General features: G+C 32.4%; 3 protein-coding genes across 4 annotated transcripts; 1 reads left to right on the plus strand and 2 right to left on the minus strand.

Moving 5' to 3' along the window:
• Window positions 1-21,168: 21,168 nt before the first annotated feature.
• LOC133039139 (uncharacterized) lies at window positions 21,169-24,797 on the minus strand. The gene is made up of 6 exons (XM_061117968.1): window positions 24,383-24,797; window positions 22,843-23,706; window positions 22,569-22,745; window positions 22,214-22,459; window positions 21,483-21,674; window positions 21,169-21,261 (listed from the first exon to the last, which is right to left on the minus strand). Exons 2-6 carry the CDS (start codon window positions 23,704-23,706, stop codon window positions 21,169-21,171), a joined length of 1,572 nt encoding a protein of 523 aa, XP_060973951.1. The 5' UTR covers window positions 24,383-24,797.
• A 2,327-nt stretch (window positions 24,798-27,124) lies between these two features.
• Window positions 27,125-28,932, plus strand: LOC115695684 (uncharacterized). Of its 2 annotated transcripts, XM_030622748.2 has the most exons (4): window positions 27,125-27,284; window positions 27,374-27,511; window positions 27,608-27,683; window positions 28,563-28,932. In XM_030622748.2, the coding sequence occupies exons 1-4, from the start codon at window positions 27,201-27,203 to the stop codon at window positions 28,568-28,570; spliced, it is 306 nt and encodes a 101-aa protein (XP_030478608.1). In that variant the 5' UTR covers window positions 27,125-27,200; the 3' UTR covers window positions 28,571-28,932. The 2 variants fall into 2 exon arrangements, with proteins under 2 accessions (XP_030478608.1, XP_030478606.1); XM_030622746.1 differs by lacking the exon at window positions 28,563-28,932 and having other exon boundaries at window positions 27,608-27,938.
• Window positions 28,933-51,798: 22,866 nt separating this feature from the next.
• LOC115725359 (bHLH transcription factor RHL1) lies at window positions 51,799-55,424 on the minus strand. The gene is made up of 7 exons (XM_030654846.2): window positions 54,460-55,424; window positions 54,295-54,387; window positions 54,072-54,215; window positions 53,801-53,866; window positions 53,264-53,329; window positions 53,064-53,132; window positions 51,799-52,718 (listed from the first exon to the last, which is right to left on the minus strand). Exons 1-7 carry the CDS (start codon window positions 55,072-55,074, stop codon window positions 52,332-52,334), a joined length of 1,440 nt encoding a protein of 479 aa, XP_030510706.1. The 5' UTR covers window positions 55,075-55,424; the 3' UTR covers window positions 51,799-52,331.
• Between the last annotated feature and the right edge of the window lie 16,665 nt (window positions 55,425-72,089).

Genomic DNA, 72,089 nt, shown 5'->3' on the forward strand with positions numbered 1-72,089 from the left:
GGAAGAAGTTTTTCCCGACACTGGAAAACCATCGACAATACTAAACGTATTGCGGCTAAACACATACTTATCCCGCTAATCCGAAATTTACTAGAGCCAAGAGCAAAAATTAAACTTTAAAAATACAGACTAAAAATAATAACTTGTAATTATTAAACTTTACAATACATCTAAAAGAACACATTTTATTTTGGGATCCCATAAATTTTTTTCAAAATATTACAACTCATTAGTACACGTCGACCTAAGCAGCAAAAGTGGAGATTACAACATTTCCCCCTGGTAGACCCAACGCTCGTGGTCTAGCTTAGCCTGAACATGTACAATGCACCGTAAAAGCCCTCAACCTCATGGCTGATCAACAACTGACTTACCCTTTCCTGCACAATAGAGCATCTGTGAGCCAAGGCCTAGCAAGACAACATAAATGATAATATGAATATCAATTAAAATCACTTAAGTATTGATGTTACTCCGTCTATTGTCTATTTGACATAGACCTACGTGTTACGCTCACACGTCTATTTACAATAACGCCTTAGAATTGTTTATCTCAATTTTAAATCCGAGTCTAACCTAGTTATGCCTTAATCGCATAACTTTTTTTATCAACATATAAAATATATTATTGCATTCATATTCACTTAAATTCTAGAGTAATAACCCTAGATCACATAACCGCTAAATTTAGGGTAATAACACTAATTTTGGTTTCCCACATAGCATATACATAATAACATACATGAGCTCCACTGTGCTAATCTCTATGTGCTAGTTTACTATTTTACCTAGTAATCCAAGTATGTGGAGATTCTAAATCCCAGGGTGTTCCTGAGCAAGCGCTGGTAATCTTAGTTACACATTATTGGGATTTCACATATAGAGTTAATCCCTAACTCATTTTCATACATATCAATAATCAGAACTCCAATTAAAGATTAACACATAGAGCTCAAAAGGAGCTTTCCAACGATACTAAGAATGTCCAAAATGGAGTTCAAAATCAAAAGCTATGGCAAAACGAGAAAACATAAAAATTGGAAAAACGGGGCCCTCGTGGCAGCGGCCACAACCTGGTGGAGCTCGCTGCAGTGAGCCATGTCGTGGCCGCGGTGCGGCGACAGCCCCAGAACCCATAAAAATCACAAATCTTCATGTCTTCGAAAATAAGCCAAACTCATACCAAATTTCATCAGATTAGCATACATAGCTCAAAATTTACTCTACACATATCCATTCCATAGTTGTCCTTAAAATGAGCTTAACAAATAGCTCAAAGACCAACCCCACAAAACACCATTAATCATACAATCAAGGAATCCAAATAGCATATAATCACCAAGCCTCACAAACCTAAGAATTCAAACACAAAACCTAAAAATTCAAGTGTTTTCTCAAAATTCAAACATCATAATCTCAATCCAAAGGTTTTCAAAACTACAAGGATGAATAATCTAGCATTAACCTAATAGCACAATCAAATCAAAATCACCACTATCTACTTCATTTCTACCAACATGCACATACCAACTTAAGAACACCCATAAAACTTCATTGACAAGCTTAAAAAAATCAGAAGTTACAACAAATGAAATGGATTAAAGAAAGTTATCTTATGATCTTCAAGCTTTAAGCAAGACAATACACAAAGTTCACACAAAAATTCAAGCTTTTTCTCTCAAGAATCGTGTTTGAAAATAGAAAATAAAGAGAGAGTGAGAAGAGAGGCAGTTTAGGGGTTTCAAACCCAGAAAAAATGAATTTCATTTTGGCTAAAATTTTATTTTGTTGGAAAAATAAAAATTTAGGCCAAAAGAGCATTTTGCCCCCAAGGCACACATATAAAAGGGAAATTTTGTCATTTCCACTAACACACATATATCACATAATTCATATTTTCTCATTTAACACATGTAAGCCATAACAAAATCCCAAAAATATATTTTAGGCCCCGAACCCAGTTCGGCCCAAAAAATCCAGTTGTGAGTAAACTGTGCTGACTTGTCGAAAATCACATGCAGAAAGATAGAATAATCATACTATATAATAATATAGTTCATAAACACAATATACCATAATTTTTACCATTCTCGGGTCAAAATTATAAAAATTCCCCTGACACACCAACGGGGTCTTAAATGCTACAAATCACTATAATTCCACATATTAAATCATATAATAATATAATTTCTCGTTAACACTTAATTAACTTAGTTAGGGTTGCTAATCCAGCTATTAAACTTTAGGGTATCACAAGGCATGTCGATGAAGGCTTTATCATTCTTTCTATCCCAACCCTAAGATCTAGTTCATCCTCATACTCCTCCCAAACAGCTTTAGCTTCCACTTGAACATCTATTTCGGGAGCAAAAATTGTTTCTTCCTGAACCATGAACACGAAGCGTACATAAACATTATAGCAACTTCTTGTAATTTTTTGGTCACCCTTGATCACTCTAATGCTTCTGTTATCACAAGGAAACTTCATTCACAAATTTCTGATGGAAGTTACGGCCCCAAAATCAACCAAGACTTGACATCCTAGTATAACGTTGTATATTGTAAAGCAATGTACAACCATGAAGGTATAGTGCTTAAAGGAGCATATGTTGTTCTCCCCTTTCAATGTGACCGGGAGCTGGATTTTTCCCATCGACATGAGTGTGTCTCCATTGAATCCTTAGAGTTAAATGGGGGAGGGTGACAAATCAGCCTTTGTTAGCCTAATTACCTTAAATGAAACTTAAATAGTATGTTTATTGAGCTTCCATTTTCCATCGAAACTCGAGAAACCCTCTTGTTGGCATTTTAGGCTTCTATGACCAAAGGGTCATTGTGGGGTAAATGGACTTGCCTAAGATTGTCCTTTATGAATGTAATAGGCATGTTCATTGTTCGTGGACGTTACGCTGGTGACTACACTAAGGTGCACATTTCCTTCTCATGGTCTAATGCCTTTAAATGCCTCTTTTGGGAATTCCTTGTGCTTCCTGCAATATGGGGGCCTCCTAAAATTATGGTTGCATGTTCATCAATGGGTGGTGGAGCCATACCTGGATGATACAGATTACAGCCTGAGTCGATGGAGCAATTAGGGCTGGAAGTTGTGTTCCAGGAGCTTGAGGGTGGCTTACTCCCTGCTATCTTGGAACGAGCAACTATCTATGAACAACCCCTATCTGAGGTAGATAATTAGTATCTAGATCCACTAACCCAAGGGTCCGGCTCTGACCAGAGTCTCAATTTCATCTTTTAAGTAGTCACACTGATTGGTGGTGTGTCTTACATCCCCATGATATCCACACCTCTAATTTTGATATCTCTTATGCTTTCTCCCTAAAGGCATCCTTGGGGGCTTTCGATAGTGGACCATATTGCATGTCACTTTGTACACATTTTCTCGAGTATCTACTAAGCTAATGTACTCAGTGACATTTGGTTTAAACTCTTTCTTGGTTTCTTTGAAGCTTCACGTCAACCTTAGTTTGTTCAGCCTCTCTTGCTCCAAAAATGGCTCACAATTCTAGAGCTTCTGCTTGTTGCTTAGTCTTTTTGGGAGCGATAATACATCCAATTTGTGCCACTCCATATCCAGAAAAATGGGTTTGGGTAGGTACCCGCCCAGATGTAGAAGTTCCATAGACAACCAGAGTGTACGAAGTACCAAGGACTGGGACTTGCAGGACAAAACTCAGTGAGGATGCAAAAGGATCTGAAGCTAGAGGGACTTTGAAGGCTTGCTGATAAGCATCTTCTAAGTTGATGATACCTTGTGCTCTAAACATAAACTCAGACAAGGTCTCATCCCACTTTCTCTGCATCTCGCCCCATAACAGAGAGCCAACTGTAAGTCCTGATTGTAAGGCTACGAGTTTCATGTCTTTGCTCACCTTTTTCTTTGTTGATGCCTCCATCATTCGCTGAATGAAGTTCTTCAGGATTTTTCCAGCTTGTCGTTTGACATTGGTGATCGACCCAACTTCCATGTCATAGTCCCGGCGGCTATAAACTACTTCGAAAAAGTAGATTGTAAATCTTTTCAGCTATGAATAGATTTGGGAGCGAGCCTTTTCCCCTAATCTTTTGCAGACTTGGTAAGTGTTAGTGAGAAGCATAAACACTTAGCTTCATCACTCACTCTTGCCACCTACATCATTTTATTATACTTTGATAGGTGAGTTCTTGGATTTGTGCGACCATCTTACAACTCGATCTAGGGCATCTTAAAGTTCTCCAAGAGTGAGGCTTCTGCAATCTGCCTGACGCACGACTTTAGATCTTCATCTTCTGAATCAGATCGGACCCTCTTTTTTTAAAACAAGTTTGGTTAAGGCAACAATCTGCTCATCCAACCTCTTTGTGTCACTATCTAGAAGGTCGCACCTGTGAGCCTTATCGTTTAAATAGTTCCTGAGGTCATTTCTATGTGGCCTCACCTTTTCTCCTTTAGCTTTTCATACTTCGCATCAAGACGCTTTTGGAAGTCCATAGTGGACCAACTGTCATGAGAGTACCGTCCCAAGATCCCACCATCCTAGTTAACGAAATCAATAGGGTAGTTTTTCCTTCCCCTAGACTTAGGTACTTTCGCACTAATCCCATTTTGTGCAACAAGACCTTTCAGAGCAGAAGGGCATCCAAGCCCAGAGGCATCGGTGGCCTTCTTCATTTGCAAATGTATATTGGTTGGATTCACATTTTTTTTAGAATGTACAGGAGCTATTGGGTTTTGAGGGTCACCCACCTTCCCCTCCCCCTTGTCCTTTGTAGGAGCTGAGATTTCAGCATTAGTAGGGTTTCCCCTATTGTTTCCATTGACGAGTTCCACAGAGGCATCTTCTTCAGAGTACTCTTCTAGATCTCTAAACTTTTCTTGGAGGCAGGCCATCATCCTCTCCATCTTTTGAGAAAATCTCTCTTGACGGGCTTGTTGGAATTATTTTACCAGGATCTTAGATCTACTCACAAGTATATTTATTAACACCCTAAATATGAACTTTCTAAAACGATGAAATAAACACATATAAAGTTTAAGAAACCTTACATTGGGTGCAGCGGAATTAAATGACTCCTTCCGTTCAGATCTCTAACCCTTGTATCCTTTCTGTAGCAGAGTATTATCAAGATCTGAACCTGGATCTCTTTCTCTGAATCTTTGATGCTGAAACTCCTTTGCTGATGATCTTTCTTCACGATCTTCCTCACTATGATTGAGGTAGATTGCTTGCTGTGTGTGGGCACTACTCTAATCACTAAGGTGTTTCGAAATTATCAAGGAAGAAGAGAGAGAGAGGGTGGCGGCCAAGGTAGAGAGAGAAAGGCTCAGGTTTTTCAGATTCAGAAGTGTAATTTTCCTGAAGCCTTCACTACCTATTTATAGCATTCCACTAGGGTTAGGTTTGAATTATTTGGCATTAAAATAATGAAAATATCAGTTTAAAATGCCTACAAAAGTGGCCGTCCATGGCTTATTGGGTTTGGGCCTTGCTTTTTGTAATTTTGTAATTTTAACACTTTTGTATCTGATTTTCTCAAAAACGTCAATTTTCTAATTCAACCATTTAAATGCCAATTCTAACTATTTAATAACTATAAATAATTATTAAATAATATTGTCATTTATCATATTTATTAATTGAACCATACAAAGTATCATAATTAATAAATATGCCCCTAACAACTCTTTCTTTACAATTTCGCCCTTACTTAGTGAAAATTTCACAAATAGACATAGTCTAATTTGAGAATTATAATTGATTAATCAAAACCAATTACATGAGTCTTACAAACAATATTATCTCAACTAGTGCGGGGACCATGGGTCTATATAACCGAGCTTCCAATAAGTAGATCAAGAATTTAGCACTAAAATTCACTAACTTATTAATTCTTTGTTGAATCCACGCATAGAACTTAGAATTGCACTATCAGTATATAGAATGCTCTATATGTTCCACCATATAGACGCATCATTAGTTATCCATTGTTATAATCCTAATTTGATCAATGATCCTCTATATGAATGATCTACACTGTAAAGGGATTAGATTACCGTAACACCCTACTATGTATTTTATCCTTAAAACACTTGACCCCGTATAAATGATATTTCAACTTATGTGAAATGAGTACTCCACCATTTATGTTGGTTTGGTCAAGCTCGAAGGAGATCATCCTTTGCTTACTATTCGCTAGATAGAAGCTATAGATTCCATGTTTATGCTAGCGCTCCCACTCAATTGCACTACCGTGTTCCCAAAATGTACGTATCACCCTGACCTAAAAGTAGGCTTAACTAACAAATCAAAGAACACGAATAGCCTTTCAAGATTGAGCCTAATCATAACAGGATTAAGAACATTTGATCTAGGATCAACTTGGCGATATTGACTTGAATAGATTTTACGGTAAGTTTAATTAAATCTAAGTCAAAGTTCAATATCGGTCCCTTCCGATGCATACTCCATGCATCCAACCTGAGCTTTACTTAAACCAATGTTCTAGAAAGAACATAGCATTTCTCCAAATGCAAGTAAACTCTTGTTGTAGATTATCATATCAGTAAAACCCTGTGTCTGATAAATCTAGGAAACTTTATTCACATAGTCATGTTTACTTTCCAAAGTGATGACAACACAATAAACAGGATCAAGTATGTGAAAAGGGTTTAAGATGAATTTATAAATCAAATAGACAAGCAATTGATAAAGTGAGCCAAAACATACACAAATGAATGAAAAATACTTCTGTTTCTTTATTGATGTTGAATAAAATAGATTACATTGAAATGGAGTTTTATTTAGGGCATAAAACCCAACAGGGCTAACTTTTCCTGTGTCTCATGCAACTCTTAGGACACTCGAACTAATTCTGGGTCTTGTTTATAATAATACCCATCTTTATAGTACCCATCCTTGACATATCCGCCATCCTCCTCCTTTTCGTCTTTGACATCACAATCTTCTTCACCTTATTTATGATGCTTGTCTAAGTTTCTCTCTTGGTTGTCAGCTTTTGATGCATCCCCTTCTCTCGCATTACTCGACTGGGTGCGCTTTGGAGAGAGAGGGTTTACATTTTTCATGATGATGTCGAGGCCGCCTTGAGGAGCCTTCTTTGTGATTTTTTTTCATGTAGCCACTATGGTTTCAACAACATTGTGGCTTAGATCTTTCCTCAGCTCTCAATGAAAGTACAAAAATATTTACCGAGATTTTAAAAACTAATTAATAAAGAGCATAAGAAACAATAATTTCAGTAAGCAAAATAGACAAAGAGGTTTGCGTGGTTTAGGCATAAATAAGCCCTAGTCCACGAGTAAGTATATTGGCCTTAAATGGCTCGTATAATATTTCAAAGTGGTGTTTACAAGAAAATTCTAAGTCTACTCTCTTTGTTTCTCTTGAAGAAGAAGAAAGCTTAGAGAGATTTCAATAGAGCTTTGCTATCTTTTTTCTGATCCCCCCTTTGTCTAAGAATAAAGAGGTATTTATAGACTAAAATACGAGTATGGATGTACCCTTGACCTATTTAGGGTTTTTACAAAAAAACCTACTATTGGGGTAAAATACATATAAAATATTGACTATTGGACCCCCAAGAAAGGTCTTTCTCGTGCGATGAGGCAGTTGTACAATGGGGACCATTGTTGGTACAAGACACGTTTCGCTTAAAGGTTGCACCTTGAACATAAGACGCCTAGACAAGTCGTCAGAAAAAAGGGTGTATTTAGAGGCGAGGGTGCCACTACCATGGTCTAATGCAGGGGATAAGATCTTATCCTGTGTCAGAAAAAGTATAACCGTCACTTGGGCTATCCGACTTTCGCTTCATCATGGGTAAGTTACTCTTCTTCGCATCTCAAACTAGCAGTAAGGCTTTCGAGTCCTAAATGAAGGCTTGTTTGGGAGCAATCCTTGAAAACTTCTTCAGGATTAGACCTTTCCCGGACAAGTATATTTCCCTTCTATCCTTTCGGGATTAAAGAGATTTAATCTGTGCTAATTCAGGAGGTTGTTATCTAATTTTTGCCACATGTCTTTCATACGAAAACACGGATAACAACTGCAATTATAGATCTTGAATTAACCTAATTTTCTGTTGAGGGTATACCGACTAGACATGTTTCACCCATCAATTTGTATCAGGTAGATCTAACTATGCACCCCATGTTGTATTCTATATTCAAGTCGAGCAGACGTCTGAGTAAAATTTTGCTCCACTACCGCTCAAACCTATGAATTTCGTATACCAAGCAGGCATCTCTATACTTGTGCTTAGGTGTAGCAACACGTAATTTAAGTCACTAGTACGTCATCTGATCAAAATTTAAGACAATATTTAGTTTATCTCTTTAGATGAATCATATGGTGATATGTGTCCGTTTCAAAAGTACAGACAACAATAATAATGTAATAAGTATTATTTCAATAGAAATAAAAGTAAATATAACTAGAATATAAATATATAGTGTGAAAATTATATAATTTCAATTTAATATAAAAATAGGAGACAATGTTACATTGAAAAATATATTTCTAAGTGCATCCTAATAATATTATTAGATGCTTTATAATAGCTAAAAGGGTAAAAAAAAAATTATAGCTAGAAGCTTGATTTTCTTATCCAAGCTAAACTCAATTCTATTTTAGCTATTTGCTTTACTACTATTCATTCCTTTATATCTTTTGTTTTTGTCTTGTCTATAAAGAATCAATTTTTTATTTATTATATTATTTTTCTAATATTTAGTTAATAAAAAGGTTTAAAGATATTAATATTTAAATAATATAGAAAAAAAAAGAGAGAAATTGATGTAGAGAGTAATATAAATATGTGAGATAAATAAAAAAAATGTAATTGAGTGAGATATTTTAAAAAAGTAAAAAAAAAAAAAGTAGCTAATGTGAGTACTACACATATTCTTTCTTTTTTTTTTTTTTTTTTAAGGCTAATTAGGAATTTTTTCCCCCAAACTTTGACATGTACTAAATTATGCCCCCTGAACTTTTAAGGTCGTTAAAAATTCTCCCTGAACTATTGAGATTGTTAGATTTAAGAAATTTTGTCTAATTTTAGTAAAAAAATTCTAACATGATGAAAGTTAAGGAACATGATTTAGTACATATCAAAGTTTAAGGAGTATGATTTGGTAGATATTAAAGTTTGGGGAGTATGGTTTAGTACATAAACAATCACTGAAACAGTAAAATTAAATAAAATTAGACAAAAGTTCTTAAATCTAACAATCTCAATAGTTCAGGGAGAATTTTTAACGACCTTTAAAGTTCAGGGGGCATAATTTAGTACATGTCAAAGTTTGGGGGAAAAAATTCCTAATTAGTTTTTTTTTTACGAAACACATTCAAGCTGTACCTATGTCACATTTAATAATTTTATTTTTGATAAATAAATGTGAATCACACACTTCATATAAAACTTTAAATACATTTATTGTTGTCCACTAATAATACTTTCTTGAAGTAGTGATACTGTTTTGTAAGGTCTAGGTAGACTGTAGAATAGGTAGTTGACCCAAAAATGGAATATGCATTTTCTTTTGTTATTATTACAACTTCTCATTTTCTTCCCCATTGTGTGAAATTTACTTGTCTTCATCCTCCTCTCATCATATTTCGACAGCTACCATTTTGAGATCTACGGCTTGATACATTCATATTAACTATATAACAAAATGGTTATACTTTTATCATATTTGAGTTCATAAAAATCTTAACCCTAATCTAATATTGTTTGTATTCTTGTGTAGACTATCGTGTTCGAGTATGTCCACAAACTTATCATACATCATATGTTGATCGACATGATAATATCACCCAAATGACTTTTTTCTTTTTCTTTTTATTTTCTAATATTTTTGTACGTATCAATTGTTTATTGAACCATTTGAATTATACATTAAATAATAAAAAAAATATTCTATATATTGTTTTTCTAAATTTACGGTTTAAAATTCTAAAGTGATTGCAGTACTAGTTACAATAAGAATTTCTATACGATTTTTTGTTGCAAGTTGCAGCGCTAGCAGGGCCGGCCCTGAAACAAAGTGGGCCATAAGAAAAAGAAAATTTTTGAGCCCTTATGTTATAAAAATTATGGTATTTTTCAAAATAGGTAAAAAAAAATGTATAATTTTAAAAGAGAAAAAAAAATTTTGGGCCCCTGGGCTGGGTGGGCCCTAAGCACAGGCCTAGCCCGCCTATGCTCAGGACCGGGCCTGAGCGCTAGTTGCAATAGTAGTTTTTATGTAGAATTTTATAAAAATACAAAAAAAATAATAATAATAACTATTTTAAAGTGTAAAAATAAAAAAGACCGTAAAAAATATATAAAAATTAAAATAAATAAAATTAATGAATTAAATTATTTATCATAAAATATTAATTCGATAAACAAAATTCTTAAAATCATGTAATTATCAAATTTTAAGTTATGTTATAATCTTGTAAATAATTTTTTTTTATTTAAATTTTTTTATGAGAAGTAAGTAATAAATTAACTAATTTAATAATTACATGAATATAAAGAAGACAAATTATGTTTGACATAGCTAGTTAACCTTTAACTTTACTAAAAAAATGTATATTGTGTTTGATTCAATGGCGATGTACCATTATTACCAACCTATAATAATTTGTATTGAGTTCGTTGAGTTGTGACATGAATTCTTGAAATGTGTCACTTCTATTTTGAATTGTCCTTCAATGTTAATGTGATTTTCTTTAAACAACATTATAGCTACATAATTGAACATTTGTACTAATTAGCCTCCTTCTTAAAGAAAAGTAAATTTGTCTCTATAATTGCATAAACATAAATAAAAGGAACAAATATAATACCCAACATTATTATGTACTATTTTTTTTTAAAGAAAAGTCACTTTACTTTTCATATATGTCCAGATCATAGTAATTTTAGTAATACAAAATATACTATAAATACAAAGTAGTACAATATACTAATTGGATTAAGATAAATTATGACGTTGGAGTCAGAAATAAGGCAATGTGTGGCCTAGCATTAGTTAGAGATCACTTGGAAATAATTTTTTGGATTGCTAGCGATAGACTCAACTTTTTTGGTCCCTTTATTGTCGAAGTTGCGGCTTGTCTTCTAGCCCTTAATATGATAGTTTCTTTGAAACTCTATTTTATGATAATTGAGAGCAATTCTAAGACAGTTATCAAAGATTTGAAGGGGACTTATTGTATTTGAAGTATTAGTAACTATAGTCTATATGCATCAATGCAATAAACTCTCTAATTTATTTTTAGGTAATTTTTCTTTTATCTTTTTGTAATTTTGCAGCACATAGTATGTTTAATTGGGCTTTTGCTCATAACATAATTAGTATGGTTGAGTTATTATCTATTTCAGCGAACATTATCTATAATGATCATGTGTGTAATTATATATTTTATATAAAAACGCTGATTTTTTTTACATACTTATTTATTTTAGGAATTTTTACACCACATACTGAAATTTCTAATTTTTTTACTATTTTATTATGGGGTAGAATTTTTTTAAAAAAATACTGTGGTTTTTTTTTTTCAAAATATTGTGTACGTTGTTAAGTTTTCACGGTTGTTCTACGGTTGTTTTTTAGTTGTTCCACTGTTATTTTAATTGTTCTGTATTATTGTTTTACAGTTATTTTATAAAAATACAGTTAGGGGTGTTCATTGGATCACATCTAATGTTTTTAGGCCTATCCAGATCCGATCCAATCATAATTTGGATGTTAGATTTTACCATCCGATCTGATCCAATTAATTTCATCATCCAATCGATCCAACATCCATTGGATGTTGGATTGGATCGGTTCTATCCATTGGATGTATTTCATATATATTTATTTATTTAATTTGGGTTTACCCAATATTTTAAACCTAGTATTTTTTGGATCGGATTGGATCCATCCAATATTTTAGATCCAGTATGTATTGGATCAGACTGGATCCATCCAATCCAAGAAAAAAAGAGTAAAACTTTAATGTTAATTTTCATATATACATATAAATTTGACGTATAACAATATAAAATCTAATTACTCATCCAAACTAAATGAAAATACTAATTAGTTCGATTGGATGTTAGATGTATTGGATTTTTAGACACCCCATCCACCATCCGATCCGATCCAATTGGATATTTAAAAATAACATCCAATCCGATCCGATCACAATTGGATATCCAATGTTTGGCGGTCGGTTGTAATTGGATCGGTCGGTTCTCATTGGATTGGATCAATTTATGCACACCCCTAAATATAGTATTTTTGTAAAAAAATTTGTGTGACAGTAAAATTGTAACTTTTACCTAATTTTTAGTATTTTTGTAAAAATCCCTTTATTTTATTGTAGTACAATTTCAATATATTTCATTTGAGTTGTGTTTTTTGTCAAAAATTATTTTAATGAGATAACTATGCCATTTTTTAAGAATCATACCGTACATTTATTTACATTGAAATGGATTATACATGTTTTAGCATGTTATAATGATGACAAAAAATATCAATGTGGAAAGATTTTTTTTTTTAGAAATAATAATATCTATTTAAAAGATTTATTGAAACTTTTCTTATTTCTTTTTCAAAGTGTTAACCATCTTAAGTCTTGGGGTAAAAAACATAATTCTCTCTTTAAGACTAGAATTTCTCAACTTAACTTAGAAATTGATCAACTTCAAAATAAGATGGCTCTTAATTCTGAGGAGTCCCGTAGGCTTAGTTATTTGAAGTCTGCTCTAGACTCTCTGCTGTATAAAGAAGAGATCTATTGGAGACAACGGGCTAGGGTTAAATGGTTGAATGCTGGGGACAGAAACACAAAATTTTTTCATAAACATGCCTCTTTTAGGAAGAAAATGAATACAATCAAGTTTCTTAAAACTGAGGATGGCTCTGTTGTGAATACTCAAGAGGGGATTGTAAATCTTATCACTGACTACTTTCAAAACCTTTTCTCTACCCAAGGCAGTGATGTGCATGCTGCTTCTGCTATATTTTCCTATCTTCATTCTGGGTTAGAGGAATCTGATGTCAGTTTCCTTGATCAAGATTTTACCCCGGAAGAGGTTAGGAGAGCTGTTTTTCAAATCTCTGGTGATAAAGCTGTAGGTCTTGACGGCTTCGATGCCCATTTTTACCAGAAAAATTGGTCAGTCTTGGGGTCTGATTTTACTAAGGCTATCTTGGATTGTCTTAATCATGGTGCGGATTTTTCCTCAATCAATTCTTCTCTCATTGTCCTTATTCCTAAAAAGCAACGTGCTCATTCTCTTAAGGACTTCAGACCTATTAGTCTTTGTACCACCTTCTATAAAGTTATCTCGAAAATCCTTGCCAATCGACTGAAGGTTGTTTTGGACAAAATCATTTCCCCAAACCAAAGCGCTTTTATCTCAGGGCGTATCATCTTTGATAACATACTCCTTACGAATGAGGTAGTTCATGCCATTAACAATAGGAAGAATGGGAAAGTAGGTTGGGCAGCCCTTAAGCTTGATATGTCAAAAGCTTTGGATAGGGTTGAATGGGACTTTCTTCAAAGTCTGATGTATCACTTTAACTTTCCTGTTAAGTTTGTTTCTAATATCATGAAATGCCTATCCACTGCTACCATTTCTTTCTCTGTTAATGGGGCGGTTTGTGGTAAAGTCTTTCCTACCAGAGGTTTAAGGCAAGGAGATCCTCTTTCTCCTTACCTTTTTATCCTCTGTTCTGAAGGACTCTCTGCACTCCTTCATCATTCTCAGTGTCAAGGGGTTCTTAAGGGTGTTGCTATCTCTCGCACTGCCCCTTCTCTCACTCATCTGTTGTTTGCGGATGATAGTCTTCTTTTTTGTATGGCTACACCGTCGTCTTGTGAAGCTTTGAACTCAGCACTCCATACTTATTCTCAGGCTTCGGGCCAATTAATTAATTTTGATAAATCATCCATTTTGTTTTCCCCCAACACTCAAGCTAATGTTCGAGATATGTTTATGCATACTCTTCAAATGGTGGATAAGCCTTTTATCTCTAAATATCTCGGACTCCCTCAATGTTTTTCGCGTGCTAAATATCAATCTTTTGCTTTTCTTAAGGATAAGGTTTTGTCTGTTATTCAATCCTGGAATCATAAATGGTTTTCTAAGGCTGGAAAGGAAATTTTGGTCAAGGCTGTCCTTCAAGCCATTCCTTCTTATGCTATGGCTTGTTTTCGTATTCCTACCAAAATCTGCAAAGAACTTGAATCAATGGTGTCTAAGTTTTGGTGGGGCTCTTCCCTTAATCGCCCTTCAATTCACTAGAAAAAGTGGTCTATGATCTGCCAATCCAAATTTGTGGGAAGTATGGGTTTTAGGTCCCTGGTTCATTTTAATCAGGCCATGTTAGCAAAGCAGGCTTGGAGACTTTTCCACAATCCTAATTCTTTACTTAGTCTTACTCTTAAAGCCAGGTATTTCCCACACACTTCTTTTCTTGATGCTGTTCTAGGTCATAGCCCTTCTTTCTCTTGGAGAAGTATCATATGGGGTAGAGATCTTCTTAAGAGAGGCCTTCTTTGGAAGGTAGGTAATGGGCAAACTATTAACACAATTAATGATCGCTGGTTGCCTAATTTTGCTCTTAAGGATTCTGATTTGATAGCCGCTCTTCCTTCTCCTTCTTTGTCATATTTTATTTCTCCTTCAGGTGCTTGGGACTTGAATAAACTGAGATGTCATTTTCCTGCTTTCATCATTGATCATATTTTGTATATACCTATAGCGGGTCATATGTGTTCTGATGTTTTAATCTGGGGGAAGGATAATTCTGGGATTTTTAATGTTAAATCTGCATATCATCTTGCTATTAGTCCTCGAGATATCCCCTCTTCTTCATCTCCTTTGGGAAATAAATGTTTTTGGTCTAAACTCTGGTTCTCTCCTATTCTTGCAAAGGTAAAGCATTGTGTTTGGCGTATTCTTCTGAATTCTATTCCTGTTGCTTCCAATCTTTATCATAGGCACATCATCCCTGCACCCTTGTGCCCCCTCTGTCATGTAGTACCAGAAACAGTAACACATGCTTTCCTTGAATGTTCTAGAGTTAAAAATGCCTAGAAAAATTCCTCTTTTTCTACTTTTTATGCTGAACACAAATCTTTGAACACCTATGCCTATATTTCGAAGGCAGTTGAGACTTTTGATAAACAAATGCTATGTATTTTCTTTTGTTTTCTCTGGATGGTGTGGTCACAACGGAACAATTATTTGCACCATCATAGATGCTTGTCTCCAATGTTCATATTTGATCATGCAGTTGCTTATTTGCAGGATTTTGAGTCTGCCAATCTTAAAGCTGAAGGTATATGTAATGTGCAGCGGTCTTCTATCAGTCCTCCTTCCTTAGTAGCTCCATCTAGATACAAGATCAATACTGATGCTGCAATTGATATTAATCTGAAGAAACATAGTCTTGGTGTGGTGGTCCGAGATGCTCAAGATCAGGTGATTGCTGGCATTATTGCTCCAGCGATTGGGAATGTGTCACCTGAAATTGCAGAAGCTAAGGCTCTTCTTCTAGCTTTAGAATGGGCTCAAAGTGTTAACCTTCCTGTTGATGTTGTGGAGTCAGATTGTAAGAGTTTAGTGGATAAAGTTAATGGGTCTTTTAGTAATTATTCTGTTATGAGTGATTTTGTAGTTCGTATTAGACACTTGCTATCGTTTAATCCTACCTGTATACTTTCTTATGTACCTCGTGAGTTAAATAAATTGGCTCACAATTGTGCTAGGGCAGGTTTAGGATTAGATGGTGAGTACAGTTGGAATGGTTGTTTGCCTTCCTGGCTTTCCTGAGGACTCTTGTTGTGTTGTTTTTCTCTTCTCAGGTTATAAAGCATCCTTTTTCAAAAAAAAAAAAAAAAAAAATATCAAACTGGTATTTAGAAAAAAATGTGGTATTTTCAGTTTGCTTTCAAAAAAAAGTGGTATTTAGAAAAAATGAAAAAAAAAATGAAATTGTAATATAAAATCATATTTTTAAGAATACTCTTTTGCATTTTTGTAAGAAGAAGACTTTTTCCGTATCTTTGAGAAAAATATAAAGAGAACTATAATGCTTGACACCTTATTATATTAGGGAAATTTCAATTTTTGACCCTAATAATACAAGCCATATCAAAATTTATACCCTTCCTTAATTTGTACAAATTTAGTCCATTAATTACATGAACTTCCCATTTTACCCTTTTTTTTAAAAAAAAAAAAAAAAAAAAAGCTAAAATCTGAAAGTGGTATTTCTCTCTCTCTCTCTCTTCCCTCTTCCCTCTCTCTCGTGCACCACTCTCTCTCTCTAGAAAAAAATTGAAAAATTTATGAAAAAATTTCCCTCTATCCGTCCCACTCTCTTTATTTGCTGTTGAATGGTTGTTTTCTCGGTGGGTGTTGGTGGAAAACCGAAGCACAATACAACATCACTCAAGAATCTTACACCATTATAATGGGTAAGTTGTATTTTAAGCATTTTGTTTGACTTTATGTAGTTTAAAATTGTTATATGTGTGTTTATTGTTGGAACTGCTGTTTTTTGGTCTGAAATTGTTGAGATCTGGCAGATCTGGTTTTCAGTCGATTTCTGGGTTTTCCAGTGTTATCGATGATATGTCGATGGTTTGTCGATGATTACAAAGGAAAGGTCAGTGACGACCATTATCGACATTATGTCGACATTATGTCGACATGTTGTCGACATCATGCAACCAACATGGTATTAACTATTTGTCGACATTTTGTCGACATTTTTGTCGACAGAATGTCGACAACAAGCATTTTTTTTTTTTAAGAAGTTGTCGATATTTTGTCGACATCATGTCGACAAAATATCGATGCAATGGAAAAATACCGTGAATAAAACATAAAAATAACATAACATTAACATAAAATAAAGTTCATTAAAAATAACATAAAAAAACATAAAAAAAAAAACAGAAAATAAAAGTTCATAAAAAAAAAAACAAACATTAAATAAAACTCACCACAAGCCATAACATAAGAAATTATTTTTTTTTTAATTCTTTGGCTTGTGGGTGAGCCTTGCAATACTTGCATAATGTTCCAGGCTTCACCGGTTTACCGTTAAAGATGCCTAGTTTGCAACGACGGCATCCTTCGGGGAACCCTGGTGGTGGAGCCGGCCATACACCAGTTTTGCAAAATTCTCTTTCAAGTTGCATGAACCTGAACTCGTTACCATTTTGTTCTCTTTCGAAAGCTCGAGCGGCGTCCAAAACCTTTTGCATTGCAGGAGTAATTATGCCAACATCAGGCTCCTGCTTCAGCTCTTCAGGAGTTAGGATGGGGAATTTGTCGTTCTTTCTTGGGGCCATATTTCGAACTTAAGAGAATAAGAGAAATTTTTAAGAGTAAGAGATAGGTAGAAGACAAGAGCACTTATGAATAAGATTTCCCTTTGCTTTTATAGAGCAGTAAAAATGTTGGGAATGTATGAAAATTTAATGGTCATTAAATGCGTAACTGTACAGGGAAAACGCATGAAATTGCGTATTTGTCGACTGAATGTCGATACTATGTCGACATCATATCGACAACATGCCAATTTAGTGTCACTGCTAACACATTTGTCGACGACATGTCGACTTCATGTCGATATGTTGTCGATAGGACACGTGTCTGACATGCAACGTTTCAGTTGGGAAGGGTTGTTGGGAACGTAGGTAAAATTTATTAACATTAAATGTGCAACCGTTTTTAATTGTCGATTGAATGTCGATGGTATGTCGATATTATGTCGATGACGAGCATGGTTGTTGTTGTTGTCGATGGTATGTCGATAATATGTCGACATAATGTCGACAATCAGTGCCCTAATTTCTGATGTTGTGCTTCTCGACATTATGTCTATTGATATCGATGGGATGTCGATTTTTATTTTTTTTTGGGTGTTTTTTCCTTTACTCACCTTGTTTTTTTGGTTTGCAATTGCAGGAGACAAAGTGTTCCTTGTTGTATCGTACGATGGTGTTTGGTTATGTGAGAATTATAATTGGATCTACAAAGCAAATAGCAGCTTGACGTTGACAGTTACAACCGAGACAACCCTACAAGAACTGCGACAAATTTTATATGAAGAGTTGGAAGTTGATCCGGTAGCGTATGATTTAAAGTTGGAGATTTGTTCCTTGTACATGAAGGGAAAAATGGTTGCGCCAGAGGTTATTAAGAGAGAACGCCAACTGAGAACGTTTTTAGAGATGAGGGCAACAATGTCAAATACAGAGTTTATGCCATTATTCGTGACCAAGGTGAGAAAAGTTGGGAATTCAGAGCCTACGCCGCCTACTAATCCTCTCCCTCGGAGTGTGGTAGGGTCTTGTGTTCCCGAAACAGATGTTGGGATTGGTGTGAATGAGGAGGTTCCGGCCAATTTAGAGGTTCCGACCAATTTTGATGTTCCGACCAATGTAGGGCAAGAACAAGAAGCGACAGGATTTCATCAGTTTGAAGAGTTCGATACATCCTTCTATAATAATGATCCTATTGTAGATTTGAATATGGACGATGAGAATGATTTAGCAGTCGATGAACCCGTAGCGGGACCATTGTTGAGGTTAGAGTGTGTACCGAGTAACCAAGGTACACAGCGAGAACGACAACCTCGTAGTGAAAATCGCACTACACCTGGAACTAGCAGTAGTCGACCGGGCGGGCGAAGAACATGCTCGTCATGCAACGTTCTCAACGTTCTCCTCTTTCGAAGTTTGTACCAAGTTCAAAGCTCCCATGTGGACAAAGGAAGATATAATGGAAAATCATGAGCTAACTACTTGTTTACAAAGTAAGGAAGCAGGGGTGATAGAGCTTGGTAATTTTTATGAAAACAAGGAAGAACTGAGACAAGTTGTGGGTAGGTTTGCCCTTAATAACAATTTCGAGTGGATGGTGAAGAAGTCATCCCCTGATGTGTTGTACGTTACATGCAAGGCTCCAGATTGTAAATGGAGATTGAGGGGGAGGAAGAAGATGCATTCTGACAACTTTGAGGTCACTGTATTTCACAATGAACACACATGTAACTTGAATGCGAGACGTTCAGATCACCGTCAAGCAGCACCATGGGTAGTTGGCCACCTTATTAAGGGGAAGTACACCCAAGACGGAACTAAGTACAAGGCTAAAGACATACAGAGGGACATGTTTGACAACTACGGTATCAGTATGAGTTATGTGAAGGCGTGGAGGTGCAGGGAGATGGGACTTACGTATGCTAGGGGTACGCCTGAGTTTTCATACATGAAGCTTCCTGGGTACTTGTACATGCTGGAACAGAAGAATCCAGGTACCATTACTGACTTGTACTTAAAGGATGAGCGGTTCAAGTACTGTTTTATATCACTCGGTGCATGTAGAAGGGGTTTTTCTTTTTGTCGTCCTGTTTTGAGTATCGATGGCACCTTCTTGAAGACAAAGTACGGCGGTATAATGTTAGTTGCTGTGGCATACGATGCGAACAACCAATTGTTGCCGGTTGCTTATGGTATCGTTGACAGTGAGAATAACGACTCCTGGACGTATTTCTTACAGAAGTTGAGGGTAGCAATTGGCGTGGTTGAGAACTTAGTGTTTGTGTCAGATAGGCATCAAAGCATTGATCATGCTGTTGAACTCGTTTTTCCCGAAGCAGTCCACTGTGCATGCTATCACCACATTGTTATGAACGTGAACGCCAAATTCAAGACTGATGCTTTTCACAACCAAATATATAATGTTGCTTACGCATGGTCGAAGACTGAATGCGATAGAGAGTTCGAGAAGCTTAGAAAGATGAATCCGGCCATTGCTGCATATGTGGAGAGTATAGGGTTTGAGAAGTGGGCTCACCCTTATTGTTTGGGCGATAGATACAACATCATGACGAGCAACGCTGCTGAAAGCTTCAATAGTGTCACAGAAGAGTTCAGGAAATATCCAATAACTATTTTGGTTGAATTTATCAGGTTCACACTCCAATCGTGGTTCGCTGATCGCCTCGAAAATGCTGACAAATGTGCCACCCCTTTGGCCACGCTCTTCGAAAAAAACTTGGCAAAAATTCATAAAAATGCAAGGTACAGGCGCGTCCAACGAAATGGAGCCAATTTGTATAACGTTGGTAGGGGACCTAACGGTGAAAGAGGTGGTGATGTGAATCTAGTTGAAAGAACATGCACCTGCGGCGTGTTCACGTTATTGAAACTCCCTTGCCTTCATGCATGTGCCGCGGCATTGAAAACGAACACAAGTGTGTACACGCTTTGCTCACCTTATTATTCAAAAGAAACGTGGAGGAAGATTTACGATGATACCATCAATCTCGCTGGTGACGAGGATGATTGGGTTCTCCCAGAACACATCAAGAATATGAAAGTTGGGGTACCTGTGGAAAAGAAGCACGTAGGTCGTCCAAGAAAAAGCAACGGCGGAAGAAGACGGGAGAACCGTTTCCCGTCCGAGTGATAAAAAAGGTTACGTACCACGAACCGCAGCCGCCGTGGCGATTCGAGCCACAACAGAGCAACATGCAAAGCCCGCATCTGAGGCGTCTTGTACATATTCGTTGAGAAATTTGATATATTGTAATGATGCATATTTTGTCATAGTTATTTTTGTTGAGGTTGAATATTTTTCAAATATTTTAATTATTTTTAGGTTTAATAGTTATTTTTGTTGAATAATGTTGATATTTTATATTTGAAACCACGTATAATTATCAAAATTTGAACGAAAAGAAAATCTATATATACATAACTGTAATGTTAATTACACAAAATATACAATGTCCCAATAATTACACATATAATCAGCCGACATTTTGGTAAAATAAATCGACACACCACCGTTGACGAAACATGGCTATCCGGTCTGGCGTCACATCGGTCAATCCACGCTGCATCATGAGATGCTCCACATACTCAATGCAATACACGCCACAATCACCACTAAATGCAAAATAAAATGTAAAGTCAGTCTAACGTAAAACATATTTTAATACTATAGTACTTTTTTATCGCTATGTACCTGGTTGCTGACTTTGGAACTAAGTCGTGAGTGGCTCGAGTCGCGTGCATTTTTGGAAGCACCGTGATGTCACCGTTAGCTAACGCCATGATCTGGTTGTTATGTGAAAATTCCCTGGTTGCAAGGATTAGCGAGGGCAGCAGTTCTGCCCAAACCTTCATGATGGGTTCCATGGCGGTCCAATGACAGACGCTGGAATCACAGTCGTAGACATTAATTTTCCACAGCTCTATGTCGACTTCAACTGTGACCCAGTGCCTTGCCGTGGGAAGGTTCAGAACGAAGTAAATAAACTCGTTACCCCTCCACCTCTCAAAGACTTGGGACTGTAATTACAGAGAACAACGAAACAATTAACAAACCATAATAATCTTCCCAAACAATTAACATTTAAAATCTTACTAAAACAATACCTTATGAGCCCCTGTGCAGTAGTCCAGGATATAATCCTCCCATTTAAAGTTTTTCCTCGGACCCTTGTGGCTCGTCCATGCACTGCTGATCATGGCGGTCACGAATGTGGAGAGAATGATACCCTTCTGAGGAAATGTCAGTGGATAGTCGGTGCGTCGCCTCCTCAGCATATGCATTGCTGCATCTATATGCTGCATATAAAGGGAAATGTCAGTTAGACAAAAAAATATATTAATTGCACATAAAGTTGTAAAGTGAAGTAATATTATAAAATACTTTACTTACGTCATCTGTAAGCCATTCCTTTGGTGTGAGCATTATCCAAAAGAATCCTGGACCGTAATCACCACTTCTCAAATCCCGAAGTCGGTGGTTCAGAATGAGTCCAACACACCACTTTCGGAAAGTGGTTAACAATTTCTCATCCGGTGGCTCCAGGGGATCAAAAGTCGAAGATGGCCTATGTCTCCTCTTCATCTCTGTATAGTCACCGAACCATACAGGAGGCTTTCTCTTCCTCTTCCGACTCTTAACCACTGCAGGTTGTGCCTCTATGGACAGAATCTCACCCTGCGACTCGGTGTCATGTACATGGATAAGAGGTTGTGCCTCGATCGGAGTCGCTGGAGCTCCCTCATAAGGATCGTAATCGTCGGGGAAGACCTCATCCTCTTCTACTGGGGGTGAAGCGGTGGTGGTGGGGTAGATGGATCTGCCGGGGCCTCCGTGCCGAAGCCGTCGTTGGCGGACGATTCAACATGGCCAATATGTGTCTGAGCTGCTCCATAATTACGTTCTGACCACCCTTCAGCTCTACATGGCTGGTCTCGTATGCCTTCTTCAGCTCGACATGAGCAGCATACAGACCCTGAGTGTCAGCCTCGATCCTATCCAACCGAGCCACTAAATCAGTGTACTCGGCACCCCGAACGCCTGATGAAGATGGTGCACTGGGTTGAGGTTCTGAACCAGTGGCCTGAAAAAATATATATCAAAAAAATACGGTAAGCATATGTTATACCCTCCACTATATAAAAAAAATAATAAAAAATAAAGACATAAAAAAAAGTTCCAAAAATTGGTACCTGAGTGTCTCTTTCCTGAGTGTCTGGGACCTGAGTCTCTGGTACCTGACTACCTGCCTCAGCCTCTGTGTCATCCACAACATCATCAACCAGGTTCTCCACACCATCGTAAGATATTGTCCTCACAAATGCCTCCTCCTCTGTCCGTGGAAGTAGCCCCTTCACCACTTCCAGATTCTGTTTATGGTTTAACAAATATCAAAATAAAACCATTTAGCATTTATTACAAGCATTTATGTTAAATAATTATTCAGAACATAAGTGAAAATCATACCCGTCTAGAAAATAATGCGCTGACGTCTTTCTTCCCAATATCGCCTTTGCTCGTCCAGCTAAGCATCCTGGGGAACCGAATCCCGTGGTTCGCGCCATACCTCTTGCCAACCTCCAAAATGGCCTCGTACGCCCAATATTGGATTGCAGGTGCGAAGCCATATGCTGTGTATTTGCACTCGTGCTGAACATCCGAACTCAGCTTCTTCTCGTAGTTGGCCTTCTGTTTCAACATGTCTTTCTGAAGCGAGTGCATGAGTCTGGCGAATGAGTGCTTCCACCAAGGAATCCGGAAGAAGAACTCGAGGTCTTCCACATATCTAAGTATGTGAGGCGTGATCAGCGCGTTGGCCTCGCGGCCCAGAAGCACTGACTCCACAAACAAGCACAAGCCGAGCTTGTACAAGTCTTCCGGGTTCTGGCAGTTTGTGAACTGAAGTTGGAGTGATTCTGTCTTCACACTATCGAACCGGTTGAAATATTTGTTGATCAATCGGTCTGACCCCGAGCGCGCGACCTGCGCAGCCTTCTCCTCTTCTGTTGGCCCCGAGGAGAAGTCCAAACCCGTAATGAGTGCAAACTCCAGCACCCCGAATCGGACCTCCTTCCGACCAACATAAAACCTCATCCTCAACTCCTCCTGAGCATCCACTTTCATTTTGTGGAGCATCAGCTGGTGAAATAACACCGAGGAGAATGTCAGTGGTACGGCATTCCAGAAGCTCCCGAAACGGCTTTCCTTCGCCGTGTTATTAAGGTTGAACTCCTCAAACCGAGCTTTAATTTTTGCAAAAATTCCAGTGCCCCTATATGTGACGCGGCCAGTGAAATGCTCGGGTGCTGGAATAATGAGTCTGGGAGCCATCTGAAAAAATAAAAAAACAAATAAATAAAGCTGCTAAAAAAATTTAAAATGGTCGACATAACATCGACATCATGTCGATATTCAGTCGACATTATCTAACAGTAAGCACACAAAAATTTCAAAACAAACATGTCGACATTATGTCGACATACCCTCGACATTATGTCGACATTATCAAAAGCAGACAAAATACTTTCATGTCGACAAAATGTCGACATCCTGTCGACATTCAGTCGACAATTCAATCAAATAACAATTACACAATATATCGACATACTGTCGACATACTGTCGACATTCAGTCGACAATACAACCTAACAATCAACAAGTTAATTTAATCGACATACCACCGACATACTGTCGACAAGTCGTCGACAATATAGGGCAGAAATACTCTTAAAATACCAGTCGACATCCTATCGACATACAAGCGATATCCTATCGACATACAAATTACAGTAACATTCAAACAGACACTCAATCTATCGACATCCTATCGACAACCTATCGACATGTCATCGACAACCCTGTAATTTACACAGATTTCATTGAAACACTACAATCTACAACCTAAAGATCACAAATGCTACACAAAATCCACTAATCTCAACAACATGCAATAATTGGCATCCAAATCTATGAAAAATGTATTTTTTTTCTCAAAAATAAACATTACCTTTTAATGATCACGGGTGGTGGTGGCGACAGGTACTGCTCGTGGTGGCGATGGCCTCTGTTCGGTGTCGACGATCACGGGTGGTGGTGGTGGTGACGTTTTGTGGTGGTCCGTGGTGGTTCGTGGTGGTTCGTGGTGGTCACTGGGTCGTGGTGGTGGTCACTGGTCACTGGTCGTGGTGGTCCGTGGTGGTTCGTGGTTGGGTCGGGGTCGTGGGTGGATGGCCGGAGTGGGTCGGGGACGTGGGTGGATGGCCGGAGTGGGTCGTGATGTTGGGTCGATGTCGAAGAGGGATAGGGAACGACAGAGAGAGAGATGGAACGAGAGAGAGAGAGAGAGAGAGAGAGAGAGAGAGAGAGAGAGAGAGAGAGAGAGAGAGAGAGAGAGAGAGAGAGAGAGAGAGAGAGAGAGAGAGAGAGAGAGAGAGAGAGAGAGAGAGAGAGAGAGAGAGAGAGAGAGAGAGAGAGAGAGAGAGAGAGAGAGAGAGAGAGAGAGAGAGAGTGAAAGAGAGGGAAAGACGGAAAGAGAGTGTGAATAGGAAAATTAAATTTGAGGGGTATTTTGGGTACAAATGAGTAATAGTGGAATTAATTTGTATAAATTAGTGGAGGGTATATATTTTGAAATGGGGTATTTTATTAGGGTCAAAAATTGAAATTTCCCTTATATTATTACTTGTGTAATTTAATATCAAATTTAGCTTATTTTATTTTAATAATAATAGTTATAGAAAGTTATTAACCATTATATGATGCCATCTTTGTTGAATATTTTTTTAGATGAATAAAAAAAACAGCGAGAAAAGAAAAAGAATTGTCGATGTCGTTATAAATTTTAATGGAATAATTATATATGGTACAATTTTTTGTTAAAAAAATTACATTTTTACGTTTTAAGGATTCTTTTTATATTTTTATGATTTTTCATAAAAATAACAAGAAAACTACATAACAGTAACATGAAAAAAAAAAAAAATCTAAATAACATCAAAACAACAACAAAAAATAATATACAAAAAACAAAAAAAAAATCAATAAAAAATTAACAAGAGTACAACATAAAAAGGTCATATTTTCTGTAAATAAAATCAAAAATCGTAAAATTATTTAAAATTTCGTGAAACCGTATTTTTTTAATTTTTTTTGTTCTTTTTAAGTATTTGTGAACTTGGATTGTGTTTTGGACTTAAATTATGAACTTTCTTTTTAGATTGTAATGAACTTGTATGGACTTTTTAAAGACTTTTTTTAGATTATTATGGAGTATGAACTTTATAAGAATTGTTATGAAATTTTCAAGGACTATTATTATGGCTTATTATGGAGTTAATAAAGATTAATATGAAATTTTTAAGAATTTTTATGCATTGTTATAAAAAAGTATATATTTTCGATAGAATATTTTTTTTTTCTTGTAACAATATACTTTTGAAGTTTTGATTTTTAAGCAACTCAAACTGTTCAAAAAATTGCATAAAACCGCTCCTTAAAAAACTATCCACCCAAAATATTTATTGGACAAGTATGGGTTGTGATTTTAAAAAATTGCCAAATAAAAAAAGGGATAAGTTGAAAAATACCACTTTTATTAATTAATTAATCAAATTTACCTCTATTTTTATATTTAATTAAAATATACCTATTTTTATATGTATTGTACCCAAAATACTCTGACATAAGAGAATCACATGGAGAATATCTTGAAGTGACAGAGGCAAAATTGGTACAATATTTAAAAAATAGGTAAAAATGATACTTTAAAAAAGAGAGTAAAAATAAAAGAGAATAATATAAAAAAATTATAGAGTGTAATTTCCTCGTAAAAAAATTGCCAAACCACCTAATTCTACCCATGTGCAGCCCTAAGTAATAGTGAGATATTGATTAAAAATGAAATAAGAAAGAAAAATCCATATTAGAGATGAACTTTCGTTTTTAAAGGATTTGGTTTGAATAAATTTTGGTTGTAAAATAAAGTTGTAAATTATTATTATTATTTTCTCAAAGAAAAAGAAATTGTTGTGAAAATTATAAATAATTAATATGAAACTGTTATGTAGGTGTAAATTTTTTATATTTTTATGTTTAAAGATTTTTTTATATATATTTTTATGTTTTTTTATAACGATAAAAAAATTACATAAAAGTAACAGGAAAATAATATCAAAACAACAACAAAACAATAATAAAAAATAATATACAAATAACAACAAATTAATAAAAGTATAATATAAAAATATATTAACAGACTGTATTTTTTATAAATAAAATTATAAAAATCATAAAAATATTTAAAATTACGTACACTATTTTATAATTTTTTTGTTATTTTTTTAGAATAATTACATAAGGCACTATTTTTGTAAAATATTTACATTTTTACGTTTAAAGAATGTTCTTTTTACATTTTTACGGTTTTCCAAAAAATATTACTAAAATAACATAAAATCAACAAAAAAACAACATAAAAGTAACATGAAAATAACATCAAAATAACAACAAAAAATAATATACAGATAACAAAACATTTAAAACAAATGAAAAAAATTTCAACATAAAAATACCGTATTTATGTAAATAAAATCAAAAAAATCGTAAAAATGTTTAAAATTCCGTGAAACCGTATTTTTGTTATTTTTGTGCATTTGTGAAATTATCCCTATTTTTTTGTTATTTAAAATATTAAAAGAAAGCCCAAATCGGCCCATTAATTTTACCAGCTACGGGCCCAATACAGCTCTAAAGATCGAACTCTGTGGAAAGAAGCAGAGAACTGTGGAGAAAAGAGTTTCAGTTTCGGGAACGAACAAGCCATAGCCATGTCTAGGGAAGCTTACGCGTCACGAAACCCAAATGAGATCCACACAGACGTTCTCTCTGAAGCCAGGAAAGCTTGCTATAAGGTAATTTATATCTTCAATTTTGCTGCCATTTCTGTGTTTTGTGTTGTTTTTGCTCTTTTGCTTTTGGGTTAAATAGTGCGTTTCGCAAGGCTCGGGACTCCTTCTACGCGTGTTTGGAGGAGGAATCGGAGAAGAAGCCCACTGAAATAGCCTCGGCAGGTCTCTTGTACCCATCAGAATGCAAAGCTACGAGAGCAGCGTTTGTAAAACTATGCCGCTCTTCTTGGGTAAGAATTATCACAAAACCCAACTTTTTAAAATCTCGTTTTTGGATTTGAATTCAGGGTGTTTGATTACTGGGTTTTTGTTTTTGTTTTTGGTAGGTGAATCATTTTGATAGACTGTACTGTAAGAACAAAAGGGTTAATCGGCTTTTGGATGATAGAGAAACGAGGAGAGGTCCGTTGGTTCTTCCACAACCTTATACTTTCAAGCCCCCTACTAATAATACTAGCTGATCATTTCTATGGAATATTTTGACCATCTGAGTCAGCTAAAAATGCTGTTATTTCATAGCTTTCTAATCAACTTTAGGCTCTATGACTATACTGAGGATTATATAACATGTCTTGTAGTTCATATAAATGATCAATAACCACATATATACAAGAAGAAGAATGAATAAAGAAGGTGGTTTTTGTTTTTGGTATACAATTTTGATATAATGTTTAGAATAAATAGGAGTTTTACCTGAACTATGATACTTGTAGGGTTTGGTTCCTAAATTATCCTTCGGTTGCATTTCGTTCATTTCTGCAAACAATGTTATGGTGTAAGACTGATTTAACGATGAAATATGGGAATGTGTATCCATAATTTTAGTATTAATGTTTGAATAATTAAGAACATCATACTCGGTTTCAGCTGGTTTAAGTTAGTTAAATAGTCTCTCGTATTGTCGTTATGTGCGTGGCTTGTGGCCACGTCAGTAAATTATCTAGGGAGAAAAATTTGCTATCATTTCCATAAGTCTAGGGAGAATTTTTACAAAATAATAATTCAGGGTGCAAGTGTCCTAGTGTACAGGGTAAATATCCAGTTCATTCTAATGTTTTACTTCCACTAATCCAACAATTTCTGGAGTTCTTTGCTATAGATAGTGGTTGGATTCTTTATCTTTAATGCATGTAGAAGTTGTTAGTCTGACACTATGTGATAAGAGTATAGTTGTTATTGGATTCAAGCATTAGGTCCAAAACACTTGTTATTGGAGGATTTTAAGTGAATGTTGTTGTTACTTGCCTGGCCTCATTAGGTGGGTTTATTTATTTTTGGCAGGGGTATGAGGCTTCACTTGGCCCCTGATCAGGTGGTGGAAGTAAAGTTATTGGGTTAAAGTTGCATGCATCCCCAATTCAAGTCCAAGAAAGAGCTTCTAGAATTTGAGATCTGTATCTTGAATAATGTTCATTGTTTTATGGCTTTAAGAACTAAATGAACCCAACAAAGAGTGCACTTTAAAGCTGACACAGTGTGTGCTGTAACAAGAAGAATGAAAATGTTCTATCTTTTTTCCTAATTACTAAGGGAAAAGAGAAGAACGAACAATCTTTTTAGAACTCTATATTGTTTGATACCTTAACTAGCCATTGCAAAACAAGCAGTGTCATGTTATATTCTTATTCATATAGTACTGAAGGGTTTTTGAGATTGTTTTGGTTTGGCTGTGTGTGGCAACATATGTCTGAACCTGATTTACTCACCATTTACATATGTAGCAGGTATGCTTTTCCTTCTAGTATGCTTATATGTTGGCTCTCAATATCCTAGAACTTTCCATTGATGTGGTGATAAACTTATTGTTGAATTTGGTCGATAGGTCACCCTTTTATTTCTTTCTGTTTATGGTACTAGTAGGGCACTTGTGGTTGTGGAAGCTATATAGCTTCTTGATTGTTTTATGCAAATTCCTTCGAAGTAAAAACTAATAAAGTTACTACTCATCACATTGCTTGCTGTGGTTATTACCCTCAGGAGTGGTAGTTGACATTCTGTGATTTTAGATGAACTAAGTAATCTACAAATAAAGCATGGATATATAGTTTACTTGTTAATGTTAAAGAAGCTCTTTTTATGAGGGGTTTTAAATAAGGGCGTCAGATCAGTTGCCTGAAGCCCTTGATGAATTGAAACTTCTTCTACTCTTGAATTATACAGAGGTTGGTATTTTTTTTTTTTTATTTCTTAATGTGGATAGGTTTTGCTGGTTTGTATAGGCGAAAAGGGTTAGTAGATCTTGCAGATTTGCTGAAGTGGATTATGATTACTTACTCTTTAAAACTGACAAACTATTTGGAACTTGGAAGAACTATATCATCCCACTGTCAAAACCTAATCTTCCACTTGGAATATTATTCCTATAAAATTAAATGACTCATTTTTTTTCTGTTGTGGGATGGAATCTTGACTTCATATATTCCGGGCGGTAGCATTTGACCTTATCTCCCAAGGTACTCCCACCTTGTTCAAAGCAGCAATGGTCTTTTCTACCGCCATTGGAAGAGCAAACGGGGCTGTTGATGCCTCTCCCACCGAAAAAAATGGAGGAACGATTTTAGATCTTTCCGTCCCAGGATGATATTGTCAGTTGACTTGGAGGTTTCCAAAGCTCAACTGAGGAAAGTTGATTGATTTTGTTAGGGAAATGCACAGCTTTGAATTTTGCAAAGCTGAAAAGAATTTCTTGAACATATTTAGCTGCATCAGGGAGAATTTTCTCATGAATCCATTAATTCTTGCATTTCTAAATAGTATCCATTGGGATTGAAATGGCTGTCTTTTCAAACAAACATAGTTAGGCGCATAAATAAACATTGGAATCATATTTTGCATCTACACGGATCACATAATTATTAATTATTAGAAAGTCTAAATACATAAAATTTTCAAGTTTGGAGTATATTTTTGTGTCAGAAAGTTTGGAGTACTAAATCTTAATATAAGTCTATAAACAAAATCCTTTAGTACATAATGAGATAAAAAAGAGACCAAAATTCGCTGTCATAAAACATTATGTAAAGTTAATGATTTGTGTGTGAAAGCTAAACTACTAGGATTTCGTTTGTTAAGTCATATAAAGATCGCATTGTATTAAATAACAAATAATATTATATTTGGAGAAAATATTATACCGAATTAATTATTACGATTATAAATTTTAATAAAATGTGAATTGTATTATTTAATATATAACAAATAATTCGTATTAACTTGTATTATAACATGTACAAAAGGTTTTGAGTTGGGGACCCCAACCTTGCACCTAATCCCCGAACCTGGTTTCAAACTCGAACCCTCGCCCGGATATCTTGGATTTTAGGTTCAAGGATCTTACTTTACTAAGAGGAGAGATAGTTTATGGTTGAAGACCACAAACCTTAGGAATGGAGTCCATTCCGACTTTGGCACCGGCCTCGAACCTTAGACCCAGCCCCGTACCCGAACTAGAACCACAGACTTGGACCCCGAACCCAACCCTAAACCTCGACACAAACTTGGACCCAGATTCGACCTGGACTCGACCCAAACTCGAACCCCGATTCCAGCCCCGGCCCCGACCCTGAATCCTAAACTCGGACATGAATCAAAGTAGAGGTCGAGTTTATGCTAAAGAAAATATAATTTTACATAAGTTATTAATACAAGTCAATACCAAACATAGTATTGTAACAAATAATATTAATACAATATAATACAATCTAACACAATACAATATAATACAATCTAACACAATACTATATAATACAATACAATATGACGAACCAAACGAGCCCTAGAGAACTTATATTTGATGATCATAACTAGAAAAGCACACACAGTAGGGAAATTGGTGAGTGCTCTTTTGTCTTCATCCTCGTTAAGAATTTTAATTTTCCATCAAATTATTGGGGTAAATTTGAATATTCCTTCTTTGCTAGGTTAGGCCACTATTTTTTAGTTTTGAGTTCCTATTGTCTAACTCTTTCATTTGAACAAGATGTTCTATTCGCTCATCGTGTTGCGGCTGCAGTTGTCACCGTCGTACGGAAGCTTGGGATCATTTGTCTTGAGCGCGATGTGGCAGTTAGGTAGAGGAAAGTTGCCTAGGCAGATTTGGAGGTTGCCCGACAAGAGAGGGATGCTGCTAGAGAAGCTTGGGGTAACTTGAAGGTCGAGTTTAAGATAGATCTAGAGAAAGTTGTGACTTCTAGAACTGAAAAGACGAAATAGGCCCTTAAGGAAATTAGACTTGTATTAATTAATTAATTAATCAAAAAATAAATTCATTGAGGCCCATCATCAGTGATAGGCGCATATCATTGTGTAATAACACAGTGCTAGACACCACTTATTGTCTTAACCAAAAAATAGTGTTGTCTTTATCTCCCCAATTAATCTAAATAATAAATAATAAATTTAAAATAAATTATTTAATATAAAAATAAATAATTAATATTTTGCTAATTCAAAATAGATTTTATGAATATCATTATTTAGTGGTATCCATACCCTTGATAGTATTTCAAGGTGGTCATCCAGGGACCATGAACTTATAATACTAAGTTCCAATAAATTAGATTATTTATTGAATCATCAACTAAATAATCATATTTATTAATTTCATGATTACTCCACTATAAATATGGAATTAAACTCTTAGTAATTATAGAATTATATTCAGTGAGTTTAATTGCAGTGTCTATTGATACAGTCAATATCATTAATTAATCCTCATTGTGTCGGTTCATAATTAGTTTAGGTCAAATCACTATTTTATCATTCTAATTATTTATTTATCCTTTAGTACTATTATTTCACTAGTGAAAGTATAATTTAGATCCAATCTAAATTTGTGCACAATTTTTTAGTTCTAGAATTAACATAAAAGGAACAACATTCAATTAGTTAGTAAAGTTAGAATTCCATGATTATAAATCTAGATTTTAGTCATCTATATTATTAGCTTCCCAAAATAAAAGTTGTAAAAATTATCTTGCTTGAGAAACTTTAACGTATGAATCAAAGAAACTAATAACATGAACAGGAGTTCATGATTAATCAAGATTTAGGTCGATCTACTAATTGATCATCGTTGTGATATAAATTAGATCTTTATAGTAAATGACTTGTTTGATAACAAAAGCTTAATTACATATCGATCCATGTCATATATAATCTCTATTATATACAACACCTTCACATAGATGTCTTCCTACATCAGCAGTTCGAATCAAGGTTGCTTGCATCGAATAACGAGCATCAGTAAACCGTACTAGCAATTGTTGATTAAAGATTTCATAACTTTAATATGTTGATGACAATTATATTCATGGCTAGTACAATACAACTCACATCCTTATGAATAAATAATTTTTTGATATTTATATATAAATTATTCAATATAAAATATTATTCAAACATATATCAAAAGTTAAACTAATATTTTTAATAAAAAAATATCTTTACAGACTTTTCAGAATATAAGCTATAACACGTTGTTGGACCTCTGTAATGACCCATGAATCAGCTATCCAGAAATACACGGATAACGCATTATGTAAAGTTAATTATATTGTGTAAAAGCTAAACCACTAGAGAGCTTATATTTGAAATCAACACTAGAGAAGCACACAAGGCGAGGTAATCAGTGGGTGGTCTTTGGTCTTCTGTCTCCATTCTCGCTGAGTATTTTAATTCTTATCCCCGTCTCATCTCCGCATATTCCCATTTGAGAATAAACACTTCTTATTTTCTAATAGGGTGAGGAATCCTTAGAGAGATTCACTTTAAACATAAAGTTTATATTGAAAATTTAAAAACAAAAAAAAATTAAATTATTTAAAAATTAAAATACTACACAATATTTATTATTCTATAATAATTAATCCAAAATGCAATTTTTTTTACTAATACACTAATATATATATATATATATGGGTGACTATTCAATGGTTACATTTTTATTGTAACCATATGGTTACATTTTTATTTAACCTGTAATAGCAGGTTACTAATAGGGAGACTTTCCTTTTTCAGATTTAATTAATTATAATTAACTATTTTCTTAAAATAATTAATTAAATAGACATTCCTTTTTTAGAATTATTTAATTATAATTAACTATTTTCTTAAAATAATTAATCAAATATTTAATAAGACCTCTTTTAGTAATTAATATTTATATTTAAATCCTTACTTTAATTATTTTAATAATTAAGCCATTTAATTATAATATTTACAAAAAAAATTTATTTTTTTTACAAAAATTAAATTTCTTTTGACACAAATTAAAATTCTCTTCTTATAATAAATTTTCAAATAATTAATTATTTTTAAATGATATTTAATTATTTTGTTACAATTATATGAACTAAGTATGAGGTCTCAAGCTAATCAATCGATAACAAGTGCAGTCATTTTTTAAAAAAAAATCCTTCAACTTATTTCATTTTTTACTTTTTAAATATTTAAATAAAAAAATTAAATAATTATGTGTAATAATTTAAAATTAAGATTACAAGTATAATAAAATTTAAATTATGAAATTATATGTGTATAATTTTAAATTATAAAAAACTTTGCTATAAAATTTTAAATAATTTAAGTATAAAAAAAAATAAATTGCTAAAAGATCCTTCTATAGTAATAAATTGTAAAAAATTAATTAATAATTATAATTAATTTAATTTTAAAATATAATTAATCTTAATTAAAGTTTTATAAGGAAATAAATTATTAGGTTACTTTCAGGTTACAAGTTATTTTTTATTTATTTTTATTTAATTTCTAAATTAATCACAACCATTAAATAGTAATCCAATGACTTAAAAAAATGTAACCATGATGGTTACAATAAAAATGTAACCATTGAAACCTCTTCCATATATATATATATAATATAAAAGAATAAATAATACTACAAAAAAATAAATAAAATATTAAATAGGTTGTTGTTGGGGGAGAGAGTGTTATCCCAATCTCGACTCTATTCATTATATAGGGATTAGAAATGATCATCGTCCCCATTTTATGTTCCATTTAAATAGAGAATTTTCGCCCCATTAAAAGCAGATCATACATAATACAACTTATTTAAGCAACCTCCAATTTGCTAATTCATAGATGACCAAAAATATTAGGTACTGATAACTTAGCACTGTATGCAATTTGCTTGAAAAAAGTTTGGCACATTACCTTTAAGGCTTAAGCTAGTGCCTTTTACTTGAAAAAAAAATTAGTGGCCAAGGTTTTGTGCCTTGACTAACGACATGATTGTATTCAAATTTCGTATAGAGAATTCTCTGATCAAAATTTATTTTAATTATTATTTGATATTAGTAATAATTAATACTTATTACATTTAAGTTTTACATTTAATTTGATACGATAAAGAGTGCGTAAATTATATTTTAACTCATGACACCTATTTAGATAAGAATAAATGACATTTTAGATTGGATCGAGATCTTAAATTTAGAAATTTATGATCAAATAAAATAAATTAATTAATAAAAATTATAAAAATACATTTTATTATATATTAATTTATTTTTTTTAAAAAAAAATTATATAATAATTAAATTAAGTTATATAATTTTTTTCGTATTGCATAATAGTATATTATAATAAAAATAAATAAATATATTATTATTATAAAATAATATAAAATAATATAAAGTAGATGAGAAGAAAGAAGAAGAAGATGAAGAGAGAAAGAGAAAGTGAATGAGAATTTTTGAATTATTTATTCCAATTGGGTGAACCCCTATTTATACAAATACAAGAGTGAGATATTAAGAAACTAAGAAAAAGCTAGGGAAACTAAGGTAAAGAGGAATGTTGATTACAATTCATGGTAATAAATAAAAGATTTGGACATCCACATAATTATTAATATTTATAACACTCCCCCTTGGATGTCCATAATAGCTGCCTTATTAAAAATCTTGCTGAAAACTTGGTCAAAGAAAAAAGAGTATAGTGTAAACTAACTCCCTCCCCCTCATTTAGGCATTTGTGGAGATCTTCTAATCGACGAATTTCGATCTTGTCTGCCGTCTTCTCAAATGTTGATGTTGATAATAACTTTGTGAATAAGTTTGTAAGATTGACACTTGATTGAATATGTTGAACACCAATATGTATTTTCTTGAAGCGTATAAAGAAGAATTTCGTGAAATGTGTTCTAACTCTATCTCCTTCAATGTACCATCCTTTTAGTTGAGCGATGCAAGCAGTATTATCCATAGAGAATTGCTTGGGTTGATACTTCTTTATTGAGTGCAATTCATATGTTTCCCAAATATGCTATGTCAATGATCTCACTCACACACATTCTCTACTTGCTTCATAAAATGCAAGTATGTTAACATGATTTATAGTTGCCTCGTTAAAAACCTTGCCAGAAAAACCCAGTGGGACAAAATCTGAGCTAAGGGAAAAAGAGTACAATATATATTTCATATTGATAACTATTTGCAAGTTGCCTCGTTAAAAACCTTGCCAGGAAAACCCAGTGGGACAAAACCTGAGCTAAGGGAAAAAGAGTGCAACATGAATATGTCTCCCCCTCATGCACATATGATCCATAATTCTTTTGGTGATAATAGATCTCATAAGATTATTGTTATCACTTTTAAAATATCACCATATATAATCTTTGATCATATATTTTCTATAACTCTTCCAGAGTATGTATGGACATCTAAATTATAGATGAGTGGTTCGTGGAACATTAGTCTTTATCCAACTAATTGTATCATTCATGTGTGTACACAACTTTGTTCATACGAAAATTTAAAATTTCAAGTAGATATGAACATAACACATTAATGGTACTACAAATTTTCATTTGTGACAATGATGGTACTCCAAGACCATATATTTATTCCATCTTGTTTTATGATCTTAATTTCCATATCAAATGATCATATATCTATAATTCTTGATACATATGAAGTACTTCAGGACTTCAATACTAATGAACAAACTTTATACATTAATATTTCTCGAAATACAAAAGAAATAAAAGTTTGTTCTTCAATTAATCAAAAACTCTTAAAGAGTCTATCACAACGTATAATTTACGTATTTATATTGCATAGACAACCATAGGTATTTTTCAAATAATAATTTACTTACATGTCTTTATTTCATACAAAGATCTTTGTCATATAGTGCGCGCGACTTTGAATTTATATCACTTAAGACATGTATTAATTTCTTCTAGAATTTTTAGATAAGGCTTATTTCAAATTCTCACTATATTAGGAGCTCCAAATAAATAACCTTTTGTTGCAACATTTATGTGACGCTTATAAATCCTCATAAAATATATTCCAGGCTATAATCAAATCATGTTTATATTTTCTCAATATTTAAGCCTTACTTCAATCAATCTCATGTCTATGCAAACTTTGTACAACAATTCATTATGTACAAATACATATATGCAATTTCTCATTAGAAATATTTATTTGCACACCCTACAGGTCTTACTTCACTTTATGTGAGTAAATTTGCCTGGATTGCGTCATAATATTTTGGCCAAAAATCAAAATGTATGTCGATAATTCTCGACAAATCTAATACAATGATCCTTGCTATCTCATGTTAGTTTATTGCATATGCACACATTCAATATTTATTGTCGACAAAAATTTCAATAAATGATAATTTCCTCCCATATTGACATAACTTATAGAGATCTCTTTAAATTACATATTTTCAAATATGTTTATCATTTATAGGTACCTATAACGAATCATTTCAGGGATTCAATTATGATTAAATGTGTTATGTCTAACTTCTCTTGGGAGTCTCTTCGAGTACCGTTTTCATCACGGTTATCATTTTAATACTTTATAACATTAAGGTATCTCCATGAGTACCTCTAGATTTAACAACTTCAGGGCAAATCAAATGAACATTTACTAATAATTTCTATATTGTTCATTTACGCTTCAGGCGTTTTCAACTCATTCTATCTCAACTTTGAGTAATATTGATTTGCAGTTGGTATATATCATTTTGAACTATATCGTTCTTATAACTTTGTGCAAGGATCATTTTTCAAAAATTATCATCGATCCCAACTGCTTCTCTCCCCCTGATCGAGAGAATTTTAAGAAATTGTGATATCTAATAATATTAATACACCTGTAGGGATTTCAATATATCACAATGAATCAATATCTATTTAAACTCATATATATTATATGACATTGAACTTCAGGTTCAATAACTTCAGTTTCAAGTTCAATACTTATGAACTTAATTCATTTCTAAGAATGAGTCATACGTGTATAATTAGAAATACATAAATTTACACATTTTGTAAATGCATGATCATATAATCTTATCACATCGATAAGAAACTATGCAATAAAAATATAACAATGGCTCAAGATTGTTAAAGAAATATAATTTAAATATTTTCTATGTGCAAATATATGCACATTCTTCTTTTGAGCCTTATAAATTAACAATGAGAAGAATCTTTTGGTTCTTCAACAAAATTTAGTCAAATCCTTTGACAATTTATTGCATATGATTTATCATGTCAAAATAATTCAATTAATGAACTTCAGGTTCACTATAATTTGTATTTCAATGAAACTTTCAAAGGTAATGTAAATTTATTACAACATAATCATTATAAGTTTCATTTTTATATACACGAATAATATAATTATATTATTCTCCAAAACATACACTCTTCAAGAGTCACTATTATGTTTATCAAACTTTATATTTCTTCAGGAATCACTATCATCAATTCAATGATGTGTATAATGTAAAATGTACATGACAACTTCATCATGTTGTTATAATGGTCAAATAGATATAACCATAATATATCATTCATGTTTCATGTTATCTTTTTAACAAGTCGTCTAATTTATTAATAGACTATTCATCAGTCTAATTATCATGACTTGATATATTATATATTTAAATGTACAACCAGTACATATAATAAGTTATTTCTTATCACTTTCATAACTAGATAAAAGTTATACATCTAGGTACATACAAAAATATTTTACTACTCAAAGTAGCAATTGTATGTAAGACTTCTTCAGGAGGCTTTTCAAATAATCATTTTGTGATTCTTTATCACTTTGATTATATTGGATCACTAACAAATATTAGTAAATTATATATCCACTTTTGGGAATATGCAAACTGAATTATATAGTAACTATATATATACATATCATGTACCAACAATAGTTTGAAACTATTGATTTCAAGAAATAATAAAATATGTATATATTAATTTGCTTCTGGCATTACCAATATATGTGAAATCTATATTCTTTGAAATAGAATTTCATGTCTATTCATTCTCTTTAGGTAATGATATTTAAATATTCTAAATGTACAATAAGTTTGTACAATTCACATTCTATTAAATAATCAAGTATACTTTTATCTTGATTATAAGTATGTCCGTACTACAGGTACGCGACCACTATTATTAAATTCCACACATGATATATAAATTTCATGCACTTTGATTATGTGTGGTATCTCATCTTTTAGTTGTTTCCACTTTTTCTGGAAATATTTGAGTAGTAAATAATGTCATTGATTATTTAAAATCATTACATTCACTTCGGGGAATGACGTTGAACAAGTAGAACATTATTATAAATTTCTTAAAAAATTTATTACTTGTTCATCCATAAAAAATATAAGAAATTATTCAACAATTTCTTTTACGATATTTCAAAGAATATATGAATGCAATTTTTGCATAGTCTCCAAGATGTATGCAAAATTTAATCTTTAACATATGTCAGATTCAATAATTTCTAACATTGCAAGTAATAACAATGTATAATAACATGACTAATACGAGGAATCTTTAAAAGTGATTGACTTCAATTCGTATCATTCTCTGCAGGGAATGATGAACAATAAATACTGCCTCATGTATTTAAATAACATTAGTCATGCTCATTGTTATTCTTATACTTTAATGTTTCAATGCAATTTTCTTAACATTCTTTTTGGGTATTCAAAACCTACTATAAAATTGCATCAATAATAATCATTTTTAATGATTCTTTAGTTGTATTCACATAAATACAATCATTTTTTTTTTCGATAAATATAAAACATTTACTTCAGAAAATGTTTGTCAAAATCTATATCGATATTAGATTATTTTTCATTGTCCTCAAAGAATACAAGAACATATATATAAATATGTATTAATCTCTTTCATTATATATTCATCAACTATATAATGAATATTACGTTTGCATAATCTTCAGGATATATGCAAGATTTTATTGAGGACGCATAATCATCAGGATGTATGCAATATTTTATCGATGATGCATAATCTTCAGGATATATGCAATATTTTATCGATGATGCATAATCTTTAGGATATATGCAATATTTTATCGATGATGCATAATCTTTAGGATATATGCAATATTTTATCGATGATACATAATCTTCTGGATATATGTATAATTTATATAGATTTTCTCTATCATATCATAGGCACACATATATTGTAAATATTATGAATGATAAGACCATTATATATATATATATGACATCAATAATAAATATATAAAAATATATACATACATATATAATATATATATATAGATATATAGATAAAAAGAAAAAAGAAACCAAATGATTCTTGAAATTGTTTCAGTCAGAGGAGTATATATATAAATATATATTTAGTGTATTTTGACTTTGAAACAATTCAAGAACTTTAACAAGATACTTACATTGGGACTTGGGCAGAGACTCATGCTTGAAGCTTGGGCAGAGACTCATGCTTGAAGCTTGGGCAGAGACTCGTGCTGATAACGTATTATAAAATAATATAAAATAATATAAAGTAGATGAGAAGAAAGAAGAAGAAGATGAAGAGAGAAAGAGAAAGTGAATGAGAATTTCTGAATTATTTATTCCAATTGGGTGAACCCCTATTTATACAAATACAAGAGTGAGATATTAAGAAACTAAGAAAAGCTAGGGAAACTAAGGTAAAGAGGAATGTTGATTACAATTCATGGTAATAAATAAAAGATTTGGACATCCACATAATTATTAATATTTATAACAATTATATCATTAAATAGATATATTAGTATTTGATATATTGTATAACTAAAAATTAATATACCGTAGTAAACATTAAGTTTATGCCGCTTACAAACATTAAACTTTGGGTATTTAGACCGCTATTTACCCTATCATTTTTATCGTGCATGTTTAGTTTTTTTTATTATATATAAAAGTAATATATAATTTTGTAAATATGATGTAATTATTTTATGTTTGTATATAATTTTGTTAATATGACATATACATTGAGTTATCTATTTTTCAAAATATAGTATTAAATAGTACCTTGAATTGATCTATTAAAATAAAATTTAATAATAATCCGATTTAGAGGTATTATAACGGTTATGTTTACTGTATTTGTTCGTGTTAAGAATTATCTTTAAGTTGGTTATATTTTAAAAAAAAAAATCAAAACTTTAGCTTAAAATTCTATTTATACAATTTTAAAAAATATAAAATTTATTTTATAATTTAATAATAGAGAATCTAATCAATAATTTTTGTAAAATAAATAGTTCAAAATAATATTACCCTTCATCACTTCATCTATCTTATCAATACAAAGTAATTCTTGATGCTATTTTTTTTTTTTTTTGGCTTACAAAGAAACTTCATTAACTCAATAATCAAATGAGAAGAATTATGTCAAAAAAAAAAAAAAAATGAGAAGAGTTCATCCAATAAGATTAACACTAGTATTCAATAACATCATTGAAAATAAGGTAATACCATTTTAGATCATGTGTTTTGTAAAAGTTATAAATTAGACCCTCAGTTTTGTTAATTGACAAAATAGACTATGTATTTTTCAAAATAGTACAAATAGGACCATAAACTAATTTTTTGTCAAAAAAAAAAATTAATAATAATCCGATCTAAATGTGTTATAGCAAAATTTTATATTTTCTGTATCTATTCTTATTAGGAATTGTCTTCAAGTTGGTTATATTAAAAAAAGTTGTCGAAAATTAAGCTCAATGTCTTATTTTTACCATTTTGGAAAATACATGCTCTATTTTATCATTTAACAAAATAGAAAGTCTAATCTATAACTTTTGTAAAACACATAGTCCTATTTACACTGAAAATAAAAAAAAAGATATTTCCAAAAGAAAATAATCACTTAAAAAAACAGTCAGAAACAACCAATTTTGACTGTCTTAATGACTTGTATTTGTAATAAGAATTTCAATGTTTTTTCTTTTTTAGAAAAAATAGAGTTGTCTTTTCTTAATTGAATGATGAAAAATAATGAATTGGCAACATTAATAAGTAGTGGAGTACATGTTGCTCATTCCATCCATGTGCTAGTATATTGAAAAATATGTAACTCTTCTTAATTTTCATGAGATCTGATCATTATTATACTTCAAATTTCATTCTCTAAAAAATATATTAAATATAGTATTTATATATCAAATCAAATTCATTTTGCCAACCTAGCTAGATATTTCTTTATCTCCCTCAATAATATTTGTATAGAAAATAGTTTAAACTTAAATGACTACTAATTAGTAATTAATACTTATAGCTAATGATGATAATCAACAATATATATATTATTATATGTAATATAATGTATGTTTTTGAGTTGAGAATTTAGATATCAAACCTTCCAGCTGTTTAATCATTTTGTTAAGATGAGTACATTTAGATAGACCTTCCACCACGTTTTTGAAACAAGTGTTAAAATTGTACCTACCTTAAGCACCACACAAGATACATTCAATAATCAATATTACAAATTATTGTGATTTGTGTGTAATAATACAAGGGTGAGGCTTGGTAATACTTTTATTTTTTTAATATTTTAATTATAAAAATAAAAATAAATTTGTGTTTTTAAAAATAAAAATGTATTCTATAACTATTTTTATTTTTTAATTTTAAAAACAAAAAATAAAAATGCATTTTATAACTTTTATTTTTATTTTATTTAAGTCGATCTGGTCTAAGTCTGGTTCTGGGGTTGGGGCCGTGGTCCGAGTTCGGGACTAGGGATGGAGTCAATTCGAGTCTCAAGGTTTAGGTTGGGATCGGAGTCAAAAATATTAATTAAAAAAAATTGTTTAAAAAATTTTGAAAGTGATTTTTTTTTTTCAAAATTTTTAAAATTTTTATTCTCAATTAAAAAGTGAAAAGTAAAAATAATTTTATAAAATATGTTTTTGGAAAATATTTTTGCTTCTCTAATTTATTTTTTGAAGTGGTGAACAAAGTCAAACATGATTTACAATGCAGCAAATCACAATCGGCGGTGGGACCTCCTCAAACCAGGATAACTCATCGTCTAACCGAAGAGCATGTTTTGTCAAACCATGAGCTGCAGAAATCTTATCGCAAGCCACTTAGGACAAAACTGTACTTTTCTAACTAAAATAAAAGAAAATTTATTAAAAAGTGTTATCAAATACATCCTTAATTACATACAATAACGTGATAATTTCTTTTAACTAATTATATTTATTTTATATGAGATTAAGTTTAGTTAAGTTTAGCTTCTATAAGTTTTTGTTTAGCTTTTAAGATTGAAAAAAATGGAAGTTTATAATAATATATATTTTTTTTTGCATCTTATTTATAATAATATTAACGTTACTATTATTACTTACTATTATTATTGACATACCATTTTTTTTTAATTTTCTTGTATTTTTAAAATTAACATTTTGGCTACTAAGTGTGTTGAGAAGAAACTAAATAGTTATCTTCACATAAAAAACTACATTTTTACATCATATAATTTGAGATATATTTTGGTTACTTTTAAAATTTATTTGTATATATCTACTTAATTTATTAGTTATTTTTAAGTTATATTATAGTAGATTATAATTTAAAATATATTTAGGAAGCTTTAAAAATTATTTTCGAAACTAATGAGTTGCCAAGTAATATAACAAGCAACCATTTTTATATACCATTTTTTTATATACCTTTTTGTTATTTTGAAAATTAATTAGTTATCGCATAATATAATATAATTTAATTATGAAAATTCTAAAATAAATGTTAGTTAAGATTTAAAAAAAATTATAAAACACTAATTAATCATTATATTAGTAATTAAATGGTTTATTTTTTGGAAATAGCAAAAAAAAAAATCTACATCTTAAAATGTTCACATTGAAGTGGATCACAATGATATATTTCTAGGCTCATCTAAGTAATGATGTGATCAAAAATTAATTTTAAAGTTTGAGAGAAGAGAGATAAATAAAAAAAAAGAAAGAGAGAAAAGAGAGAGAGAAAAAAAGGTATAGATAAGGGTATTGAAACATACCCAAATAAAAAAATATTATTTATACTTAATCAAGTTATTTTTGACAATTAGATAAAAGTAAAGTGTGAAGTGCAAAATTCTCTTAAAAATCATTCTAAAAAGGTATTTGGTTAAAAAAAATAAAATGTTTTTTTTTTAATTCGAAAGTTTTTTTTAGGAGAAGTTAATCCAAAAGTACTTTTGAGAACTATTTTTTTAAATTTAAGTAATATACGAAAATTTCTAATTGTTATACATGTTTTTACATTAATGACACGATTACTTCTAGTGCCCAAAGTTAGCCAAGACATGTTCATTCCTGGCCCAATTAAGTTAATGAATCATCCCACAACAGAACCAAGCTATGGTTTCGGATCCAGATGCAAGCTCAACTTACAGGCATGATAAAGCCAGACCACTTTGGTCCGGGAAAGGATGTCTTGCCCAGAAGATCAAAGGTCCATCAGGACATATTCAGATACCCTCACAGGGTAATCGAAAAAAGGGCGAATAAAGAGGCACCCAGAGACATTCAGAAAGCATCCTATGTGTCATCCCTTTGACATAGGACCCAACCAAATCAGGGACCTTGTCCCCTATGTTAGACCAAAAGAGTAAGTGCACCATCAAAAGGAAATCACCTTTTTGTCCAACACCGTATTCTCTGACACTCATTGTACCAACATAGCAACACACAACACCTGTCATGACCAAACGGCCCCACATGTACGGTTGACCGCTATCTCATAAATTGGGTCTTACCTAACCAACCCAAAGCTATTATGAATTATATTTTACCCCACCAGTGGGCCTAGTTGACACCTTTAAAGACCCATACCTGACTCAAGCCTATAACTAGAACATTATCCCTTCATGCAAAGGGTTAGAAAATTATTTCTAAAATCATGGGCTAAAGATTAGGGTTCTTAAACTTTGGCAAGAACACTGTTGTGTAAAAATACTTCAAAGCTTTTCCAGCTCAATAATATTGACTCGTAGAATAAGGCTCATTAATATCCCAATTACGTGAAAACCCTTATTTCTCTATCTTTAATTTACGCTACTTTAAACATAAGACTAAGCACCGAATTGAAATCCTAAGGCTTAAGCCGTCAGAACTGGAGCCTCAAGGTGTCCAGAAATAAATTCACTTAGTAAGAAATTCATCTAAAGTCACAACACTTAAGGAATTTAAACCAAGAGCAATTATGTGAAAGTAATCAAAAGAAATAAAGAGAGCAAAAGAAATTAATTACAGCATAAGGCCCTACGGTTAGGGTATAAACCATTGTCTCTACAACATCAAAAAGGGAACCTTAAGTCCCCCAATGTTAAAATAACAAAAGGGAAAGAAGAAAGATAAACGTATCAGTTGGATTAAAGCAGGGCACTTGTATCGGTGTTGACAAAAGCTTAAATTGGTTCTTGGGTTGGAATATCAGTGGATGGTTCTTGGACCAGAAGCTCAAAAGTTGGTACCTCTATCGAGAGTATTGCTTTTGGTCCCTCAGTAGGGGGTCAAGAGATGGCTCTTCAGCCAAAGGGTCAGTTTCCAACTCAAAAGAATACTCTTCTGCCTCCTTAGCCTTGGCTTTAAGCTTTGCTTGTTCTGGGGAAAGAAGTTAGGTGCGCCTGTCTTCCTCCTCGTCACTAAACGCTTTCAAAGAAATATCCTTATCTCTCTGCCAGACAGTGTAGAGAGCAGTAAAAAAGGCACCTCTCAAGTCTTCGAGCCTTCTTTCATCAGCCTTTACTTACTCTTCCTTGGCTTCCGCCAACTTAGTTTTGGTCTCTTCCAGATCTTGCTTCAATCCATCTTTCACCTTCATGGAGGTGTCTCAAGAGTCGGTCATTAGGTGAAGGTCTTGTTCCAGGGTATGGACTTGGCCATGCTTGTTCTCGAGCTCCTTGTTAAGATCCATCAGTCGATCCCCGACATGCTTTAGCTTACTCTTTGCCACCTTCAGCTTCTGTTATATCACATTTTTACTCTTCTCCAAGGCTATGATTCAACTAACTGCATGTCCATAATTGTCTATGAGGTCCTGATTCTTTTTGGCCAGCTTAGAGTAGGCATCATTCATCTCCTCCCTACGGGTGCAACAACTGATTGAATGCTTCTCTCAAGCTGTTCTTTGACATGTTAGTCTACAACCATTTGAAATTGTGCCTACATATTTTAGTTTTCGATCACAATATTGGTTGTATATGTTTTAAACAGCACCAGCTCGAATTTGGCCTTCTCGAAGTCCTAAAGATTCTTCTTTTCTTACTCTAGCTCTGTTCTGGCCTTTTGTATGTCCACTAAGGATGCAACCTTTATGCTCTCAGAAGAATAGTCTTCGGCTCTAAGGTTCTCAATCTTGAAAGCCATCTCAGCTGTAGACTCAGCGCAATGTTCAATAAGTAGTGCATCCTAAAAAAATTGAAAGAGTTGAGTTAGCATAAATTGGCCAAACTATTAGCAAAGAAGGACTAGTAAAATGTATCTGGATGCTCACTGTGATAGCCTGATAACGAAGGGCATTGGTGAGGTATACAAGATCTCGATTCACAAAAATGGTCCACTTTTCCGCCTTCAATTGGCCCATGGAAGCGGCTACATTTTATTAAAAATATTATTCTTTAATTTTTTGTATTTATATTAAATTGTTTCACATTTAAGGCATAGAGGTTATAATTTTAATGCAAAGATTTTTTTTTAGAAAATAATAAGTTTAATTACTAATTAAATTATAAGAATCAATATAAACATAATATTTGTATATACAATTAACCGGATTCTGAACCCTTAATAATATCCCCAAATATCATTGAAAATATCTGTTACTATCATTTTTACTGTTAAAATAGTTTATTTTATTTTGTTATTACCAAAAATCTCATCATTTTCGGAACTAGGTTAGAATTTTAATAGCTTAGATTAAATAAGTATTTTCTTCGATCTCACGCAATTCTCATGGGTTCGACCTTGTTCTTCACAATCTCTACACTATAATAAAAATTCGTGCGCTTGCGAGTTGATAAATATAAAACGTACTATTTTTGTCACAATATATACTAATAAAAATATTTACTTCTTTTTACAATTCGGGGATAAGAAGACATACGATGCAAAAATTGAGTTGTTATCGTTACAATGTCAGTAGATATAACAATTACTTGCGGTGATTCACGAAGACTTGCAGTGATGCTAAATTGTATAAGAATTTTTTCCCCTATTTCTCTATGTTTAATTAAATAACTTATAATTTTTTTTTCTTTATTTTTCTATGTTTAGTTAGATAATAACTTATAAACACTTGGACTAATTTTAATATATTTGTCTAATAAATTTATTTAGAATTATGTATATATATACATTTAGTTATATGGTTAATTTACTTTTTAATTATATGAAATTAATATTTAATTTAAATACATTAATAAAATTAAATAAACAAAAATATGCTAAAAATAAACAAAAATATTTGAAAATCTAATTGTTAGGAGACCCCCTATGGTGTTAGTTATTTGCTAATAACTGACGCCATATATGCGTCTAACCCCATTTCTCCACTCCTATGTCATTGGTTAACGACATAGGATTTCCTTATATCGTCGGTTAATGGGCCCCCCTACAGCGTCGCTTGGAACATTGTCAGTAGCAAATTTTGCAAAAACTGCACTATTAGAAAAATAAGTTTTCTCTTCAGTTTTTAAGCTGGTTTATCTTCAATTAAAAAAATTCTCGCTACCGAAGACATTTGAGGCAAAGATGTAGGTTCCAAAAAATACTAAATACGTATGGGACCTATGTCGTCGGTTATTTCAAAAAAATCAAAGACATAAGCTACCTATGTTGTGACAGTCAGAGTCCCGTGATCTGAAGGAGAAAGACCGGGAGCTGTACAATCCCACATCGCCTGGGAAAGGTCATGTGTGATGATTCTGAGACTGTGTAGGTATGGGACTACATAGTTGAAGATGGCTTAAATGGATTGATTGGTACTACCTATATCAACAAAGTGCATCTTATATTTTGGTAGCCCATCACGAAAGAACTCCACGATTAAGCGTGCTTGACCTGGGGTGATTTCAGGATGGGTGACCTTGGGAAGTTTTCTCAGGAAGTGTGTGAGTGAGGACAAAGTATGCTGGAAACTCTCGTGTTGGTTTGTAGGGTCAGTCATCATTCCTGAAGCAGCCAAAGGACGTACTCGTGTATAAGAGTCATCATTCTGTGGGTGTAAGGGCCCAATAGAAGCTTGAAGCGGGAACGTTACATATGTCTTCAGTTATTTCATAATAACTAAAGAGATAGGTACTTTCTTTTATAAAAAAAAATGATTTTTTTACCTAAATCGAAGCCACTGTACACACCACCGCCGCCGTCGAGCCCCAAACCCACGAAACCCTAAAATAAAAATCCTTAAACAATATTATTTTCAACCACCACCGTTAACACTATTATATTTCCAAGCACTGCCATTGACTTTCCAACAACAACCGTAGATTTTCTAACCGCCATCACGATATCCAAATCCTAAATCATACACACTAAAAAAATACAATATAGGCTAAAAGGCATACATTATAGCAATGTATATCTCAATGCAAGTTAGAAGACAACATCGAAAGCCTCAAAATCTCTACCATTAGCCAACCGTCGTTCTTCAGAAATCTTAAAAAACTGTCAACCTTAACTCTTAGATTTAACCTCATATCCTAAATAAATTAATTTTGTATAGTGTATATGTGTATATGTGTTTTTGTTAAGAAAACTAGAGGATTTAAAAGAAAAATGAGAAAAAATAATGGTGTATGGAGAAAATGGGGCTTTAAGAGAGATGGTGACGACATTTTTTGTTGAGAGGAAAAATAGAGAAGAAACAGAAAATGAGAGTTTCAAATTTGAAATTAGGGTTTATAGACCTATATCTTCGGTTATTTCTTAATAACTGAAGACATATGCCTCCACGTGTAATTGATATGGGGCTAGGGTTGTGGAGACCTATGTCTTCAGTTATTTTAAAATAACCTATGTCTTCGGTTATTTTAAAATAACTAAAGATAAAGGTCTCTATGAGCTATCATGTCTTCGTTTATTTCCAAATAATCGAAGATCTAGGTCTGCAAATTTTCTCGTTCTTTCCCGTCCTACTTTTCTTCGATTTTTATATTCTGTATCGTTAAAAATCAAGTATATAGACTATATTTCTAGTAGTGCTGACGTTAAAATCCCTTACAAACCTTTCAGAAAGCCCAATTTTCTACTAGTGAGGGAGTGATCCCTCTTTCATTTGAACAATATCTATGATCTTTCTCTTGCACTCTTCATGGATTCCACCAAAATAAATATAAGATTTTTTTTTTATTACAGAACTTTTGAAAAGCTTCAAACACATTTTCACATAATCCTCATTCCTTTTGTAGAAAATAATAAGAACATCAGCAAAACAAAAATTAATTAGTCTTAAATTCTTACAAAGAGGATGTTAAACAATTTTTTTTTTTGTTAAAATAATGAGCCAACAATTTAAATAGACACCATATCGGAACAAATAAAAGAGGAGAACACTAGAAAAAAAAAAAAAAATAGTTAACAAATTTCTATTTGTAAATTGGACTGCATGAGACGTAAGAATGACATCATCATGACAGTAATCACGCGCCAAAAATTAGTCAAACGAAGGAGGACTCACGCGGGAAACAGTTGTGTTGTGGATTAGTCCGTGTTTAACAATTTTGACATTTTCTATTAAAAAAAAACAGCAATTTTGATAAAAACAAAAGATTAAAAATTTTTGAAAAACATAAAAAATAAAAAAGTAATAAAAAATTGAATTCCATGCTATTATTTAGAATTAAAATTAAAATTATTCAATAACTTAATTATCATTTTTTTTTCTCACGGAAAATTAGTACTATATATATATACTGAAAACTATTAGTACTGAATAAATATACTCTTTAGTTGCTTTAAACACTTCTATATATTACACACACAAATTATTCAGAATAATAACATAATATTTATTTCGATTATTAATACTTTTTAACCAGAACACATAATTCTTGTATATATTAAATTTTTATACATAACTTTTATGTTTTAATATTATGCATCAAAACTAAACTTGATAGCCAGGAATGGTGTGAAAGAGGGGATTGGCCACCCTCAAAATTTTCAAACAATTTAAATCACATCCTATTTTTTAAAATAATTTTCATATTTTTTAACAATCATAAATTTGGGTTCATAAAGCTTTTATTTCACATCGTAGCCCTCAAATCAAATTCTCCACCCGTCCCTCATGATTATAGCTTGCCATAAAAAAATATTAATTATTAATCTAATCTAATATCTAAAAAATAAAAGGCTAATTAGTAATTTTTCCTCCCGAACTTTGACATGTACTAAATCATGCCCCCTAAACTTTTTTGGCCGTTAAAAATTTCTCCTGAACTATTAAGATTGTTAAATTTAAGGATTTTTATTTAATTTTAGTAAAAAAATTCTAACATGGATGAAAGTTCAGGGGACATGATTTAATACATATAAAAGTTTGAGGGGCATGATTTGGTAGATATCAAAGTCTTGGGAGCATGATTTAGTACCTGAAACATTAAAATTGAATGAAATTAGATAAAAATCCTTAAGGTTTTCATTCCTAACTCATCAAATCAAGTAGACAGACTTCTAGGTGACGTGGCCCTTTCCTGACATCATCACACCGACGCTTTCAAAAACAAAAAAGAAAGGAAATAGAAGCTCTCATCTTTTTGTCGAAATCTCTATGAGCTGAATGATGTCACTCGAGTGTTGAGCTTTCAAAGGCTTTTTCAAGACCATCCAACCAAGGCTTTCCATTTTGTAAGGCGTAATTTTTAACGGTCAAAAAAGTTCAGGAGGCATGATTTGGTATATGTCAAAGTTCGGGAGAAAAAATTGCTAATTAGCCAAAATAAAACACCAACCCTCCTTTGGAAAAAGAAAAAAAAGAGAGAAAATATCACAGTACTCCCAAATAATAATTAGGTGAAAGTAGTTAAGTATATTGTTTTTCTTTTTTTTTTTTTTTTTTTTTAATTTGTAGGGTAGGTGTGGTCACTCAAACTAGTGTTTAATTAAGTTTAATATAAGAAGAATATTAATATATATAATTAAGATCTCTCCATATAACAAAAGATAGTTAACTTCCCACGTCAAAGTAGTAAGTAGTCTTATGAGTTCTTAACTTAGTAAGTGATTTCGTCAACGAATAGAGCGACAAAGAAATTGGGTTTGTTGTGAATTCATCTATAGATGACAAGAACAAGAGAACAGGTACTTAAAACACTAAAAATACCTTATTATATAATTTATATATTAAAGAGTTGAAAATCCAATTTATGTAATAGTTATTAAACTAAATAATGATAATGAGTTAACGTGTTTATAGATATATATTGATAAATATTATTATTGTAGTGAGCAAGTTTATTGACTCACTATATATATAAATATTAAACATGTATGTTCTAAGTCAAAAGTAATCATTTTTTGTGGACTTGGTAAGCTTTGTCTTAAGCCTATATTGCTTTTTTCTACCTGGTTTATACCGGCATGAGAAAACAAATAAAGGAACACAAATAAATGTCTATCTCATAATGTCAAGCAAGCTATTATTATAACCAAATTATAAGGAAATCACCCTTTCTCATTTTTTTCATTTTTAAATTGTTTTAGAGACAATATGTTAGTTACAGGAAACTTATATCTTATGATCCTTTGATTGAGTGATCGAAAATAAAATTAGAAAATTCTCATCACATTAAAAATGACATAATCAGCAAGCTAATCTCCTAAAATGTCAAATATAATACTTTCTAAGAGAGGTTATAATGAAATTCAAAATCTTGACTCAAACACGAAAAGACTCCTACTACTACACCACACAACAAATAGTATAACCTTTCATTTTGTAAAACTAAACATATGGAAATTACAACTCCAATAAAATGAACCTTCTAAAAAAAATAAAAAACAAAAAAAAATTGACATCATGTATAATTCAAAACCAAGTTGAACCCTATTATTTTTCCATGTTTCATAAAAGAAGGAAATGAATGCGACATGTCGTTGACTTATAACCTAATCGAAGAATCTTTAATTTGAAAGACACTTGCAATAAATCCAAGTGAGAATAAGTCATTTTTTGCCATAAAGAAAACAAACTCAGCGCTACACACTTTAATGAGAGATTATAGAAAATCCCCAAAAGGAAAGCTGCCATTCCTTTTCTCATATAAATATATAAAATAGAACTTTATAGAGTTTTGAGCCTTAATAATACTGTAATGATTTTCTTTATTGTAGAATCTCAAGAATAATACTAGGATCACAAAATTAAAAATTCTTTGAAATTAGAAACATTACAGATACCCAAATTGCAAAATATTTGATTTAAACAAAGAAAAAAAAAAGGTAGAAAACGATTTATAAGGATTAATTTAGTTGGTATTGGCACTTTTAGTTGAGTTGAGACATAGAGGGGTTAACTTTAACCAAAGTCTATGCAAATACGGCGCCGTTTAAAGCCCCAATGAGCAACGAAGCCTTATTTCCGTAGACTTTAGTCGGCCTTTTTAAAACTCCAAACGACACTTTTTTTTCTTTTCCTTTTTTTTTCTTTTCCTTTTTAACAATATAAAAAGTCAGTCAACGATCGTTATCACGGCTTGGAGACAGAAGCGGCATCTTTACCGGAACCGTCAGTCACGCCGTTACCCATCGTGGCTGACTGGACGGTCAACACGGACATGCTGGGTGAGGAAGGTCCCTCACCGTTCGATGGCATCTGGGGATTGTTCATCATGGGGTTCCTAGTGTGACACGTGGCAGTAGATATAGCCGTAGCTAACGAAATCGGCATGAGACAGAGTCCTTTGCCTTGGAGATATTGCATAGCTGACCCCATATCTTCCTCCATGAGTTTCGCCACTTGGTGCTCCGTCACCGTCATGGTATCGTTTGAAGACGACGCCGTTTGGTTGCCGTTAGTTGCGTTTCTACCTAAGCCGCCGCCGTTACCGTTGGCCTGGATACAGTCACCACCTCCCTAATAAAAAATAAAGTAAAAATTAGATATAATTTTCTTTTTTCTTCTCAAGAAAGGAGAAAGAATAGCATGAAAAAGCCAATGAGAAAAAAACAAAATCAAAATAAATTAATTAATTGAAAAAAAAAACATAAAAATAATTAAAGTGGAATCTGCAAAAGGTGAGGCGCGCGTGCTACTTTTGATATTTTGTCGTTTTCTTACGATTGAAAGTTCTTGATTTGTTCAGTTGAGTAGGTGAAATGAGTTGTTATAAAAAAAAAAAGAAATATTTTGTTTATAATGAAAAAAATTGATAATTTTTGGATTAATATTCTTAATTAAAATTTGGTTTAGTGATAATACCTCAGAGGACATATCAGCTACAAGAGGAGCTACAGCAGCTGCACCGCCCAACCTACTCATACTCAGAACCTGTCCAAGCCAAACCCAACAAAATTAATTAATTAAAATCGTATTAATATAAGATAATAAAGAATCATATCTTTTAATTAATTTTGTAAATATATTTTAAAGCTAACAATAAATTAATATTGAATTTTTACCTTGACTTGGAGTTGGAGGAATTTTACATAATCGATGATCTCATCCAACATTGAAGCCTTATCTGTCTGCCATTAATACCAAACATAGATAGGGAAACAAAAATCCACATCAAATTTCACTACAACAGAATTATTTCAATAAAAACAAGTTTATCCTTTTTTTTTTTTTTGCTAAATAGGACTATGTTAGTACGATTAACAAAAATAAATTTTTTTGAGGGTCAAAATTATAAAAATTCACACCTTTGGCTTAAGCACCAAAAAAATAAAAGACAAAACATATTATCCACTCGTATCACAACACGTGTCAGTGATGACGCCATTCGGTCGTCATTATTCCGATGGTTTAACCCGGTGAAGGTTAAATTCGAAATGACCAAATTGACCCTGTTTTGTTATGGGAATTATTATCCTGACAACTGTTTTACTGAGAGAGGGAGATCTCAGTTCAGAAACTGAGTGAACTTTCATTATTATGGTTATTTTTTTTATAAGAAAATTATATAATTTAATTAAATTAAAGAAATTTTCGAGTACCTTGTTGGCGTTGGGAACTAGCTCTTGTAGAGCTTTCATTCTCTCTGCAATTCTTTCTCTCCGTAACTGCAACAAACGACCCAAAAAAAAAAACAAACAAAGTAACCCCACGAACGGATTATCAGAATCAACCAACAGCGAATTATAATGATAATGTTTCTGTTTGGCAGAATTAAAATTTAAGTTAAACAAACACGAATATTCTCATTACACCCACTTTCCCCACCGAAAAATAAAAAAGAATAAGATGGGTCATTTTTCTAAGACGTACTCTTTCGGCGATACTATGTGGGTCGGTGGCTTGACCTCTTCGAGCCCTGACTCTTGGTCTAGGTTGGGCCGCGGCTGCCCCAGACGAACCACTTGGCGCTGGAGTCTGGCTCATGGTTCCCCCTTGTGCTCCAAAGTTCTGAGACTGTAAAAATTAAAAGAATGATTTAATAATTGTCGTTTAGATGTAAAACGACAATAGTAAGTTTTTGAGTGAAATTAACCTGAGGATGGTGAAACTGATTCGGAGCTTGACCGGACCCGGGTAAAGATCCAGTGAACCCATTGAATAGAGCTTGAACTGAACCATCTCCACCCTGCGAAATGAACCATAGAGTTGTAATTATTTACAGTTATTGCCATCGCCAAAAAAAGTTACTTTTACTTACTGGATTCGGAGATTTAAACGAGGAACCGTCAACGACGTCGTTTTGAGATCGGTCAAAGTCACCGTTACCGAGAGACAAAGGCATCGGAATAAGACCGGATTCTCCGGCACCGGAACCAGCTGAACCGGGAAGACCCCTAGACATCATCAGCTGCTGCTGGAGCATCATAGCCGTGGCGGCTGCTACGGCCGATTTGGAAGCGCCGGTTCCGGTGCTGATCTGGTGGTTACGAAACTTTGAGGTTAAGTTAACGGATTCTTCGTAGTTAGGAAAGGCGACATTCTCGTGTCCAGACGGTTCCGTTTCGGCAGTTAAATCTCTACATGGCTTGTTGGAGGAGGAGCCGTTGATGGGAAGAGTTGTAGAAGTATGATCCCATGGGGATTTGCCGGAGTTGTTTGGGCCGAGGTCGGCCCATGAACAAGATGGTTGGCCCAAAGTAGAAAGCATTTGCTCGAGAAAGTCGTCGTGGGTCGACCCGGATTCGAAGTGACCGGAGCCATGAATCTGAGAACCCTGTTGTCCTCCTCCTTGAAGTTCTTGTAGTGAGATTTGGGAAGATGATGAGTTTAAGAGAGAATTAAGTCCTTGCATTTCTCTGCTACAAGGCTGCATCGAAAAGATTAGTTACTGAATTTTGAATAGAGCAGTAGTAGTCTTTAAAAGGGGGGATAAAAGGTTACTTTAGATATGTTTGGGAGCTGAGAAAATGGAGTTGGAAAAGGTTGAGAAAAATAGTACAAATTGTGGGATGTGTTTGTTTTGTTTGTGTGTGTGTGTTTTTTCGATTGATTAAATAGGTCTTTAAAAAGGAGGGAGGGATATATATGTCGTTTTATGAAAGAGAAGAGATATTAATTAATAGGAAAAGTAAGAAGAAGATGAATGAGTGATGAGAAGTTTGTTTGTTTGTTTGTTTAGGTAATAGAAGAAGAACTACTCTAGCCAAAGCCAAGTCTTGATGTGTGGGGTTTGAGCTATTATATAATGATCCTAGTCATATGATACTATGGTGGGGACTATTATTATTTATTGTTATTATTATACCATTTGTGTTATGTTGATTTGAATTATTTACATCAACATATCTTATGATGTAAAGGAATGATGTATTGTTCATATCAAATCAGTGAGAATTGTTAATAATGTATTAAATTCAGCAAAAAAGAAATATATTAAATTCCTTTTTACTAAAAGAAAAAATAAATATTTACATCAAACATTAGAATGTGTGGTGCTAAATATTATGATTAACATAATAGTTTAGGATTTATTATTTGCGGCAATACTACTTGAATTATTCATTTGTTACATTTAATTTTATAAATTGACTTCTTTAAGATTAAAATCTTCCAAACTCAAATATTACTTTTCTATTCAAAAGCTCTATTAGAGCAGTTTCAATGAAAGTAGTCTAAGGATTGCTCACTAATAAAGTGGGTCCTAATTTAACTTTTCAACATTTATTTTTTATTATTTTTTATTTATCTTAGATGTGATTGGATATATTATATCCATACTTTGATCAATAAATATACAAGTTTAGTTGTGTGACATTTGTATTAAATTTCACAATTAATGAGGTAACAGTTAGGCTCGATCATTGAAGAATCTGGATTTAATATATATATCCCAGAGAATACTATTTAAACAAAATATCGCTACGGTTAAAGTAGCCATCGATTGATTAAAATACTCAAAATCACCTCAAATAAAAGAGGAATATTTTCTCATCCTAAATAACAGAGTGATGAAGGCACAATTAGGGAAAATTATCTCGCATGATACACCCAATTGACGAGAAGAAGAAATTGTATGTTTTGCCTAAGCCCAAAATGGCAAATGCTGATTTGGTTTCGTGAAACAACTAAAGTAGTATATAATGAACGCCTCAGAAGATTTAGGAGTTAAACTAAAGGTGCTTAACTTGTTAAGTCAATCAAGAATATTTCTGGTGTAGATATCATTGACGAGGAGAGACAAGACTTATATAAAGCCTACTTCTGGTAATCATCTTAGATGGTTTATAATTTGGATCAAAGTAACTTATGAGGAGTCTGGTAATTACTTTGGAAGGTTTGTAATCTGGACCGACGTGATCTATGAGTAGTCTATACTTAACATGCATTTTTCCATCAGTGTTTTTCCTGAGGAAGAAAGTATTGTCTTAAACCAGTTCAACTCGAAATGACATCCTATGGAATTCAGCTAAGCAAAAAGAGGTCCAAATGGTTCGATTAACCAAAGAAGAAGTGAAGAGAAGAATCACATGTGTTTGGCCTAAAAATGTCAATACAATAGATACAAAATGGTTTTCAACATTGTAAATTTATTAAAAGTAGTAGACTTAGTAGAGAGCATAGTAGAGCAATTTGTAATACATTGTATAGTTGGAGAATATGTTGGGTTTTGTGCCCTAAATAAAACCCATTTCAATATAATCAGATTTACTAGTTAATAAAGATCAGAAATAACATTTAATGTTGCATGGTTCACATGATTTATTTTATGATTATATATATAATGTATAAATTCTATTTAAGTCCAGAACATATATTTTTGTTAATGATTATAGTGTTGTCAGTACAGTGGAATATAATCTTGATTATATGTTCGAAAGTTTAATTCCCTGATTTGTCAGTTCACTGGATTTAGAGTGGCATGGCAATCAGCGATAGGTATTCTTACACCTTGGATAAGTGTTATGTCCTTTCCAGGGCATTGGCAAAGTTTACCAGTATCGGATGTATGGAGTATACATCGGAAGGGACGATATTGAACTTTGATTAGATATGTAAATTTACCGTAATATCTATTCAATTCAATATCACATGTTGATCCTAGATCAAATGATCTTAATCCGGATATGGTTAGGTTCGATCTCAAGGGTATTATACATGTTCTTTGATTTGTTAGTTAAGCCTACTTTTGGGTCAGGGTGATACATACATTTTGGGAACATGATAGTATAATTGAGTGGGAGCGCTAACATAGATATGGAATCTATAACTTCTATAGGTATTTAGAAGTGAAACGATGATATCCTTCGAGCTTGGCTAAACAGAGATAAATGATTGAGTACTCATTTCACTTCATTGAAATATCATTTATACGGAGCTAAGTGTTTTAAGGATAAAATACATTGAAGGGTGTAACGATAATTTAATCCCTATATTATGTAGATCATCTATTAGAGGATCATTGATCAAATTAGTATTATAACAATGGATAATTAATAACGTATTTATATCGTGGAACATATAGAGCGTTCTATATAACTGAGAGTGCAATTCCAAGTTCAAAGAGTGGATTCAATAAGGAATTAATAAGTTAGGGAATTTACTTGGTGAATTCGGTTCGGCTTATTGGAAGCTCGGTTATATAGGCCCATGGTCCCCATACTAGTTGAGACCATACTGCTTGTAAGACTCAGTTAATTAATTTTGATTAATCAATTATAATTCTAAATTAGACAATGTCTAGTTTATGAATTTTCACTAAGCAAGGGCAAAATTGTAAGAAAAGAGATTCTAGGTTTTATTTGTTAATTAAGAGACTTTATATGTCTAATTAGTAAATATATTAAATGACAATATTATTTAATAATTAATTTTTAGTTATTAAATAATTGGAATTGGCATAAATGGTTGAATTTAAAAATTGGCGTTTTTGAGAAAATGAGATGCAGAAATGATAAAACAGCAAAATTGCATAAGTGGGGCCCAATATCCAAAGCCCAGACCGGCCACTAGTGTAGGCTTTTATCATTTATTTTTTTCATTATTTTAATGCCAAATAATTCTAACCTAAACCTAGGTGGTTACCTATAAATAGATAGTGACGGCTTAAGAGTAAGAGATTGATGTAACATCACATTCCTTCATTAAAATTTTAAGCCTTCTTTCTCTATAGCCGAAACCATTCTCTTCTCTTTTCTTCTTCAATATTTTCGAACCTTGAGTGAATGAGTGAGTGTCCACACACATCAAGTGGTATCTCAATCATAGTGTGGAAGATTGTGAAGAATCCAATCAAGAAGAAGGAGAATCAGCATCAAGGAAGGAGAGAAAGAGATCCAGGTTCAGATCTTGATAATGCTCTGCTACAGAAAGGAATCAAGGGCTAGAGATCTGAACGGAAGGAGTCATTATATTCCGCTGCACCCAATGTAAGGTTTCCTAAACTTTATATGTGTTTATTTCATTGTTTTAGAATTCATATTAGGATGTTAATGAAACATACTTGTTAGTAAATTTAGATCCTCGTAAAACATATTCCAACAATTGGCCACTCAAAGGAATGATGTTGACAAAGAGGTATCTTGCCTTAAAAAAGGAGAAACATTAAGAAACTCCAAGAAAGACTTAAAGGTTGAGGTCAAGACTTTAAATAAGAACCTTCTTGATAACTCTGAGCAAGACAAAAATGAATTATAGGAAGTGAAGGGATCCCTTGAAATTGATGCTCGCTAGAGGGTAAATAAAATGGCTAATCGTTCACTTTACATAGCTTGGGTTGTCAATAGGAATATGGACCTCATTTTCCTTGGTGCTAATACCGAGAAGATGCTAGCTCACTTTAAACAAATTAAACAGGAAGATCAAGGAGGCACTAAAGATGAGGAGGGAGCTGAAATAGCCGAGGGAGAAGAAGGCAGAGTCCCCTCTAGGTCTCCCACTATGTAGACCTAGTTTAATTTTTAATTTTGTTGAACAATGGCTTTTTGGCTGAGACAACATCTTGCCTTTTATGGTATTCTTATTTATGTGATATATTTTGTTTCGTTGGATGGCCAACTTAGCTCTTTACATTTACAACATATGCTGCTTTAATATATACTTTCTCTCAATCTGTTGATAAAATTTTATCCAAGTTTGGATTTTCACAAATTAATTATGGTCCATCGCACATAAGTAGACTTAATTTAATGGTTACATAATGTTTTGTTTGAATTCTATCTCGGGATTCCTTACTCGTTATTTCATCAAGTAAAAAGTGAACTTAAATATTTTAAACAACTAATTACTTGATTATTTTTAAACATTTTGCTCAATTTTGTGCAAGTGGTTAATCGTCTTATTCACACTTTTAACTTATATATTACTTATCAAAACTTCAGTGTAGAGTTTCGTTTATAATATTTACTAAGCATGTCATGCGAGCCGTTATTTACTTGGTCGCATTAGCTTGATGATGTTTGCAAGATTTTTATAATTTCGTTTTTACAACAAATGCTATTGTCATTCTTGCTTATAATAAGATTTCAATGTTCGATTTTTTGCTATTCCGGACTAGCTTTAACTGAATATTGTATCTTTTACAAAAATAAATAAATTAGAATTTCAATTGTCATAAGTTTGGTAGATATATGCTCTCCAAGTAATTTTAAAGTGTTCTTTATGATTACTTGAAACAAATAAAAATACTAAAATTTTATTAATATATATCTTAAATTTACATCATTTTGAAGAATTCAACAGCTACACACGAGCTACTCATTGGTAGTAGGGTCTCAAATGTTCGTTGTTCTAAATATTTTTTATCAGCGAACCATTCAACCATGCTAATTTATAAACCCCTAGTGCTATAACAACTTCTATTGCATATGGACCTTCCCAATTTAGATTGAACGCGATCACTGTTGAATCTCGCGTAATTGTGAATACTCTTCATAATACTAAGTCTCCAACTTTAAAGAGCCTTTCTTTTACCCTTTTGTTGAAGTGCCTCATCATCCTTTGGTGGTACACAACATGTCTCACTTGAGATTCATCTCTCATTTCATCTAACAAATCTAAGGATTCTTTTGTTGGGTTGTCTGTCCTAAATAAAACTCATTTTAATATAATTAGATTTACTAATTAATAAAAGATCAAAAATTATTTTATATTGCATGGTTCACATGATTTATTTCATGATTATATTTAATGTATAAATTCTATTAAAATGTGTATAGATAAAATGTGTGTTGGGTCATCAAATAAATAAGTCAAATCTATGTGGTCTATTTTAGAATAAAGTTTATGACTTAAGGGCATAATTGTCATGATTTTAATAAGTGGATACCATAAAGATAATTTCTAATTTGATGAAGGTCCAAATTAGAAATAGTCAAAAAAATGATTAATTACTGTTTTTTCAGTTATTAATAAACAGGTATTAGTCTCCATTTTTTTACATCGCTTCACATATCGTATGTTTACTCTTGAATCCCCATCATCAAGAAACTCAGGTTTCAAAGAGAAAATTTTGATGCGAAAATTGGAAGATTATACCATTCAAAATCAATTCTATGGACTCCGGTACACTTCTGCTAATCTATAATTCTATTGTTTGATTCTCATAAATTAATTAGGGTTAAATTCAGAATTTGCAGTGTTATTAACATAAATTTATTTATTTAAATATATCACCCAAAAAATTAATTAAAATAAATAATTTAGAAGAAAAAAAAAAGAAATTATGAAGTGAAATACACACTCTAGGTGTGAGGAAGGAGATTACATATGATGTTCATAAAATAGTCAATTCAAACTTATCCACATGATTTAATCCAATTCAATCCGCAAAGTAAGGATATGTGCACTTGTGCAGATTGAATTGGTTAGAAAATTTCAAATTTCCACTTGTGCGGATTGGATACTGATTGACATGTAAAAGTAACCGATCCAATCTAATTTACACATATTTGTATAATCTTTTAAAAATTGTATATACAATTAATATTTTAATATAAAAAAATAATAACTTAAAAATCAAATACATAAAATACAAATATATTTCAATGTATTTTTGTATCTATTCTATATAAAATGTGGCTATGTAACAGAATTCTTGGTTTAATGATATTTTTTTTTTTTTACGTTAACTTTAACAGAATATCTTATTATTTAATAGAATATCCTATTATTTAACAGAATATTCTTTACTAATTTTATAATATTATTATATATTTAAAAATAAAAATTATATAGATATTTTATATAAAAAATTTAAATTTAAATTTAAAATACTTAAAATATTATAGATATTTTTAATTATATTTTAAATTTATTGGTTTAACTTTAAATTAAAATAAAAAAAACTTATGTAAATATTTTATATAAAGAAATTTAAATCTAAAATATTATAAATATTTTTAACCATATTTTTAACTTTATTATTATATTTTGTAAAATTTGGGAATAAAAATTTTTTATATCAAATTTACGAATTCAGTCTATATATAGACACATTCAAATTTAGTTATGTGAGTTTTTGATAAGAATATAGTAAATTACAATATATACATTATCATATACGTTACCTCATTAATTTTTTTTTAAAAAAATATGTATATATATAATCACATTTAAATGACACACTAATGTAGCAATAGCTATTTTTTTTTAAAGATTAAAATCTCAAACTCTATTTCAAAAATTAAAAAAAAAATACATTACCTAATTAAAAAAATTAAACATACATATATTTCAATTAACATCACCTAATTGAACCTAATTAAAAAAAAAAAAACTAGTTATACGTACATTGCACGTAACATCAACTTAATATATATAAATATATATATATACATACAGTTAAGCCTCTGCCCACCTTCCCTCGGCGATACAATAAATAAAAATAAATATTTTTTTACATATATATTTTTGGGAAAAAAACAAAAAAATACAAAAAAGGAAAAAAAATTACAAAAATACTATGAGCCGGCCCATTAAACATTTATACAGTCCACATACAAATATTTACAAAAATACCACATGCACTAAACCTTCAGTTGCACGGAGCGAACGATGAAGAGGAACATACATCGATCGTTTCTAATCAAGAAAACAACCAAAATGAAACCAAAACGAGGAAAATACAACCATTAATTCCGGCAAAATCAACTGGAAAAGAAGACCTGCAATGATCTAAACAGAACTTGACGAAAAAAAAATCAGAAAAATTGTGAAGAAATTGAAATTACACATTTGTTTTCTGTTTTATTCGATCAAAGCAACTCCCCCTAATATCGAAATCCAAATTCATGAAATGTAGATCTGTAACAAACAGATTTGGAGCTCCCACCAAATCCAAAACAATGTATGATGTGAATTTTTTTAAAAAAATCTCATGAATAATAGATCTACGTTATATACAGTTGCATTTTGATTGATTACTGGTTTCTAATATAGAATATATTTTTTTTTTCAAAAAACACAATAAGAAGAGTAAATTCGAATTAAAGTACAACCAGTTACGCATAAGTCTGTTTATTTTTTGTTTTGGTTGCCTTATAGTTGCATTATTGTTTTATGATAGTATATATATTATGCAGGAATTTAATTTGACGAGAACTAAGAAATAGCAGTTATACATAGTAAGTTTTGTGCAAATAGTTGCATATTAGTTTTATAATGAAATAACATATGCAAGTAGCAAAACTATAATAAAACTACAAAATAACTGTATACAAACTAAAATACAGGAAAAACTCTTTGAACATCAACATCCATGATAAATCTCATTGTTACCCATTGATGATATAAAAATGGACAGGAAACAACTAGATAAAAAACATGTTAAAAAAAAATACATACAGAAGGTGTTTACACTATTAAAAAACTATGAAAAACTATTACAAAATGAGAAATCAATAAACACAAAACCCACAAAAGTTGAATATGAAAAAATTTCAAAAATGGGGGAAAACCAAAAAGAAACCGAAAACAAACCTGCGATCGAAGAGGAGCACCATCCTAATCATTTTTTTGAGCAGGAGCATGAGAAATTTTTTCATGGGCAGCAACCTTTGATTTCTTTTTAGGAGGAGCTCGCTCACGTTTCGACAATTGAGGAGCAAAATCGGAGTCATCGTCTTGAACAACAGGACGTTTGTCCTTATTCCTATTAGCTATAGATTTCAACTGTGACAGTCAGTAGTCCCGTGATCCGTAAGGGAAAATATCGGGTAAGCTGTGCAATCCCACATCGCTTGGGGAAGGTCAAGTGGGATGATTTTGAGACTGTGTAGGCATGGGACTGCACAGTTGAAGAGAGCTTAAATGGATTGATTGGTACTACCTATGTCAACAAGGTGCATCTTGTTTTTCGGTAGCCCATCTCGAAAGAACTCCATAGTTAAGCGTGCTTGGCCTGGAGCAATTTCAGGATGGGTGACCTCCTGGGAAGTTTTCCCAGGAAGCGTGCGAGTGAGGACAAAACATGCTGGAAACACTCGTGTTGGTCTGTAGGGTCAGTCATCAATCCAGGAAGCAGCCAGAGTGGCGTACTCGTGTATAAGAGCCATTCATTCCGTGGGTGTAAGGACCCAATAGAGGCTTGAAGCGGGGACGTTACATCAACCCCATTTTAGAACTTTTCTTTGGCACAGGGGAAGGAGAAAAGTTCAGCTATGGAGGTTTTATTTAAAAAAAAAAAAACTGAAAAAAAATTGAAAATAATGAAAAAGAAAAAGAAGAGAAAAAGATAAGGGAATGATGTAATGTGTGATTGATATAAGTCATCAATGACGTGTGTGGCTGAATGGATTGTGTGTGCAAGTGGTAAAAGTGTAATAAAATAAAGTTAATGAGTATAAATGTTTGTTTAACCGTGTGAAGATATATATGTAATAAAGTGTGTATTTTGTATTTTTTGTGTAAATTTTTTTTATATTTTTTTACATTTATTATTTGTTATTTTATTTATTTTAATTTATTAGTTGAGACATAAAATAATAATAATAATAATAATTTATTTTATTTTACTATTATATGAAAAAAAAATATTTTTTTAATAAATATTAAATAATTTAGGGGCTTTTCATTTTTATACTTCAAAACAGTTTTTTTTTGTATTTTTACAGAATTTTACATAGAAACTTCTATTGCAACTAGCGCTGCAACAAAAAACTCATATGGAAACCCCTATTGAAACAAGTGCTGCAACTACTTTAGAAACCCAAATCGTAAATTTAAAAAAAAAAGTTAAAAAAAATAGTACATGAGGTAATTTTCTTAATAATTTAATATTAAAAGTAATTAATTTGATTGGATTTTTTTTTTTTCGATTAATTTGATTGTATTTGATGAACACTTCTGCTGCTGCTGCGCATATACCGAATAGTCCAAACTACCCTCCTATCGTATTCTAAATTTTAGAAGAATTTTCCGCTTTACGAGCGATGTAATTGACACGTGTGAAGATTTTATAGATATTAAGGCCATATTTAGCTGCCAAAATTAATTCATTCTTTAATTTTTTATTTTATTTTTTATATTTTTTATTTTCTCCATAATTTCACCTAATTCGTTCGGCCAACGTTGAATTTAGGAACTAGACGATAATTTTCTTTTTATTTATACAATTAAGAAACATAATTTTACTCTTTCAAAAAAAAAAAAAAGAAACATAATTTTACTGCTAAAAAATAGTTAAAAATGAGATAAAGAAAAAAAGAAATTGTTATTTTTTAAAGAGTAATTTATAGTAAAAAACACTTAATTAAATATTTTGAAGGTAGAAATAATTGACAAGTCAGTGTTTATGTAGCAACATTTAATTGGTCCAAATTATTTTTAGTTATTAAAATAAAATTTCTAGAGAATCATCTAATATAAAATTACTACCCTTTTAAAAAAGAATTAATGTTAAATAAGAATTAAATTACTCCATATTTATCAAGGTTTTCATCCGAAGAGAGTTTTCATGTAACACTGGTCGCTTAGCTAATATTAGGGTATTCATTTAATTTTGTCTACATTATTTTACTTATAGTATATCTGATCTGCACTAAATATGGATTTCGTATTTTAAATTCAATCTAATTCGGACAATAGTTCAAATCCAATCCAATTAAAAGTACGTATTTGATCGATTATTTTAAATTAGTTACTTTTCAATATTAAATTGTTTAATATTTATTAAAAAAAATAATTTTTTTTGATGAATCGGGTGATGTTTTATTACTGCGAATCTCAATTTGTACAACCTACAAGCATCCTCAATTAAAATAGAGGACCTTAAGAGACTATATTATTTACAATGTGTCAAATCATACTTTATCACTAGTAGAAACTTTTTTTGGCCATATATATAAGATTCGACTTTTAGTTATATTCTTAACCTGTGTAAACACTGTGTTGCTATTCTCTGCTTTATTTTCCCAATATTTAGTGTTTTGAGTACACCAAATGATGTACACCAGGGCTGGAAGTGCGTCAACCAATGGCAACTTCTTGAATTTTCTCATTTTTGCTTTGTCTAGCCATTTGACAGCACGAAACAAGGAATTGAAATTCACGTTCCAATGCAGCCAAGTCTTGGTCTGGTTTAAGCATTCCTGTGAGAAAGAACAAGCAAAAAAGAGGTCATGATCAATCGATTCCTCTCCATTGCTGCATAACAAGGGGTCTAAGTATGGTTTGAACTTTATGAATCATGGATCCTGGGTTGAAGGTGTGTGTAAGTGGTATTTGTGTAAATTTTTTTATTTAGGTTATATATTTATTTATTTGGTCAGTTCAAAATATTTTTATAATATTGTTATTTTTTTTTTTTTTTTGATTAAAACTGAAAAAGATCCTCTTATTATTATTATTGTGAGTAAGCTCTTTAAATATTTCATTAGATATAAGTGTGACATGCAAATTCGTAATATATATATTTTTATTTATACATATGTTAGTATAGAAAGTTATTTGTTTTTTCTGAAAAGAGTAGGAAGTTATTTAATAAGTGTGATTAATTTTTTATGCATACAGTAATATATATTTTATTGTGGTTTTTTTAAATATATATTTTATGGAAAGTTATATATATATAGATTTAAATAGTTGAAAAAAAATTATAACTTTGTAATGTATATCTGTGAGCATTTTGTATATATAGTTCTTACAATTTTAGTATCGTTAAAGTATAATTACTTGTGATATACTCTGATCTCCATCTTTCCTACACATAAATACTCAGCACTGATTAAAATATTATATGAAGAAAAAAACAAAGAGATAAAGTCCAGGTATGACTTGTTCTACATTTAGGGTACAACACAATATCTCAAGCCCATGCTAAAGAATTCTTATTTGTTTAATTAATTAATACTTAATTTTTGTTAGCTCAAACGAGGACCACCCAATTATGCAATGAGATCTAAGTATATTATTACTCTCTCTAGTGTTATATACTAAATTTATTGACACTTTATAATATAAAATATTCATCAACCCAAAATTATATAAATAAATATATATATTTGTCATTCTCAACCTGATATGGGATGCGATCTTAGGTAGTTATATATAGGTGTTAATTCAAAACCCATGTTCATTGTATCATTGAATTGTAAATTTGGTGAGGAATCTTAAAAATAATGTTAATAATTAATTAAAAGTCTTTCAAATTCATTTGCCGATTATTAATTTTATGAACAAAATAACAGGAATTATATATGAGAATATACCATTTTGATACTCATTAATGTTTATTGTTTATGTTTTTTAAGACTTGAAACTAATCTTATTATTACTTTATATATAGAAAATTTCAATGGTTATATTAAATTTGTAATAATGATAGTTACATTTATTTTCAGCTATTTACTATTGAATAATTGTGATATATTTAGATATTTAATAAAAATAAATAACAAATAACTTATATAAAGTAATAGTAATTTGATACATCATTTTTAATTGAAAGTCAACTTACTTGATATATAGCTCAACTTCTATGCAATTATTCAATATGTACTAATTTATGCTTGCTTATTATTGGTAAGGTGCCTAATGTCTTCTTATCCAATGACATGCTTGAATCAGGAAATTATTGTTCTGGCATGTTTGAGATGACATCATTGTTTTGTTCAGGACTGTTGAATCGAGTTTTCATTTTTTAAAGCACAAACATGAATGACTTGTTAACCACATAAGATTTAGCAATAGATCCTTCTAAACGGGAACGATTCTTGACATATTATTTGTTCACAGATGTTGACCGCTTGATGGGACACATCTATCTGTACTGCACTAGTTCACCTAATATGGTTTTTTTAGGGAGATGCATAATTACATGAACCATTATATCAAAGAAAGATGGTGGGAAAGTAATTTCTAACTTGTGTAAAGTACTTAGAATATTTATTTGCATGTTTTCCAAATCACAAATATTGAGTGTTCTTGAACATAATTGTTTGAAATACACATATAACTCAATAATTGTGTCCTAGATTTCTTTCTTCAAGTACTTATGAATACTTGCCAACATTAAATGTTGTGATAGCACATTAAAGTCATGGGATTTGAGTCTAGAAATCTTCCCGGTATTCAAATTTACATATTTGTCTAAATTTGCAGCAAAACTATCAGGAAAATCGCGCAAACTTTATAAAATCCACAAATTCAATCTATTTTTAAACATTAAGTGTGTAAATAGCTGATGCATTTTTCCATTCCCATTTTAATTTTCATACAACCACAACTCAGGTCGTATTTGTAAGTCTTGCAAATCCATTCTCGCTTTCTCAGTATCCTTTAGCTTCCCATCGATACTTAGAAGAGTACCTAGTACACTCTCATGCACAATTTTCTCGATGTGAATTACATCGAGATTATATTGTAAGGACAAATTCTTCCAATAATCAAGTTCAAAAAATGTACTCTTTATTGATCAGTTTAGCTCTTGAGCAGAGCACTTCTGTTTGACACCCCCAAATTGTTTGTGTTTTCTATGCAAATAATATTAAATTTGCTCCAATTGGGATAAAATATCATCTCCCATCAATACAGAAGGTGGTGCTCTCTTCTCAGGCTTCCTATCGTATTTTTTGTTTTTCGTCCTTGGATCATTCCTTTTGAGAAAATGTCTATGACCAACATATCTAATTTTACTATTTAGGTCAATGGAAGGAGTGTGTTCATTGCTAATGGGACACACCATGTATCCTTTCATGCTCTAACCAGACATTAGAGCATAAGCAGGGAAATCATTTATTGTCCACAACATAGCCACACACATTGAAAATATAATTCTAGTGTACGCATCTCGGGTTTGAAGACCTGTGTCCCACAACTGATTCATTTCGTCAATTAACGGTCTCATAAAAACATCCATATCTTTTCCAGGAGAAGATGGACTTTGAATCAATAAAGTCAACAATAACAATTTTGATCTTATGCACTTCTAAGGTGGCATGTTATATGGGGCACAAATAACCGGCCACAAGCTATAAGAATTTCTCATGTTCGCAAATAGATTAAAAGCGTTAGTAGCCAAATCCAATCTCACATTTCTAGGTTTGACGAAGAAAGACGGGTAAAGCTGGTCAAACCACTTCCATTCTTCAGCATCCTCAGGATGCGTAAGCACATTGTCTTCTTTCGGTCTCTTTGAGTAACGCCACTGCATGTCCTCAACCAGATGTCTTGAACTGTAAAGTCATTTTAGTCTTGGTGTGAGTGGGAAGTACTGCACAACTTTGTGAGGAACATTTTTACCTTCACCCTTTCTTTTCAGCCAATGGGATTCGCCACATATAGGGTAACAATCTTTCTTGTCATTCTCCTTCCAAAAAATGACACAGTTATACTTGCACACATCTATTGAGTCATAACCTAAACTTAAATTGCGTAACTCATCTTCGACTCATAATGCAACTTCGGTAATTTTGTCCCCTCCAAAAATAGCTCAATCAAGACAGAGAGCAACATATCAAAAGAGTGGTTAGTCCACTTATTCAAAACTTTGCAATGCATAAGCTTTACCAGAGCATTGAGGGCTGATTTTTTGCAACTAGGATATAACTCAGATCCTCTCTCCTTAACAGATCATCATACTTGTTGTTTTCATTAATTGGGGGTTCATTGAAAGAATTCATAGTGCTAGTAGAGTCGTTAAACCCCGGATATTCTCTTAACATGTCCGCAAACACATTTGACATTTGTTCTTCTTCATCTTCAGGAAGTTGAACAGTAGGCTGAGAAAAAGACTCCCCATGGAAAAATCAAGGGTTGTACGAAGGTTGGATCCTACTGACAAACAAATGAACCCTTATATTTTCAGGTGTGTAAAAATTTATATTCAAACACTACATGCAAGGACATTGAGATAATCTGACAAGATTTACGAGGTTTCTAACAACTACAATAAACTCATTTATGCAACTTTGAAACTCGACTGAGCGTCAGTTCATAGTCATCCAACTTCTATCGGTTGTAATCTTCCTCTATAAAGTAATTAACAAAAAAATTTAAAATACAACAAAAAAAATGTGCAAGTGTCCTAATCTACCTTCTCACTCCATTACTAAAAGGGTAAAGAACCTATCCCATTCAAGTTTATAATATACATATAGTGCAACTATGCTCTTAAAATTACTTCATTTTTGTAAAAATTTCGGCAGCACCGACTCACAGTTCTCATAAGTAAACAAACTAATAGTAAGTTTGCCAACTTATAAGAACGCGTAATGAAACACGTATTAAAATATCTACTAATGAAACAATCAAATAAGTAATAGATCAAACTATAAGTATAAAAGAAGCCCAAACTATCTATGCGGATAAAAAAAATCTTAGATTTGGAGAAGGATATTTAAGAGTCCTTACTGAATCAGCTTCTCCAAACATGTCTAAGCTATTTCATGCATGTGTAAAAGTAATAATAAAAAAAATATCACTATGTGATAATATAAATACAATAGTTCTATCTATCTTTGATTTATAACCAAAGAGATTAAGTGAAGATAAAAATTTTGTTTTATACAATTTTACAATATCTTATGTTATTTTCTCCTAATTTTATTTCACATATTATTTAAAGTAATAATTAACTATTTTTTTATATTTTATATTATTATTTTATTATATTTTACCAACTATTAATATATTATTATGCACTTATTAATTTAATATTATGTTAAATTAAGATAATAATTTTACTTATTATTTTAATTTAACAATGATTAATTTAATATTAATTAATTATTAATTTAATTAATTTTAAACTATTAATTACATAAATTATAATTTATAATTAAGATAATATTTTATTTTACTAAATGTTAAATTTAAATAAATAATTTTTCAAATTAATTTATATTCCTAATATTTAATTAGTAATTATTAAATAATACAATATTTTTTTAAAATTAAAAATCACCAATTATGATTAAACATCAAACAAAGTTTGAAACAGGTCAGCTGGAAGATTACGGTTGGACACCACCCGACGGAGAAGATGGGCCTGTACCAGACATATGCCTCATAGTCTCCATATAAAGGTCGTGAACGACCTTCATATTTCAGATGAGGCGGGACTGGCGGGCACTCTCCTCCTCCAGCTGGTGGTTGGCTTGCAGCAGAACCCCAATTTGGAATTTGGCATCCAAAAGCTTAGCCCGGAGGGTATCGTTGGTAGCATCTAGGTTGCGGTTTGCTGCCCGGACCTGCTCCAACTCCGTCACAAATGCGCAACCCTCCGTAGTGGTGCTCTCCGCCAGCTGGGCCGCTTTTCAAACGACAAGGCCAAGTTAGAAAGCTAAAGTCTCAAGAACAAAGGGCAGGGCGAACAAAAAAAAATCTCTTGAAATTACTCCGATGGCCTGCCTCTTCGTGAAATGGGCTAGTGCAAAGGCGTGTGCACTACTGCAAGATGCCTAAACCTCCGTAGGTAGTTCTAAAGTGCTTCCGGCCACTTGGTCTAAAAGCTCAACAACAAAGGGAGCGGTTTCTCCCCCCAACCGATAGGCCAGCCGGTTCTCTAAGGCTTCGAACTCCACGAGTTGTCCCGATGGAGGCACAGTGTGCGTGTGATTAGCCATCTTTGCCTTACGAATTGTAGACATCACGGCCGCCCATCGCAGAACCTGGAGTTTTTCTGCCTCGAGACGCCCTTTCAGGGCCCTGTTCGCTTCCTTCTCCCTCTGCATCTCCAAAGGGTCGAAGGGAACAACCCTCCTGAGGAAGGCGAACGCCACGGTTGGCATCCAAGAAGCAGGGGGAAGGGCTCTAGTGTGGCCCAGTCTCAATTGGGCGTAAGGAGGCCGGGGGTGATCCCCTGATCCCCCATGCCGAAATCGGTCACCACGAGTTTCAACCTTTTCCTAACAAAAAAACTACCTCCCGCGGTGTTGGAGGGGCCAGCCTGCTCTGAAGAATAAGACATGACGAACCTCCCCACAAATTGACATGACAAAAAGAGAATGGTGGCTGACTGACCCAGAAAATCCCAAGAACAACACCACCAAAAATTGATACCCTAAAGGCGAATATGCCGTCATAATTCCCTTGGAAACTATTAAGTAAACGGAGAACTTACCAATTGATGAGGCAGAAGGGTCTGGAGTGGCGTCCTTGGCGGGAAGAACAATGTTTGGTGACAGCAGCATTCCAATATGACTGGGAAGAAGAAAGCTCAAAAGGATATGGCTTAAATAGGTAAGAAGAGTGAAAAACAAAGTGGCTACTGTAGGTATTTATGGGATGATAGGGAAAGGGCGCATCGCACATGAAGCAGATGCTTCGATTTTCCCCAGGGGACACTCGGTGATTGGGTGTAAGAAGCTAAAAGAGCGCTTCGCTTCCCAGCGGATAACTCTCATCATTCCATGTCTCGTGAAGAACACTTAGCGAATGAGAAGATTGCCTAAG

The sequence above is a fragment of the Cannabis sativa genome, chromosome 6 (assembly GCF_029168945.1).
Source record: "Cannabis sativa cultivar Pink pepper isolate KNU-18-1 chromosome 6, ASM2916894v1, whole genome shotgun sequence".
NCBI lineage: Eukaryota > Viridiplantae > Streptophyta > Magnoliopsida > Rosales > Cannabaceae > Cannabis > Cannabis sativa.

What these genes read in the sequence shown, in the direction of transcription:
- LOC133039139 (XM_061117968.1), bottom strand. Translation starts at nt 23,706, where the DNA reads ATGGCTCCCAGACTCATTATTCCAGCACCCGAGCATTTCACTGGCCGC. An exon ending in GCGCATTATTTTCTAGACGG is followed by an intron (nt 22,746 to 22,842) that starts GTATGATTTTCA and finishes AACCATAAACAG; the next exon opens with AATCTGGAAGTGGTGAAGGG. An exon ending in GTCCGCCAACGACGGCTTCG is followed by an intron (nt 21,675 to 22,213) that starts GCACGGAGGCCC and finishes CTTTATATGCAG; the next exon opens with CATATAGATGCAGCAATGCA.
- LOC115695684 (XM_030622746.1), top strand. Translation starts at nt 27,201, where the DNA reads ATGTCTAGGGAAGCTTACGCGTCACGAAACCCAAATGAGATCCACACA. An exon ending in CCAGGAAAGCTTGCTATAAG is followed by an intron (nt 27,285 to 27,373) that starts GTAATTTATATC and finishes GCGTTTCGCAAG; the next exon opens with GCTCGGGACTCCTTCTACGC. An exon ending in AACTATGCCGCTCTTCTTGG is followed by an intron (nt 27,512 to 27,607) that starts GTAAGAATTATC and finishes TGTTTTTGGTAG; the next exon opens with GTGAATCATTTTGATAGACT.
- LOC115725359 (XM_030654846.2), bottom strand. Translation starts at nt 55,074, where the DNA reads ATGCAGCCTTGTAGCAGAGAAATGCAAGGACTTAATTCTCTCTTAAAC. An exon ending in ATCAGTTTCACCATCCTCAG is followed by an intron (nt 54,216 to 54,294) that starts GTTAATTTCACT and finishes TAATTTTTACAG; the next exon opens with TCTCAGAACTTTGGAGCACA. An exon ending in CACATAGTATCGCCGAAAGA is followed by an intron (nt 53,867 to 54,071) that starts GTACGTCTTAGA and finishes CGTTTGTTGCAG; the next exon opens with TTACGGAGAGAAAGAATTGC.